Raw genomic sequence first — 72,089 nt, 5'->3', positions numbered from 1 at the left:
TAATATTATTTTAAAAAAATTAATTGTTATATAATATTTAAAAAAATGTGTAATATTTCCATGTGCAATGAAAGGTAGCTGTTCGAAGAAGTAACCTTTAAAGCCAAGCTATTTTGTTGGATTAGCCATTTTTTATATGCATGAAAGAAAATTTTTTTTAGTAATCACAAAATACATAAAAAGAATCTTATTTATGGTAATTTAATAGAAATATCACTTATCACTCTCTCAGTGTTTATATAATGTTAAAATTGGCAAATTTTGTCCTAATATAAATAAATAAAATAAAAAATATTTTAAAAATAAAATATGACAATTTTATTAATAAAAACAATTATTTATCTTTTTATAAAAAAAAAGCCAGATGAGACTAATAATGCAAATTTGATTTTAATCTAAATTAGACTTTATTCATATAATTTTATTTTAGATTATATATTTAAATAATATATATTAGTAGTAATTTTTTTTATAATGTCATATATGAATTTTTCTATTATATGTTTGCATAATTTGTAAAAAAATAAGAAAATAGAAGTGACAATATACCTTTTTAATTTAATTTTTAATAATTTAACACATAAAAATTTATTAAAAAATAATTAATAACTACCCATTAAAAAAATATTTCATCAATCATAATTATTTAAAAATTGTTATCCAAATTATATGTATCAATTTTTTTAGTCCCTTCCTCTTTTATCTTTTTTTTATTATTATTTTAGTCTTAATATTTAGATTTAATCTCTAATATTTTAAATACTTTATTTTAGTTCAAAACAATTTTAAACGAATTTAATATTATTTCACTCTTAAATTTGATATAAATTCTGCGTATTGAAAAAGCATAATAACCAAAATCTTTTTGTAATATTTTTTTTCTGTACAAAATCTCTAATACTCCAAAATCAATTAAATTGTGATTACAAAATTTGTCAAATATGGAAATATACTTCAAAAACTATTTTCTTTTTGTTTATTTGTACAATTATTATATTTAAAAAATAGATAAGTGTACTTTTTTCTCAATATTTTTTAGTCACAAATTATTCTAGTATTATTTTTGTATTAAATTTGGATTTAGTCGTTTAATTATGTTTTCAATGGGTTAATTATGTCAATACACTTGTATAATGATAGACACTTTTTGTCATGTTCCGTTTTTTGTCAGAAAATACTTGATAATTTTCCAAATATATAATGTAATAGACGTACATTTAGATTTATATTATTTATTCTATTTTTTTAAAAAGAACTGAAAAAAATAAAAAAGTTAATATTTTGATAAAAAATTATATTATATAATATTTTTAACAAAAATAATTAATTAATAAATTTTAAATATAATAATTTAATTATTTATAAATATTTTATATTTTTATGTTACAGTTAAAAATATTATTTTAATATAATTTTTTGATATTATAAAAATTTTTTGCATAATAATTAATTTTAATAAATAAAAAATATTCATTTTGTATTATATTTTATATTTAATTATTTAAAATAAAAAATTCTGTTACTATTTAAAATATTATGTATTAAAATATTATTTGACAAAAATAACCAATAATTAAATTTAATATTCATTTTATTAAATATTTAATAAAAATTTTAAAATACCCTTTCCTTTCAATTTCTCCAACCCAATCTTTTACCCTAACAAAATCAACTAGCCCCACTTTACTTCCTAGTTCTTTTTCACTCACCCGCAATATTCTAAAAAATTCGTTTAAACTTATCGGTCGAATCGATTAAACCGCGAACTACCACCGGCTGCCTCCAAACTCGGCTGTCAGGCCTTACTTCACACAGTTTCGTCGTGCCATTCTGCTTTAACTGCCTCCCTCCTTCATCATTCATCCATAGGTAGGCCATTTCTTCTCTTTCTTGGTGAAAAATGGAATATAACAATGGTGTTTAGGTTAATTTTTGACACTTTGGCGCTGATTCAGCTCTAGTTTAAAACTGATTTTGCTGATATTTACTATTATTTGAACATAAATTTGACTGTAACTTGAATTATATTATAGTAGCTAATAGTATGTTTTATATTTTTGTTCTTTTTCTTTTTTTAAATATTTTCAGATCTTCGGTTCCTCAATTAAATATTCTAATTTTTTTTTAAATAAAAACAAATTTTTAGTTATATTAGGATAAGTTTATACATTTACTATAGTGTTACATTCATGAAATTACACAGTATTTATGGGGCATTTTCATTTGATTCCAAGATGTGATTTTAGAAGCAGTTGTTTCGTTTACATGACATCCTTGAAAAATGTTCATATTTGTGGCAATTTTTTTGATTCATAAATATTGGCTGTTTATATAGTAAACTTAGTAAGTCAAGTACTGATTATGCTAGAGTTTTTGTTATATTTGAGTGCATACACAGTCACACTATTAGTTTAAGTAGGAATAAAGGTAAGATTGAATAATAAAAATAGAAAATAAGAAATAAAATGACAAATTTTATTAGTTTTGAACTCTTAACCCTAAAAGAATCACTTTTCACTCTTTGTTATCCTCTTTTCTTGACAATCTCTTGTACTATTTCAAATAAGTAAAAATTTTCATTATTGTCCTCAAACCTCTTGATCACTTCCCAACAGAAAGAGTTTTAATTTTTCAGACATTATTTTCTCTTTAATTTTTGCACTCTACTCACTCTCAAGTGAATAGCTGAATTTCTTAATTTATTGCTTCTTTGATATGATCTTAATTTTATTTTAGTTTTGCTTCAATATTATCTTTTTACTTCTTTTATTTCATTCTCTATCATCAAAGCATTACCATGATTAGTTATATTAAGTTACAGAACTATTTGATTTATTTATTTTATTGTTTACATCAGATGAGATAAATTTTGCTGTACAAAAAGTAATACTTTATACAAGGAAGTAAATTCAAAAAACAACAAGTGGAGTTACAAAGTATTTAGTTTAACGGTAAAGTTAAGAGGTCCATTAAAAGTAAAAGAAATTGTAAACGATTCTTCCATAAATCCTATTGAGGTTAACGCATATCATTTTTCTCTCTAACTAGATAAAGATTTAGTACCGAAACAGTAATTTTGTTCCATTCGGGTTATGAATTATTTTGTTTATAAAGATTTTGAATTTTTAAAATTAAAATGGAATAGTAAAAATTTAGATGAAAATAAACTAGGAGTCTATGTATTAGACTATATGACTGCCATCGAAAATTTTCATAATCCAAATATGTATACAGGAGAATTTAGATGGGATAATTTTGCCATAAACAATAATACAAGCTATTTGTTGGGAGTTGTGGAAAAAACATTAGAAATCGACACTATAAGGGACGATAAAGAAATGATTTGATTTGTATTTTTCTATTAAAGTCATTCAAAAATGTGTTAATCTACCTCCTAAAAGATTGAAATCTTTTCTTAAACACAGCAACAGAAGAAAGCCATGGTAAATTTCTTTCTGTATTTTAATATTTTATTTCTATTTTTTTCGTTTAATTACTGTTTTATATATATATTTTTTAATTTTACAAGAATACACTTTGACATCATCCATATATAGCAAATTATATGAAAAAATTAGAGTGTTTCATTTCTACATGAAATGCTATGGAATATTTGTCACAAGATATTTAACTGCTGTAATAACTATTGAATATTTGACAAATACTCCATAGTAGTTGAATATCTTATGGCAAATACTTCATAACAATTCATATAGAAATGAAACACTCTAATTTTTCCATATAATTTGATATATATGGATGATACTAAAATTTTTTTCCTGTAAAATTAAAATATATATATATGAAATAAAAAATAGAAATAAAACATTAAAATACAGAAAAAAATACCTGACTTCCTGTCGATGTATCCAAAAAAAGATTACAATCTTTTAAGAAGTCAATTAACACATTTTTGAATGGCTTGAGCAGTATTTAAATACAGATCAAATCGCTCTTTTATTGCCTTTTGTCTTATAGTATCGACCTCTAACGATTTTTCCACAACCCCCAACAAACAGCTTCTATCATTATATATGACAAAATTATTCCATCTAAATTCTCCTATATACATATTTGTATAATAAAAGTCTTCGATAGTAACCATATAATCTAATACATTGACTCCTATTTTGTTTTCATCTAAATTTTTACTATCCCATTTTAATTTTAAAAATTCAAAATTTTCGTAAACAAAATAATTCATATCCAAATGGAACAAAATCTGTCTTATTACTAAATCCTTATCCGATTGGAGAGAGAAAAATTATATGCGTCAACTTCAATAGCATTTATGGGAGAATCATTCACAATTTCTTTTACTTTTAAACTAAATACTTTATAACTACACCTGTTGTCTTCTGAGTTTGTATAAAATATTACAACAAGAGTTATCTCATCTGATGTAGACAACAAAATAAATAAATAAAACAATTCATAAGATTGTAACTTAATATAACTAATCAAAGTAAGTTTACATCCATAGTAATGGTTTTATGATAGAGAATGAAATAAAGAAAGTAACAATTCAATCCATTAGAATTTTAAGGTTACCAAATTAACCCATGTAAAAAGATAATATCGAAACAAAATTAAAAAAAATTAAAACCATTTTAAAGAAGCAATAAAATAAGAAACTTAGCTATTCACTTGAAAGTAAGTAGAGTGCAAAAGCTAAAGTGAAAATAATAGCTGAAAAATTAGAATTCGTTCGTTTGAGTTTGAGGACAATAATGAGAATTTTTACTTATTTGAAATAGTACAAGAGGTTGTCAAGAAAAGAGGAATACAGAGAGTGAAAAATGATCCTTTGGGGATTAAGAGTTCAAAAATAACAAAAATTATCATTTAATTTCTTATTTTCTGTTTTCATTATTTAATCCTACCCTTATTCCTTTCATAGCTTGAGTTTACAAGGACCAAAACGTTTATTGTTGTCTCACTTGTTACACCAAAAATCTTTATTAGCCTCTGCTCAACTAATAGTGTGACCGTTCACTGTACATGCACTCAAATATAACAAAAATCCTAGCATAATCAAATATTTGACTTACTAAGTTTACAATGCAAACAACCAATATTTATCAATCAAAGCAACAAAGATGAACATTTTTAAATGATGTCATGTAAACAACTGCCTCCAAAATCACATCTTAGAATCAAAGAAAAATGCCATAAATACTATGCAGTTTCATGAAAATGACACTACAGTGAATGCATAAACTTGCCTTAGTATAACTAGAAATTTGCTTTTATTTGAAAAAAATCAGAATATTTAACTGAGGGGCCGAATATCACTGAATATATCTAAGAAAAGAAAAATAACAAAAATATAAAACATATTGGTTACTATAATACAACTCAAATTACAGTCAAATTTATGTCCAAACAATAGTAAATATCAGCCAAATAGTAAAATCAATTTTTAAAAATCAGCGAAAACTATAGCTGAATCAGTATATAAACAGCCAAACAGCCAAAATATCAAAATATCCAAATCATTGTCAAAAAATAAACCTAAACACCAATATTATATTCCATTTTCAATCTAAAAAAAATAACAAGAAAAAGAAGAAATGACCTACCTGTAGACGGTGAGGGAAGGAGGCAGTTAGAACAGAATGGCACGACGAGACTGTGTGGAGTGAGGCGTGACGACATAGTTTAGAGGCGGCGGGTGGCAGTGGCAAGGAGGCACTGACAAACTAATGGAGGCCAGAGACAGAGTGAGTGAAAGAGGCCGGCGGAAGCAGACTGGCTGGGGATGAAGTGAGCCAAATATGTATCATGACCTGAAACAAAATCATATATTCAAATTTTAAACCGCCGGGGATGATTTGAGAGTGGTGACTGGTGAGCAAGGTTCTAAAAATCGAACTGGTCATCGAACCGCTTTAACTACTGATTCACTGATTTATTGATCCAACCGATTCAATCGAAAAACTGTTTTATAAGAAAAAATAAATTATAAATAACCACCATAAAACATAAATATAGTCTATATAAACCTTAAAATGTCTTTCAAATTAAAAGCATTATATGAATATCATCAACCAGAGTATTATAATCTTATCAATATACAAACTCAAAAGTTAAATAACAAAAAAATATGCTAATTTATAAAGAATAAATATGCTAATAATCACATATCCTAGAGAGATGCCCACCAACATACAAAAGAATTTAATTTACAAAGAATAAATATGCTAATAATCACATTCTATTTGATCTACACAATTTCATTTAATGCAAGTGTTTTTAATAAGAAAGCAATAATAAATCTATCATATGTAAGTCCAAACAAGCAGCAAATCAAAAGAGTAAATAAATGAAAGAAATATAAAAGCAAGTATATATACCTCAAAAAACCCCTCATGTAAACAATGGGAACCATGTTTATTTACCATGAGTTGCTTGCAAGAAATTAAAATGTGCAGATACACAGATAGAGTAGGTAGAAAGAGATATAGAGAGTAGACTAAAAAAAGTCTAATTTGGTGATTAAACTGCAGCATTCAACAAAGTAACAAGACCTCTTCTGCAATTAAACTCAACCTAATCACTGAGCCAAACCTTCTCAAAACATAACAATTATCAAAATTTATCACAATCTAAACTCATATCTAACAAACAGCTCAAAATTTCAGGCCATCAACAACACAGGCAACAAAGAACAAACAAGTCATCAAGTGTAATAATAACAATGCATGTTGCAATTGCTCAGATACATTCTTTTGATTTTAACAAAAACTTCATTCAACCCAAGAGAGGGATAATGAATCTTGAATCTTCCTTAGCAAATCCAAATCAGCCATGATACTATATTGTACCTTCTGATTCGGCAACTAATAAAAAATAAGAAATAAATCAGCAACAGAACAAATAAATTAGAAAAAAATTCATTGAATTCCTCATAAACACCACGAATTCACCATAAACTCTTCTGTCTTGCTTAGCAACAGAAATGAACTACAACAATTTCTACTAAATACGATAGATTCCATGACAAATAGATCCTACTACATGAACATGCAGAACCAAATAGATTCACTAAAATAGAAAGGAAACAGTGAGGCTATACGCTATGCAACAAATTCTCAAAATTAGACAGTTAAACCTGGATCAACCAATGCCAAATTTTATTGAAAAAAAAACCACGAAAAATAAATGGAAGATGCAATGAGTTTAGAAAGCAACAACAGAACAAAGATAAAGGAGAAGGGGAAAATTGAAACCACTGCTTGCAGCCACCGACGGGGAGGAAGTAGAAGAACCAACCTGACTTAGGCTCCATTCTTGGTGCTGTCCAGAGGCAGGCCGGCAGTAATGGCGGAGGCGCGGAGCAGAGGGAGGACGAGGAAGGGAGAGGGAGAGCAAAAGGCGCTGAGAGTTGAGAGGATTGGAGGCAAAAGGGCAAGAAGAGTTAGGGGCTGAGAGGGGCTGCTGGGAGGGGCTAGGAGACACTGTTCGGCGGGGCTGGAAGGGGTGGGAGGTGCTGCTGGGAGGGTTAGGGTAATGGGATTTCTTTTAGAGTTTTGGCTGCGTGGAGACGTGGGGGTAGGGTAATGGGGAAGCTAGGTTTTCTGATGGAAGTGGGGAGGTGGGCCGTGGGTAATGGGCTGCCTAATGGGTTGGGTTAACTGAAGGATTTTTTAAGATTTTTTATTTACTGATTCGGTCTGATTCGGTTAAGATTTTTAGTGTTAGAACTAAAAACTGAACCGGACCGCATAAAAAATAATAAAATATAAATTTTTTGGCTTTTAATTTATTCGGTTCTTGATTTTTCTGGTTCGATTGATCGGTTTTATTTAGTCCGAATCAGTAAAATATTATATAATATTATATAATAAAATGTATGTTATATAATAATTAATTTTGTTAAAATAATATTATATATACTATTTTGAATAAAATGTATGTTTACAAATATTTGAATAAAAAATTATATTATATAATAATATATTTTTAATAAAGTTAACTATTAATAAATATTTTTTAATAATATAAAATAATCTAATTATTTTTTAATAATATAAAATAATTTAATTATTTTTAAGTAATATAAAATAATTTAATTTTTTATATTATGTAATTAAGAATGGTACTGTATAATAATAAAAATATTTTTATATATATTTATATGTTTCATATTTATTTTAAAGTAAAAAATTATATTTGTCATTTTTAAAATATTCTATATTAAAATGTATTTATGTATGTATATACTAATATATTCTATATTTATAAAGTCTATCAATACTCTTCTTTTATAATATTCTTTGATTTTTATTTAATAAAATCTAATGATTTATAAAAAATAGTACATTTAATGCATACAAAATAGTTGAGCTAATTTTAGATATATTCTTATACCGATAGTATATCAAAATTAAATTTATAAATTATTAATCAAAAGATTAGCAATATGATAATTTGAGAATATTCTAAAACTAGGGATGGCAACGGGTCCCCATGGGGACGGGGACATGCCCCCCGCCCCCGCCCCCGCCTCCATTATCCGTCCCCGTCTCCGCCCCATCCCCGTGACGGGTAACGGGGGCCCCATATCCGCCGGGGACCCGGGTCTCCGCGGATATCCGCGGATTTTTATAAAAAATAATAAAAATTGAAAAAAATTGGAAAAAAATTTAAAAAATAGTGTATTGTATATAATTTAGTATTTTACTTACATCAATATCTACTTCAATATTATGAATTACATGTATAGCACTCAAATGCTTAACCAAAAATTCAAAATCAGTAAAATAATAAAAATTTTAGAATAATTATAACAAATGCTTATCCAAATCACAGTAATTATAATAGAAAAAGCAAACAAAGATATTGAAGATGATAACAAATGCTTAATTATAATCATATAAATTATATTTAACTTAATTCAATAATTATAACAAATGCTTAACAAAATCATAGTACACACAAATGGGATATTCTAGTCTTTTTACATAAACGGAGTTTAAACGGGTCTCCACGGGGCGGGGACCTATATTCCCGCCCCCGCCCCCGCCCCGTTTAATATACGGGGCCCCGTCTCCCGTCTCCGCGGGTATAAAATCGTCCCCATATCCGCCCCGTGACGGGTAAATCCCCGCGGATACCCGCCCCGCTGGGGATTTTTGCCATCCCTATCTAAAACGTTTAATAATCTAAAATTTCTTTTATTATATTCTTTAATCTAATAAATTAAGCATTAATTTATCATCAATCTAAATTTTATTTAAAAAAATTATTTAAATAAACAAATAAATTAACTATTTAATTATCTGTTAGTATTTAATATAGTAGGATGATACTTTTCGGTTTTCTATTTTCAGCATCCATTATTTCATTTAAAAAGATTCCCTTGTTTTTTTTTTTTTTTTTTTGCTTTTGAATATCCACTAGTTTGGTTGAATTAAAAGGAACCAATCAACCAAGACTACAACATTAGAAGATAATGATTCTGATGTGATGAAAAAGAAAGGATGAATTTAATTTTTCCAATGACCATTATATTTTCCTTGTATTGAAAGACAGACATTAACGAAAGGAAGCACTAAAACTCAACCAACTAACCATACCTAACGATTTATATTGGACAATGACCTTAATGTTGTTCCAACATTAGTCTCTCTTCTCATTATTAATTCCCCTTGCGTGGGTATGTCCGCCAAATTAGTTAACGAATTATGAAAATAGGGATGAAAGAAATTTTTTAATGAATAATTATTGTGTTATTTATTTATATGAGGATGTAGCTTTGCTAAGGAATTTTATTTCATACTTAAACATGATTGTAAAGGAACCTTATTAGGAAGCTAATGTTTTGTTTTTGAAGGATAAATGATCTAATACATTAATGTCAAAATGTGAAATCATTTGTTTATGACTTGTACCGGGTGGACCGTCTGATGGATTTGAATTTTCTAAATTTTGAATTTCACGTTAAAGAGTAAAATGTGATTTTTTATCATTTATTTCATAAGTAGAACCAAAAATAAATATAAGAGAAAAACCATTTAAGGATAGAAGATCACACTTTACCTTTTAAAGTTCAAATTCAAAATTTAGAAAATCCAAATTCCCGTCTAATTAGTTCAGAATTACAGGATAGAAACTAAATTATGGCAAATATTAGTTCAACCGTTCACCAATAAAAAATATTTTAGTGCACAAACATCTCGTATTAACGCATAATTAGAAGAAGACTGGATCTAGAGGTATAATATTTATGGTGAATAAAGTATCGTTTTTATTCTCAATGTTTGGAGTAAATTTTTTGTGTGTTCCTAAGTTTAAATCGTCCTATTTGTATTTTTAACGTTTGTAAAGATGATTCAAGGTTATCATGTCGTCAATTATACATTATGAGTTTTAGTTGGAGTTTTGGAAATTTTTTTGAAGTTAGAATATAAATGTTTGGGATAAAATCGTCCTAATAATAACTCATCAAAAGTTGAAACTAATTATTACAACATTTACATAATTCATTTTTTAGGAACATAATTGAACCCGAATACAAATAGTGGATACAATATTAAAATTGAACATATTCAAGTGAGATCGAATTGAGAATGAATACATTTAAGTGAGAACAATTGAAAATATAATATGATCTGTTAGTATAATTGATGGTAGGATAACATTAAATCACTTTTATAAACATTAAGAATATAAATAGGACGATTTGAAGGTTAAAAACACAAATAAAACTTATCCAAAATATTGGGGATAAAAACATACTTTACTCTATATGCAGTCTAACTTGATAATTATATCAGTGCATAAACAACTCAATATTTGCTAAAATACCTTTTTTTAATTTCAACCGTTCAACAATATACACAAATAAAAGAATACTTATAAAAGTTTAATTATTTTAGTAAAATATTCTTTCTACTTATCAAAGTAACATATTTAGAAGTATTCTTTACTATAAAAAAATAACATTCAGAGTTTTTTTTGTGACCATTAATGTTCGATTGATTAGTGTGTTTTTTTTTTTTTTTTTTTACATTAGCTAAAAAAGAAAACAGCAAAAAAAGAAAGGGAAAAAATACAAGGATAAAAAGATATTCTCTAATCTAGTTCTCTAACATTCAAATTTCTTTCCAACAAAACTCACTTTGTGTCCTCTTAATAACACCAATGATTAATCAAGAGAAAAACATTTATTGAATCAGTCTCACAGATCACACGATTAGCTCTAACCTCTAAAGTCATCATCAATCCACGCCAAATCATCCAAATTTCTGCGAGAAATACCCTCATCCCAGGAACTTTACCGGAGCTACTATGAATCCACTTTTCAGTTTGATCACGTGTGACACATCCAAAACCAAGTAACTTTTTCTCTTTAAAGACGCTTCCATCACAATTCAACTTTAAAAACCCCGATTCTGGACAGACCCAAGAGCTGCAAGATAGTTAAATTATGTTAGGTAGTATTTTTTTGAGATAATAAGATGGAGATCGAGAGACTGAGACTCAATACTAAAATTTCTGTCTCTGTTCTCAAAATTTTAGTATTTCAGTACATTTAAAAATTGGAAACACAAAGGACTAAAATTTTTAGAGATGAAAATTGAAATTTTAATAATATTTTATATCTAAAATATCCTTATTTTAATTAATTAATTTCAATTTTACTCTTTATACAAATTAAATTAGAATTTTATTTTTATTTCAATTTCTATCTCCCACTTTGCACCAAATAGAATACTGAGATTTATTTCAATATCTGTCTCTTAGTCTCGATCTTTCTCTGTCTCCACCGTATGTTTGATAGCTTAGCCTCTTAGAGTTTTCGTCATTACACGAGCTTTGTATTCAACTGATTGAGTCGAAGAACTCTCTGAGTGTTTCAACATTCATTTAGTTAAGTATAAATTTTGGAAAGAATTTTGCCTCTTTACAATATATAAATGGTCAAAATACAGCTTAGATACTAATTAAGGACTTATATAAAAATAATACTGATTTAATTATAACATTGACTCATTTCTTAATCCGTAACACATGCCCAAAGCCAGAAAAAAATTGAAATATTTTTTTTTTCTTGTAGTTGTTTTTATTTTTGAGTCTTTCCAAATTGGTATCTGGTTAACATTGATTATCATGCATCCCATCCATAGGGATTAAGTCTGAGTTGTCAAAGAATTTTATATATGCCATAGGGGAATTGATTGTCAAAAATAAAAATTCTATACGAACTCTGTTATATATTCATTCACTATTGAAAAAGAAGAAATTGTAACAAATAAAGTCATGTAAAAATTTCACATAGGCTTCATTTTTATTAAAGATTCGATGCATATTACAAAGAATTTAATTTTGTGCATTGACAGTATTAAAGCATAAAGCATTTTACACAGTCGTACAATCACACTCGTTATTTTTACAGATGTAATATTACGTAATTAAATATACGTGTAAAACTACTTTATACTAAAAATGTATCAAAATTAAATTCTATTATAAAATGAGAAATAAGTAAAAGTACTAAACAATCCTTCTAATTGTTTACTTTAATTATTGTTAGACATGTTATTAGGACTTCAGATGATTCTCTCTTGTGAAATGACTTGAATCTAAAGTAAATACTCAAACCATACTTCTATTATGTAAATCAGGACTTCAATTATATACCTCTATGCTTCAAGTGAAGCAAATTTTCCATGATAAGGAGCCTTTGGATTTCCATTTCATTTTCATTGTTTTCTATTGTAAGGATTTTGTAGGGAAAAAACATTAAAAATAATAGAATTTTGTTTTCTATTTTAACCTTTACAGAATGAAAAGATTAAAAATAAAAACATAAAGCAAACACATGCTAAAAATGTCACTCTTATACATTCTCAAAGACAGCAAAAACTATGAAAAAAAAATCACCACAACCATGCATTTGTGAACTCAAATGTGAACTTATAATATGAAATGTGGCAGCAAAAACTGAGAGTCAACTAAACTTGCAAGCTCGTTTTCCAGATCTTTCAAACCGCATACTCACCGGTGCATCCTTCTCGATCGATGCGCCCCAGCACCAGTAACCTGCTACCTGACACAACTGATTTCTTGTAGATCAAGGCACATAACATATATGACGGTGTCATTAACCATCAATCATAAAAGTCAATCAATAATCAAATAAGACCATTTGGGAAACATTTTCCACTCTGGAGAAGAAACAGTGACTTCTATCACACACGCCACGACGACATGGGAGACCATAATAACTCAGAAAATGCATGGTGTATCGAAAGAAATGGTAAACTTACCCGACCAAAGATGTTGTTACCGTGATTTGGATCCACGATCTCTGAGTCAGTAAGCGACAACCTTACAATTGCAACAAGGCTCATCTACTAAGAAAATAAATTAACAAGAAGATATCTCAAATTGAATGAAGTTTACTACAAACATTGAAGATTATTCAACAACCACCTAAGTTACAAAGACGTAAAATAGCCTCGCATCACAACAGCATGCGTCAAATAGTTCGACATAAAGATTATTCTGACAAGCTGACAAAATAGCATCAAATTCTTTGATAATCCTATCAGTTAACTCATGCAGATATGAACAAATTGATTTCAAGGAACAAGAGGAAATACTCCAATCTCCCAGAGATTATCGTTGTAAGCAGAGATCCAAGCAAAGTAACAGTTTTATGCACTGAACATCAGAGAATTTTTGATATTGCTTAGCATTAAACTTAAAGGGAATGAAACGACTGTGTACCACAAACTTTATGATAAATAGTCTAAACGAACCTAACCTAACATGGACATTAGAGAAGGTACGAATTGTTTAAGACATTAACTGTATGGAAAGTACAAAATATAAGGCTGCATTTACCAAGTTCTTTTTTAAGACACAAAATAGAGAGATATGGTGGCTATAAAATCGAGTTACAAAACAGCAGAATAGACAGCACGCCACAAAATGAGTACTTCCAGATTAGCCAGCATTCTGGAATCCCCAAACTACTACATCTACATCGAATTTCAAAATAAATTGATGAGTTATGGTCAAGCATTAACCTGAGAAAGAATACAACTACTGTTCTTGAGTAGTTAAGAATTTAAAGTGAGACAGAACTGTCATTAGATTTTCACAAAATTTCTTCATCTGAATTCTCCAAAGAACAAGGTAAGACAGAAAATGAAATCAAAACTCACTAATAACCAAAGAAAACAAGATTTTGAAGACACATTGTAAAAGTATTTTTCTCAATTGATAACTTACTATGCTCTGCAGTGCGTTCTCCAATGCCGACTTCCTTTACAAGTCTCTGTCAAACTCCGTGGCCATGGACTATGACGCACTCATAATCAATCGCATATCTGTCAAAAATACACATACTATACAACACTACAGCTACCATAGTTTAGGCACAGTGCAAAAAGTATAAGATAGTTAGATGAATTTTTCTGTAGTCTTTTCCATAGCAAAGTTATTGATACAAGGGGGAAGTATTATGAATGATCATGAGCTACTGCATTAGGAAAGATCATGAATCATGAACCATTATTAAAATATGAAAATATAAATTTTCCGTACACAATCCATACGGCTTTTAAAACTTGGCCGTATCGATAACATCACATTACATACGTACTTATACCAGCCTCCGAGATCTCCGAAGCATTTTAATGTGTGCTAAAAAGTAGCCAACTTGTCGCGATGTTTGATACACATTAATTTTCATTCTTGCCAAAGTTTGTCGCGACTCGTGAAGGATCCAACCTAAATATTAAATGTAAATTGACTGGATTTCAAGTCAACCCAGCACATTGAATCTTATTTAGATTCGGCAGACAATAATTGATCCAAATGCCGGAGTTTACGCACTAGGGTTTTGGCCAAGACCAGCAAAACACATGCAGATACATTTCAAGTCAATTCACTTCTTACATTCTCATTGATATTAAAATCTGCTGAGAACAACACAAGAGAGAGTGCAACACAGCAAGATTATGCAAATTAACAAATTCAGTTGTTAAGAACAACACATTACAATCAAAAATTTCGAAATAAAGCACATAATCAAAATGCATAGTATGCATACAGCATTACCATAATTGCCAAAGTAGCTGCAAAAATGTACTGCAATGATGCAGAAAACATCACCCTACACTCCCACATCAACCTAAATTCTCCAACAGAGCACCCCAAAATCACATTAGTTCTTAATGCAGATCCATCGCAGGCTAACAGCTCATAGCAGCAATACAACAAACAAAACACAAACACATTCCAAAAAGCTAAAACTAGAGTTTTTGATGCACCACCTATCAGAGACCACCATCATATATCAACATATCAGCTGTATTATATGATTCAAGTACCATCAAAATTTTAATTCTATTGCTAAAGCATTGGCATAGTAAGCAACTGCTAGATCAAACACTTAGCTATCTTTTCTTCCTGAATGAACCACCAACATCAAGACCCTGTTATAAGGAATTTGACTATCTCAGCTCAACCCAATGATGCGGCATGCACCTTCCAATTAGTAATCTTTTAGCACCTGCCACCTTAATCAATCCCACAGTGAAATATGAATATCTAATTGCAATGGCATGATTTTAGCATTAGAAAATTAGCACACACACTGACACACGCACCCCAATTAAAAAATAACAAAAAGTACAGCACAATTGTCTCAATATATCATGAACTTTTTTTTTTTGTATTATATCATTTCTTATTATTGTTATTCAGTTATTCATATCATGAACAAGGGTGAATAACATATATTACTACACTAGAAGATCACTCCTTTTCCATTATATCATTTTTTCAAGATAACAAACTATCATCAAACAGAGCACCAATCCGAAGGATCATGCATGACAGCAGTTCCATTTCCAGTTCCATTGTTATTATTATTATTATTATTACGAGCACCAAACACAACCTTCAAAGGGTAACACGCAGCTTTCAACTCACGATGCCCAGCACGGAAAACCCCATAATTAAACTTCACCGAAGTAATCAACTTTATCCCAAATTCCAGTGACCCGTTATTACTAACATTGTTATTTATAACAAAGGTTCCATCTTGACCCAGATCGAACTGCGCGGTGACACGTGTCCACTCGCGCCTCGACTGAGAGAACGGTGGAAGGTTCGTGATGGCCACGTCATCGTCAGAACTGTTACGGAGGAACGCGTCGATGACAGAGTAAGAGACAGACACCTTGGTGTTAGGGTTCACGAAGAGGATCGTTAGCGAGAACTGAGTCGGAGACGAGTTTGACTCCATGAGTACAGCTGAGTCGACTCGGAAAGTTGGGAGTTTGGGGTGGAGAATGAGGAAGAGAATGAGGGCGACGAGTGAGCAGACGAGGATGGATATGGCGGCGGCGGTGAAGAGGCGGCAGAGGAAGACGGTTATTGCGGCGGAGGAAGGGGAGTCGGGGACGGTGTTGGCGGCGGTGATTGGAGGGTTGCTATAGAAGAGAACCGGGTAACCGGCTGAAGAGGTGACTCGGTGGAGAGAATGGGAGGATGGTGAACCGGTTTTGTAGGGTAAGGCCATGGGCATTGCCGGTGAAAGAAAAACAAAGAAGAGAGAAAAGTTGGAAGTGAGAAGAGTGAAGAAAGAAGAAGCAGAAATAGAGAAGTGTTGGCGACTTTTATGGAGGGAAATGAGGAATGTGTGCTGTCGTTATCAAAGATTTTTATTCAAAGTGTTGTATGAAATTTATGAACTTCAACTGCGTAGTACTTTGTACTTGTGTATGCATCCATTTAGATTTAGATTGAGATTGATACAAGTATGATTATGATTGGGGTGTGTTTGTGTTTCAAAATGTTAACAGATTAAATTTTATTTGGTGATGCTAGTTGCTACATTGTCATATTAATCCACTTCAACTCAATTAATTCAATCACTTATTACCACAATAAAAATCAGTTATGCTACATCACTTTCTAAAATTCTCCTTCATCATTATGAATGACTCTTTTTTTTTCTCGATAAAATTACAATTGTCATTTTTTCTTCACGTTGCTTCTTCTCCTTCTTTTCTTCTTGTGTTTTTCCTCCTTTTTTTCGTGTGTTTGATCTTTATCGTCATATTTCTCTTCCTTCTTCTTTTAATTTTGCAACATTATATATATTTTTTGTTTGATTATTTTCTCCTAAAAAAAATTATGAGAATATGAAATAAAAAGATAAAAAAAAAAAGAAACAGCAGAAAATGAGAAAGAGAAAGATGAAGAGTTCTGAATTATATAGAACTTATCAGAATAAAAATACATTCAAATATCTTCGTTTTACACCTAAATATCTTTGTTTTACACATAAATTTGGTGTAAATACAGAAATGAGTTATGCTATGTGTACACTGAAATCAGCCACCAAAGTATATTGGAATACAAATATACATTGAAATAAATTAAAGCACACATGTATTTATACACAAATATATTAGTAGCTGATTTTAGTGTACAATAGCATTTTTGTACAGAAAAATATTTCCTCTAATGCTGCATTTTTTCTTCTTCTTTTTTTCTTTATTTTTTTATTTCTTTTAGTTAAATGAATGTAAGTTCATCCTCTTTGAAGTAATTTTGCAGCATTATGTGTTTCTTTTTTTGTTTGACTTTTTTATTTTTATTCTTGTTAAAAAAGTAATACAAGAAGAAACTTGAGAATATAAAACAAAAAGAGAAAGATGAATAAGAAAAGAAGAAGAGGGTGATGAAAAAAAAAAGAAGCAGCAAAAGATGAACAACAGGAAGAGTTAGAATTCTAAATTATGCAGAAAATACACCAAAATATCTTTGTATTACACCCAAATATTTTCGTTTTACACTCAAATTTGCTGCAAATACAGAAATGAGTTATGCTACGTGTACACTAAAATCAGCCACCAAAGTCAGTCATTGATATAAAATACATACTGAAATACAAATATACATTGAAAATAAATTAAAGTACACATGTATTTATACAAAAATACATTGGTGGCTGATTTTAGTGGTTGATTTTAGTGTACAAATAGCATTTTTGTACAGAAAATTGTTTTCTCTAGTGCTGCATTTTTTCCTTCTTCTTCTTTTTCTTCTTTCTTTCTTTCTTTTAGTTAAATGAATGTAAATTCATCCTCATCCAAGTAATTTTGCAGCATTATGTGTTTCTTCTTTTTCTTTGTTTGATTTTTTTTATTTTTATTCTTGTTAAGAGATTAAAACAAGAAAAAAACTTGAGAAGATTAAAAAAAAAGAAAAAGATGAGTAAGAAAAAAAGAAGAAGATGGTGATGATGATGAAAAAAAGAAGCAGCAGCAGAAGATGAGGATGAAGAGGAAAAGTTCTGAATTATACAGAACTTATCAGAATAAAAATACACCCAAATATTTTTGTTTTACATCCAAATATCTTTATATTACACCCAAATATCTTCGTTTTACACCCAAATTTGCTGCAAATACAGAAATGAGTTATGCTACGTGTACACTAAAATCAGCCACCAAAGTTAGCCACCAGTATAAAATACATACTGGAATACAAATATACATTGAAAATAAATTAAAACACACATGTATTTATACACAAATACATTGGTGGCTATTCTTGTGGCTAATTTTAATGTACAAATAGCATTTTTGTACAGAAAAATATTTTCTCTAATGCTGCATTTTTTTCTTCTTCTTCTTTTCCTTATTTCTTTCTTTCTTTTAGTTAAATGAATGTAAGTTCATCATCTTCTAAGTAATTTTATAGCATTATGTGTTTCTTCTTCTTCTTTGTTTGATTTTTTTGTTTTTATTCTTGTTAAAAGAGTAAAACAAGAAGAAACTTGAGAAAGTAAAACAGAAAAGAAAAGATAAATAAAAAAAAGAAGAAAAAGATAGTGACGATGATGAAAAAAAAAGAAGCCGAAGATGAAAAGGAGGAGGAGGAAGAGGAAGAGTTTTAAGTTATGCAGAACTTATCAGAATAAAAATACACCCAAAATTTTTACAAATACACCCAAATATCTTCGTCTTACATCCAAATATCTTCGTGTTACACCCAAATTTAGTGCAAATACAGAAAAATATTTTCTCTAACATTTTTTCTTCTGAATTGAACCACATCTCAACCACTTGATTGGATTCAAAACAATAAAAAAATTGATTTCCCTACTTCAAATCCAACCGAGGGATTTGTTTTCTCGATCGGAGATATTTTCAATTTCCATTTTTTTCTCTATGCTACATGTAATCAATTGATTCTTAATTTTGTTTTCCTTTTTATTTATATTCCGAACTCTTGTAGAAAAACCTGCAACCTTCGCATAATCCTTGTAGAATTTTGTAGCATCTTCAAATGTGTTAAAGGTCATCCCAACTTTGGATACAAACTGCTCATCAAGACCATAGATTTGCTGCAAAATACACTCAAAATACACTATATTAAAACAAGCATAAACTATAGAATGCAAATACAACTATAAAATCATCATAAGAATAACAAAAATCAGATTCATAAATCATCAATAAACAAAAACTAAAACAATTCAACTAAAATAATAAGACAATTCAACCTCAATGAGATGAAAAGTTATAAACTGTAAATACACCCAAACTTTTCTGAAATACACCCAAATATTCTTGATTTACACCCCTGATATAAAATGCAGAAAATTTATCAGAACTAGTACATTAGATTCAATTCAAATAAGGAACAATGTACAACAAATTTCACAAACAAGGTTCACGCATTATTCAGCTACACAATCATAAACTACTAACTGGATTCAAATTCAGATTCAATTATTAACTGGAATTAAACCACATCTCAGGAACTTCATTAAATTCAAATTCAAAATCCACTTCGCTCTGGTTCAGCTAATAATTTAAGTTGAATCATCCATTATTTTCAAAACAATTTCAGAAACAATGAAAAATGAGAAAAACGAAAAAAGAGAACAAAGAGAAAAACTTACGTAAAGGGCAAAGAAAAAGGGAGAGAGAAACGCACAAAAGAGATTGAAGATAGAAGGCAATAAAATGTAGAAGGAATTCAAAAAAAGAAACGAAATCCTTTCGAAAAAGAAAGCTATATGTTCACGCGTTGATTGATTGAAAAATCTGTTAAGGAGGCGTGTGAAATATACGTGTCATAAGAAATATGTTTTAGGGATTATGGATTTTTAGGACTTATATGTCTTGTATAGTAAAAAGGCTTGTATGTAAAAATTAATTTTTTTTTATTTTAATAATTTTTGATATTTGAATTTAAATTAATAAATTCGTTACTATTAAAAATATAATAATCTTTTTCTTATAATCATAAGTGTCAAAACATTACTTTTTTCCATTCATATTATTTGTCATTTTGAATCAATATAATTTATTATTTTTTATTAATATTTTTAATTATTAGTCTAATTTTTTAGTTTAATAATTCAATAAGATATTTTTAGCCCATATTTTTTAAAATTGTTAACTAAATGATAGCTAAAAAAATAAATTTTATTAGTCATTTAACATTTTTTTTAGTACATGAAAAAGTTATTCTCTTTTCATCTTTTTAATTAATGGTTAATTTATAAAATATAATATTTTTATAGATACTTATTCCATTAGTAAATTTGTTCAATATTAATTTTCTTTAGTCGTATTTCTCGTTTATATATTCTGATCAATATTGATAATAATTTCTTACCATTATTGATAAAGAAGAATAATAAATGCTAGTATCAATGTATTACTTGTTGACTTTTGTACGTTTGATATACTCTAATAATATTATTAATTTATGTAAATAATTAAAATTGATCAGTCTATTTTATTAAAAAAAGGATAAAATATTTATTGTTTTTATATGTTAATGTAATATATTATAATGGGAAATATAATAAACAAGAAAGTATTTATATAAAACAAGTGGAATAAAAATGTAATGATAAAATTATATTTGTGATAAACAAAATGAAATAATAAAATTGTGTATGTGAAAATATTAATAATTTTTCAATTGATATAAATTTTGTGATAACATTATTAAAATACTAATATCAATTACTTTGAATAATATTTTTTATTTTTTATAGTATCTTATATAATCTAATATGTCCAAAATTAATGATTAATATGTTATAGATTTGAGTTTTATTTAACGTTTGTTGCGATTTTATGGAGTTAATTGTTGTTTTATATACAAGATAAAATTTAATTTTTTAACATATATTTAAGCAGATAAATGAGTTAATTAATCTACCAATCTAAGATAGTTATTTTGAATAATATTATAATGCCATGGATATTTCAATTTGGGATAGATAAATGAGTTTAACTAATATGTATTTATATTTGTAGGACACATGATAAAACTACTATTAGTAAGATATTTTAAATATTTTTATTTAATAAATATAAAATAAATATATTAAAATTTTAAAATTTTTTATATTTTCAATAAAAAAAATTTCCATTTATAATTTTAATATTTGCCTCAATAGAAGATGACAATGAATCTAACGTAATTTTTGTTATTATTTGACTTTCTCGACAATCTTACGGAGTGATTCAACCTTATAGTTAATGATATTCAATTCTCTCTCTATTTAATATACTCCTTTCATTTTAAAATATAGTAAATTTAGTCAAATTGTACTCAAGTGAGCAAACTAACCACTCATTCAATAATAAAAATGAGAAGGTTAGGAACCAGTAATTTTTGTGATTTGTAGCCATTGAAATTTTATTTAATAGTATGAGATTACTCACTTTTCTTTTGTTGGTTACATACTGACCAAAATTTAATAAAGTTATTGTCCTTTTAGACTTTTTCAATAAAAATAATAATGTATCAAAACAAAAATATTTGGTAACCAACAAAATTTAGTCAAAATCAACAAAAACTTACTTTATTTAGTATTAGATAAATTATAACTTTTTTTTGTCTAACACTTGATAAAATTGAAGATAATAATGGAGGTTGAGTTTATGCCATTGGAGATGGACATGGTCAATTGCGCATTCCAACTTCCAAGTGGCTGAAAAATTGCATGATTTTGAAGTACCATATGAATTAGTTTGCAATGTAGCGCGCTGAAGTTTACGTGCTTGTCAAAAATTGTGGAATTGAGAACATAACTTGTGATGCTATATTCTGATAATGTTTGCATTCTTATATATGTTCTTCTCTATGCTGTACTTGTTCAATCTCTCCATGCTATACTCTAGTGCCAAAACTTTCATCTTCAACATTATCAATCAGAACAGATGAACAAATATATATTACACGTTAACTTTTATCATTAATGAAATCCACAAAAACATGCATGGAGCATGTAATAACTCTTCAATAATGGAATTATATTGTATTCATGTTAGTGGAGTGACTAATAAGTTTCTATAACTATTTTTCTAATCACCGCTTCTGATCATTCCACGACTTGCTCTCGAAAAAGCCATTCAACATTTCTTCAATTTGTTCTGGTGTGTATCTTATGTACTTCTGAGGATTTTTCCCATTCTCAAGCATGGGCCTAAGAGATTCAAATTTTTTATAAATACGTGAGAAGGATGTATATACATATATAGAGTTAGATAATTAGAGAGAAAAGCAAAAAAGGGTTAAAATTTGCTTACCCAAAACGTTTGAGGAAAGATCTATAAGCAGGTAAAAGTACTTCGATTATAGCCAGTTTGAGAGATTCACGCAACTCACTGTCAGGAACAGTCCATTGAGATTGCCTCCAATAAAGCTCCTCAATTTGAGAGTTGAAACTCTTGAACCTATCTTTAATCATATTTCTTGAAACTCCAGCGGTGCTGTCAGCCCCGCCTGATGATTGCACAGTGAGGCACTGAGCAATCTGCACCATCATATATCACACCATTAGTTAATACAAACAAGAACAGACGGAGACTCACACGACATATTTGACTAAATTGTCATCTAACTGTTTTTAACTATCAACTTATATGAACACAACTTAAAGTAGATACCTTTAATTTGTGTTCTTATTTGAATTCAAAGACAAACCTTTGCCCATGAGATCCTTTTATACTGATTTGCATGCTGTTGCACAACTCTTCTATGTATTTGCACCCAGTCCTCTCCCAACATATCCTTTGCATCTGACCTGTGAGAGATAAACAATGCGTAAATCTTCCATCAATGAATCCATATAAAATGGTAAGTTCACGATAACCAACCTTCTCACGGATCTCACTATGTAATGGATATTATTCATAAGGAACAATTGGGTTAAAGCTGGATCTTTATATTGTTTTGATTTTCCATCCAGGTTATTCTGGAGAGCCTGCATAATCCTTGTTGTCAGGTTTGCTAACTGACCTTCTGGGTCATTGGGATCAAACTCGCGAAAAATTTGCTTCAATGTTGATTGATAACTGTCCACATTCAGCACCAACAATGAAACAGAGATTAACTGAATTGGGAGTAGTAGCATAGAATGTGAATGGTATATAAGTGATGAATACTTATTCATGTAGTTTTATTTATATTTTGTGAAAAGGGATACACGAAAGGTAGAAGAACACTTACTCAAAGAGAAACTTAACATAATTGATCACATAGCTAGTTAGTGGATGGACAGTTCCATCAAGCACAGCAGTTTTAGTAGCATCATTTTCAATAAGTTCCTCAAAGTCACAGAAGGTTTCCATGGCTGTCTGACCTAGTCTCTTGGTCAAGGACAGAGAAGCTTCGCGCAATTCCGTGCAGGCTTTACCTTCAAAAATTGTCTCAAGCTGCATCATATACACCCCCAAGGTGATAAGAAGAAAACAATACATAAAGAATATAGAAAGGAAAGAAAAGCGCTGTCTGAAATATAAACTTGAACAATACCTCAGGTTGAAGTTCTCTCATTGTCTCATACATGTCTAGAGTAACAAATAGTTTTTCAGATGACCTCTTGCTTTTGGCAACAGCCTCTCCGAAACTAAGAAGCATGACAAAACTGCTAGCAGTGACTTCAGAAAAGCATTGAGTTCTCATATTTTCAAAACCATCAAATATTTGATCACATATTTGCTTTTCCACAGTCAGCAACAATTTAACCTGTCAAAGAAAATTTAGAAAGATGCATGCAAGGGACATAAATAGTACAGATCAGAAAGAGATTTGATATTCATATCTTACAGCAATCCTCATGAAATGAGTCCAGTTCCCAATCTTAGACTCCAAAACCTCCCACTGCATTTTTTGAACATCATCTTTACTCAGCCTCTCTACACCTAACTTCCTAAGACTCTGTTCCAAGACAGGGGCACGAGTGTCTCTACAAATTTGCAACATACAGTTAAATTCGATCTGAAGTTGAAAGAAGTTTTTTGTGCAGACATGTTCCTTAAACAGAAAGAAACACAGCTACCTGTAGAGTCGAAAGAGCTGTTGTTGATGGCCAGCTTCGACCATTTGTTGTGCTAAGTCATGTAGCAAAGGAATAACTCTGGGTGGTATCAGGGTTGGAAGTGTGTAAACAGCCGGTTCTGTTTGCTTCTCAGACTCGCTTTGCTTATCAAGATCGAGTTTGCTTGCATCACTTTGCCTTCCAGAAGTTGACGATCGTCGACGGTGTGGTATGCAGTCAAACAGGCGGTCAGGTTCCACCGGTTTGCTGAAATTGAAATCAGTTTGGTAAAATTTAGATCATCAAGAATGATATAAATGTGTGGAATCAGGTTAGCTTTTACTAAGTTGCATGTGAAAAAATGATAATCTTTTCCCATCACGAAATCATAGAATTCACCTTCAATGCTTACTGAACAAACTAAATCAACAAGAAACAAAACACTAAGATATGCTCCTCCTTTAAGAACATGGACAGAGAGAATAACAACAATCAAGCTAGCAAATATGGTTAAAAAAAATCAGATTATGAGAGGACCAACCTGTAATTTGTTAACAGAAGTCTGAACTCGTCTTCCAGCTTTGCGATAGCTTTAGCAAGCAAGCCGTTGGTATGGTTGATGATACCATCACTGCCTTTGAAACTCTTTTTGCTGTTGAAGAATTTCAAATTGTTTCTCAATTGATCAACTGCTTCTAAATAGCTTTCCAGATCCTCTTGAGGCCCTCTGAGTATTTTAGCCTCCGCCTAATAATAATTAACTTTGAACATTAAAAGTGCCTTGGGATTTCAGTTATAGACATAATTTAAAGAAGACCAACATGATAGAAAGTAGAAACATTAGCTGTAAATCAATGCGTATCAATTTTAATCACTGAACATAATCAAATTACAACTTAGTCTTTGGGGGTTAACATCTAAATTATGAATTGACCAATTTTTAATCAAGAAACTCTTCCACCCTGCTACATGGTCATGCATGAATGAACTGAAAACAAAGGCACAATAGTGAGACCTACCTTGCGAGTTTGCTCGAATTGCACCAAAAACACCTCTGCTGCCTTCAGAGTCTTGTCAATGTTATCATGTGCGCTTCGAATTGAATGTGTTTTAATCTAACAAACAAATAATCAAACAAGGAAAAAAAAAACATAAGTTTAAAAAATCCTGAACAATACTTTATCAAGCTATAAAAAAAAGGAAAAAGGAAAAAGAAGATAATCACATTCACTTCTCAACAAATGTAAAAAAAAAGTTAGCAATAAACCTAAGCAAAAATTTAAAAAAAAAGGAAAAAAAATCTAAGCATCACTTCATCAAGCTAAGAAAAAAATCTCCAGCTGAAGAATCACGTTTGCACCAACACACAAAAACAAATAAAATAAGAAATTAAAAGAAAAGAAAAAAACACTGAAGCTGAATAAAAATCACGAAAAATTGAAGCTAATAATCCAATATCGCATTGTTTCCGTGAACTTCTAGATTGAGATTTCAGCTGCATTGCAATTTGAATTCAGCGATTGCAGATGAAAACAAGAAAGCGGTTACCTGAGTGGGACGCATGGCGGTTTCGAGGGCGGAGAGGCGGTGGTCGAAGGAGCCGAGGATGGAGACCATGTTGTCGGTGATGATCTGGCTCTTGTGGAGCGATTCCTTGACGAGCGTGGCTCTCTGGCGTAGAGCCTCCATTGTTTGAGGTATCGTCGTCATTGTTACGTAGCAATTTTATTTGACACACGACGCAGCAGAGAGAATGCATCAAAGAAAAATTTGTTACGTACAGAGAGTGAAACAAATAAAGAAAGAAAGAGAAAAAATGAAGAACACGAGATAGAATGCGTTTGATCCAAAAATTGGAAATGGAAATGCGGCAGTTGGTGTTGTTAGTTCGTTATTGTTATTGTGATTTGCATCTCTTTCGTTCTCTCGTCTCTTTTGTTGATTTTTTTTAAACTCTTATTTATTTATTTTTAATCATTTTCATGTATGTTGCATGTGTATACATATTTTCTTTTTATACCATAAAAAATGTATACAAGTAGAATGAGCTAAATCAAGAAGCAATAGTGTATATATATACCTCAGCATAATTCTGATTGCCATGATGCTTTTTTTTAGTTAAGCGCTACTTTAGTTTTTGAGATTGGCTATTTATATTAATTTAGTTTTTGATTTTTTAATTGTTATATATAATTTAATTTCTAAATTTAAAAAAGTATATTAATGTAATTTTTGTGTATTGTCTATTGTCGAAATTTAACATTGTTAGTGACGTAACTCAAATCTTGTCATACTGAATATATTAAAATAATGTCATACACGTTTTGACTTTAAAAAAGACTTTAAGGTAGTATTTATTTTGAGGTACGACTCAGATGTAGTATTATATTTGTTGGTTCATAGACTGATATTTTAGTTCAGAGACTGATACTAAAATTTCTGTTTTTGTCTCTAAAATTTTAGTACCTCTAAAAGTGGGAACACAGAAGACTAAAATTTTTGGAGATGAAAATTGAAACTTTAATAACATTTTATACTTAAAATATCATCATTTCAATTAATTAATTTTAATTTTACCCTTTGTGCAAATTAAATTAGAGTTTTATTCTTATTTCAATTTCTGTCTCCCATTTTACATCAAACAGAATATCTTTTAATCTCTATCCCTCAGTCTCCGTCTTTCTGTCTCTTTCTCTTCACCAAACGCTATCTAAATGACGTTGTTTTAGGATTTAAACAATACTAAAACTTTATACTCTTTCTTTTTGAATAATACTAATTGTTCAAACTCTCAAACAATACTGTTTAGTACATTTTTTAGCACAAGAGTGCTTAGGACGTCGTTTTAATAACGTTACTAACAACGTTGAGTTACTGACGATAGAAAATATACGAAATATACGAAAGACTATATTGGTGCATTTTTTTAATATAAAAAATTAAAATTTAACAATTTAAAAGTTAGATATTAAATGAGTACAACTTACTAATATTAAAGACTAGAGTGAAACTTAACTCACTTTTTCTTTCTTTTTCGTTCTTTTTTCTTCTACCTTTTATTTAAATTAAGATTTATTTTATAGTTGATGATTTTACCCCGTAATGTTGAGTTTGATAAATGCTGATTCCATATAAAAGATTTTACAAATGATAATTTGAAAATTAGCTAGTCACAAAAAAGAATTTGAAAATTAGTTTATTTCGTCGATGTGACGTACGTAAAATTCGTTTATATTAATAGTGTATAAAAATTAATTTTTTATTAATAATAATAAATCATTGCAAAAATTCTATTATTAAGAATATAATTCGATAAACTTATTTCCTCCTACAAAAATCTTTGGTCATTTTTATTTTTATTTTTATTTTTGATAATAATAAAAATAAAAAAAAATACAAAAATAAATTTGATTGAATATTTTATAATATTTTCAATAAAAATATTTTTAAAAAGTAATACAAACTTAAAAATAATATTTTTAATTTTTTCAATTAAATAAAAATGATAAAAATATTTTTAATCTCTTTAATTTCAAACTTTCTTTTGCTGTTTGTTTAAAAATTTTTGTTATTTTTTTTAATTGATTTTGAATATTAAATGATATGAAATTAGAATTCTAATTGTCTGCTATATTCAACCCCTTATGTTTTGGTAGTTTTATTATTGATAAGTGATTCTTATTTTCTATTTTTATTACTGAAAATCGTAATTGCAAAAGGAGAAAAAATGGACACAAACAAATCCAAACAAAATACATAGAATCCAATTAGTATCAAACTTATAGGTTCAATCAATTGTATTAAATATGCTATTAAGTTATATTTCTGGCAGATAATGATAGTATTCTAACATATTTAGACTAATTAAAGGTAAATTATGACTCCGGCCATGCATATTCAAAAAGAAAAAAAATGCATTACTAGTTAAAACCAAGTAAATAATTATGAAATTTTATTAACTAACTTTCTAAGCATAATAATTAATAACTACAAAAGATGCTAAAAAGTTGTTAGATTTTGAATAATATAATATACTCTCTTTATTCTGCTTCATTAATTAATACCTTGATAAAATTCGCAATTGCATTAACCGAACACTTATATTTTATGGAATTAATTTTTTTTAGAAGAATCATTGCCTTAATTCTTGTAAAGATAAAATTAGATTATTTAACCAATTGAATTCGAATAATTGATGAGTAACTTTAATTCTTACTATTTTCTAGCGTTGTTTTTAGCAGATGATATGCAACTAAACACAATTGTCATATTTTATATAGATTTATCTTGTATCTTAAGGATATATACATTTTAAGATTATAAATTAAATTTTTTATTAAAAATATAAAAATTTAAATGTTTAATATATTTATTTTATATTTATTGAATAAAAAAATTTAAAATAGTTTATTAATAATAAATTTATTATATATTTTAAAAATACATATTAACTAAATCCATAAAATATTGGAAAGAATCGAATAAGAAGATGGCTCATATGGTTCTTATTTCTTTTAACAAAAAATTACAAGTGACTCTCCACCCACAGAGTCACAACTACTGCCAATTATTACGCTGTTTAGCAACATGCTAAGTAAACATGATTATTTTTTTAATATTATTTTCAAAATAATAAATATAGCTAATTAATTTTTAATTAATTAATATTATCTAATTGATTTTATTGTAATTTTTTAACTATTTTTTAATTTAAAATTTAAAATTCAAATTTTAAAATTTAAAATTTAAGTTTAGAATGTAAAGTCAAAAAGTCAGCTCCTAATCGAATTCTTTCAAATTTTGTCAACCTTTGCATGAAGCATGCACTTAGCTTTAACTCTTTATATCTTCCCTAATAAGGATCACCATACATTAACCAGTAACCACATTCAATTATCTGAATGAAGTAAGAAATTATATTCATTGGATCATCATCAATGTCCAGATTTTTCATCACCATGAATTATTCATGGCTAAACAATAATGATATACAAGCTTATGTAGTCCCTTCTACACAACAATATAATGTTCTATACTTCTATGTACCTACTGAGAATAAAAATTTTGTTAGAGCATGGAGGAAAAGACCTAATTTTGACTTTGGAGGACATTCATTAGTCAATTATAGTTAGACATGTGTCCATCTCCTTCAAGATCACACCCAAAGATTTCTCTCAATCTGATATCTCATATTCAATACATCCACTCTTAAAGATTGCAAGCTAAGATAAGTCACAATCTTCATATGACCTATTACCAATTATCTATTTTTATTTTTAAGTCTTACTAACCCTTTTAGATAAAAGAAAATATTTTGTTTTATATAAGATATCTCCAAAATCTATAATAACGAACAATCAACATGTATGGGTTAAATTCTCACAAAGTGCATGAGAAACAAAATCCTAATATCTTTTCTTTCAGACCCTAACAATTATATCAAAATCCAAAGCTTCCATAGTAGGATCACAATCTCATAATTCCTACTCCTAAATCAGGCATACAAGTCTTATCTCATGAAATTATGGATCACACTTCTTAACATCTAATAATTGATCATGCAATTCACATAGAAAATTAAAGAAGACCTACTGCAAAATTTCTCAAAGACTAAACAATTCATCACCAAATCAATTTAACCCAAATTTCAAAGTTCCAATATCTATCTCACATTGAAAGAAACCTAAAAACAAAACCCTAAAAATCTATAATCTCCACGTAAAACAACCCTAACAAATTGAAACACTCTCTTTCTAACATCCACATTATTATCATAACTAAACTACAGGGGCAAAACTATCTATATATATATATATATAAGCGATTAGATTTGACTATGTCCATCTCTATGGTTACCACAGACCTTTATGGTTTTTACATTTTTATTTACCTTACAGTATCTCACACCGCATAAGATCACTGCTCATTTCTTTCTTTTCTTTCATTTCTTTCATTTCTTTTCTCACAAGTTTCTCCAATTCCATAACAGATGAAAGAAAATCTTCATCATCAAAGAGATCTTTGCTAAAATTCATTACCGGCGACGGAGAAATCGGTCCCCACAGTGACCGGCGGAACCCTTGAATTATCTTGTCGTATACGCAAGGATGAAAACCGCCATCGCCGATTCCTGTCATCCTTGCTCTTTGACACACTCTGCAAATCTTCAAGATTCCTCTTCCTTCGCGAGCACCGTCGCTTCTCTCCACGGCGAAACCATTGGATTCTTCCTTCGGAATTTTCACTTTGTCGTTGATCGCCATGTTCGTCAATAAACCTCTCCGTTCAATGAAACGATCCCTCTTCCTCAACTCTTCCTCCATGTACAGAGGCGCCTTCGCTGAAATCGCCCTCACACGTAACTCCTGGAGTGCTTCCATGGCGGCGCGAACTGGATCCACCCGCCGTTTCTTCTTGACGACGCTCGCCGCGTTCTTCTTTACTGAGCCTTTCGTGACGCGCTTGACGACGTGGAAGTAATGCGCGCCGGAGCGGTCGTTAGGTAAGACGAGGGAGAGATCGAGCTTTTCGAAGAGAAGAATTTTCCGGTCGCTGTCGAGGGAGGAGATGTAGACGGTGAGATCTTCCGACGGAACACCGACCTTGTTGCTGAGGTTCCGGAGCAGGCGCTTGAAGGTGATTTCGGCCGGGTCAACGGAGACTGTTCCTACGTTGACTTCTCTCTCTCCGTCGCTGTAGACGACGGGGTAGTGGCGAATCCCGCCGGCTAACATTTCGTTCATATCGTTAGCGCTTCTTTTAATTTGTTTAGCGTACGGAGAGAATGTGAAGAAAGAGAGGGTTTTGTGGCTCTCTATTTATAGGGTAGCAATGACCGTTTTAGGGGTAGATCCGTAAATGTGTGACATTTCAAAATTTTTGAACTGATGATACTAAGCTAGTTAACTAGAGTCTAGAAGCTAAGCTAAGTTTATTGAATCCTAATTTTCAATTATCATCCAATCCAAATTTTCATGTTGGACCTGTTCAAACTCGAATTTAATTTTAAATTCAAAATTTTAAAGCATAAATTTTTTTATTTTATCTTTGATTCTTCCAACAATAAAATGATTTAAAAATAAAGAATTAATATTTATTAATTAATTAAAATTTTATCTTTAATATTAATTTTATAAAAAGTTTTAAATTGTTTTCATGCATAAACTATTTCTAGGCAGTTAATCAAAAATATTTTTTAATATATTATTCGGCGTGGTTTTTTTATATAGCATTTTTTAATTAATTATTTATTTTCAAATATATATTTTGTAGCATCACAAATTTTTTGAATCATGTTTATTATTTACAATAAATAATATATACTTTCTCATTCTATATTTATTAGATTTAAATAATCTTTAACTATGTGAAAAAATGAGAAAATTAGTTTTATTATTTGAATTTATTATAAAATCAAATTTAAATTTAATTAGATAGATAAATCTGTTACAAGTTCATGTATTACGACAAATCATTTTTCTAACATACTAATAATATTTTGTAAGTATCTCAAACTACAATTATCCTTTCTGATTGACTTAGTTGAAAGTTAGTTATAAAGTTAACTGAATTTTCTATAAAATTGTGTTTAATAGGTATTTTCAAATTCAATTAAATAGATAAATTTATTATAAATTCATATATTACGACAAACCATTCTTCTCACGTACTAATAATATTTTGTAAATATCTCGATTTACATTATCCCTTTCCTTTTCGATTGACTTGGTTCAAAGTTAATTATAAAGTTAACTGAATTTTTTATAAAATTGTGTTTAATAGGTATTTTTAAATTCATAAAAAAATATTATATGACTTGCAAAATAACTATTCAAATTGAATATTCTTTTAAGGGGCATTCTATTAGAGTGGTATAAAGAGAAAATTTAATTCCTTTTATAGTTATTTTTTATTATTTTATTATTATTTAAAATATGAGTCCTATATTTACTAATCTCTCTTTCATTCTATTAAAAGAAAAATCTGTAAACTTACATCTTTATCATATAATTTATCTTCTTTTAAATACGAGTTAAATTCTCCTAACACAATCTATAAATATGTAAGAGTCATTTAAGTATTTCTTCTTATTTTATTAGCTTTTTCTATAAATTATAAATTGTTTTCATGCATATATAAACTATTTTAAACAGTTAATCAAAAATATTTTTAATATATTATTTAGCATGATTATATATATATAATTTTTAATAATTATTTTTTTCATATATATTCTTCATTATTATTATTTTTTTATGTTGCACGGTATTTATCCGACGAATCAAAAATTAATTTATTAATTTTAATTAATAAAGATTTATGTTACAGGCCAAAAAGATAGATGAAATGATACCATATGTCTCCGTATTTTTGGGGCATATTTTGGGATATTTGTTTGTTTTTTCCTGGAAATTGAGGCCATCTTTTTTGTCTTTAAGTAACAAATTGAATAACCTGTTTGGTAAAGTGAGATGGTTAACAATTGTAACATCTGAAAATAGCAACAAAATTTCTTAATGCGATTAGAGGTAATTGATATATATATATATATATATATATATATATATATATATATATATATATATATTAGGTGGCTGCTGTTTGGCCAGATAGTTGTGCAAATGCTATTAAAAATTACTTCAATTATAATATAATGTCATGTATTATGAATTGTAGTATTTTTGTACGAGGATACTATTTATGTGTCTTGAATGTTAGAAGTGGTAAGGTATAATTATTAGGACTTGGGGTGTGTTTGTTTGTGGTAAAAATGGGAGGAAAAAAAAAGAAAGAAATTAAAAAAAATAGTTATTTTTTTTGTTTGGTTGAAGAAAGAAATAAAAGAAGAAGAAAAATAAATAAAAAATATTGGTGAGACTCACCAATTTTTTTTTCTTTTAACAATAAAAACAAAATTGAGAGAAAACTAATTCTTTTTCTACTTCTAATATTATTCTTTTACTTTTTTTAATATATTTTATAATATAAGGATAACATTATCTTTTTATAACATTTTTTCTTATTTTTTTTATCCAAACACATCTAAAAAAAAAATAATTCATTAAATTTTTTTCTTTTTATTTTTTATTTTTTCCTTCTCTATTTTTTTCTTCCAACCAAATATAGCTTTAGTAATATTGTAATTTATGATCTGTCATTGATAGCAATGCTAAAAAAGATGGGTTATAGATCAAAAGATTTTTGTTCTCCTTATTTATGCGTCCAATTTGTACGACGAAGAATATTAAAAAAAAAATTGACATCTACGGATTGAGATAGTACAAGTTGTACTATTATTTTATCTAATCTTATTAGCTAAAATAAAAATAGTATTCGAATTTATAATTTTGCTGAAAAGGTGCCCTGCTAGGGTTTAAAGGGTGTTCTGCTAGAGTTTCTCCCTGTAGGGTTAATTCTCTCGATTTCAAATCGAATTCTCACAAACTAAATTGTGCTCTGATAGTAACCATGGCTAGACGTAAAGCTGGTCAACGAGTGGTGTTAGATGACACTGGAGGGTTGGAGGACGAGGACATTATTGTGTTTGGGAAGGAAGAAATAGAAGAAAGTCTCCAGATCTGTGCCAAAAGTCTTATAGGCCGGATCTTGGCAGATCGATCCTTTGGAGTTGGTACAGTGGAAGGAGCAATGAGAACGATCTGGTCTCACCCAAAAGGGTTTAAGGTTATGGATTTAGGTGATAACCTATTCCAATTCTTCTTTGAAAAGGAAGTGGATCTGGTTCGCGTAGAACGCGGTGCACCATGGCTGCTGAAAAATTACATTGTCAATATCAAAAGGTGGGAGGAGAAGGATATTAATAACAATGATGAACTATCTCAAGTCCCAATTTGGGTACAACTGTGGGGGATTCCAGAGCACTATAAATCAAAGGAGTTAAGGAGGAAGATTGGAGGTACTATGGGAGAGGTAGTGGAGGTGGATTTTTACTCAATGAGAGGAAGAGAAAGTAGAATCTTAAAGGTTAAAATTTTCATGGATGCTACAAAACCTTTAAGAAGAAGCCTCAGGATTGCTAGACCTAATAGAAACGTGATTGAGTTATCCGTAAAATATGAGCGAATCGGGACTTTCTGCAACTATTGTGGTCACCTCGGACATGAAAGTAGAGGATACAATCAACACCTTGAAGATTCAATTAAGGGAGAAGTGCAAGAGGAGAAGTGGGGGAATTGGTTAAAAGCCAAACAAGTAGGTTGGAGGGTTGAAAGTTACAAGGAGAATGCAAATCCTAATATTCCTAAGGTTGAGATATCTCGGATTGAAGGCCCTAAAAAACAGACTCCAGTTAACTTGCTAAGGAGCTTTGCCAATCCCTCAATGCAGGAAAACAGTGGTGAAAATGAGCAAGTGGAAAGCAAATCGAAGGAAAATAATAGTGGTAATGGGGCATGCGAGAAGATAATGGCAGATCAAAGGGAGAGGCTGTTGTTAGTGCATAAAAAATGTGGAGACAAAGAAGATTTTAATGACGGCAGAACTGAAAGTGAAGCTAATGAAGAAAAGAGAAAGGGAGGACTAAAAGGAGTGGAGGAGGCAGTGAGCTCAGACTTCAATATTGGCTGAGAATCTGACACACTAGAGGACGATGGCCGAAGGATGAAGTTAAAACAACTTGCAAGGAGGAGTGAAAGTAAGTATAAAAAATTCAATAGTGAAAAAAGGAGAATAACGGAGAAGGTAGCAGACAATGGAGGAAAAAAACAATGCATTAGTGATTAAAGCTCAGAGACAAAGGGGGGGGTGCCAGCCCAAACTTGGCACCCGAAGAGGTATGAAAATGATGATGTGGAACTGTCGGGGTTTGGGGAAACCCCTGACAGTTCACAACATAAAAGAGATCAATAGATCTCGTTCCCCCGAAGTTCTGTTCTTATGTGAGACAAAGAATAGTTCTTCGTTTGTGACAGGCCAATGCCATAAATTGGGGTTTACAAATGTTAGTTGTGTTGAACCTCAAGGACTAGCAGGAGGATTGGTGTTAGCATGGAGGGAAGGTGTAGATATTGCAGTGGTGAAAAGTGCAGAATTTTTCATTTATTTTAGATGGACAGACAGGAGGCTACAGAGAGAGTGTGGCGTTATTGCAGTGCATTTACACAGTGAAGAAGGACTGCGAAACCAATAGTATGGCACCATTTTGAATCAATTAGAAGGAATGGAAGATCCTTATATGGTTATTGGTGATTTTAATGCCATAATGGCTCATGATGAGAAGGATGGAGGGAGAATAAAATCAGTTGCATCTATTGAAAATTTTAATAATTTTATAAATGCAGCAGGCCTAATTGATTTGGGATATGAAGGAAGCAAATTTACTTGGTGCAATAAGCAGTTTGGGGGAAATTTGATAAGAGAGCGATTAGATCGGTGTTTGGTCTCTATGAACTTATTGGAATTATACTCGGGAGCAGCGATCTTCCATTTAAATGATCAAGGTTCCGATCATAGACCACTGCTGTTTGAATCGGAGGTCGAGCAACGGAGGTTTAAGAGGAGGTTTAGGTTTCAGGAGAGGTGGTGTGATAATGAGGTTGTTGGACAGATTGTAAAAGACACATGAAAGGAATCTATAGAAGGCTCACCTATGTTTCGTCTTTACACAAAGCTTAAAATTATTCGACATCGCCTTGTTGAGTGGCAACAACAGCCCGACAGCAACTCACTAAGACAGATCCAGCAGCTTAAACAGAAGATAGAAGAAGAAAAAAGCAAAGCACAGCAAGCAGACAACTTTTGTATTAAGGTTTTAGAAGAAGAACTTACAGAAGCCTACCTAAGTGAGGAACGCTATTGGAAAGAGAAAGCAAGAGAGCAATGGCTAAAATATGGTGATCAAAACACGAAGTATTTTCACTCAAGGGCGCAAATGAGAAATAAGCACAATAGAATACAGAAACTTGAAGATGAAAAAGGGGAGGTGCACTCGGATCCGAAAGGAATAGGGAGGACAGCGCAGAAATACTTTGAAACACTGTTCAGTTCGAGCTCCCCTGCTAACCCGAGTGCATGGCTCTCAACAATGAGAAGGAAGGTGTCTAGACAGAACAATTGGACCCTTACAAGACCAATTAGTGAGCAAGAGATTAAGAGGGCAGTCTTTTCAATTAACTCTTTCTCAGCCCCAGGAGACGATGGTTTTACGGCGAAATTCTATCACTTCTTTTGGGATATTATTAAAGAAGATATTATAAAAGCAGTCACTAGTTTTTTCTCAGGCGGAAGAATGCTGAGGTCTTTCAATCATACACTCATTTGTCTTATTCCTAAAATACCTGAAGCTGCTACCATGTCACAGGTACGACCTATCAGTTTAAGCTCAGTCTTCTATAAAATTATTTCGAAGGTCTTGATACATCGTATGCAATTTATCATGAATCGGATAATTAGTAATAACCAGAGTGCATTCATAAAGGGGCGGTTGATTAGTGACAATGCCCTCATAGCACATGAGTACATGTATTTTTTGAAGAATAAAAAGTTTGGTGATTGGGATCTAGCTTTAAAACTCGACATGAGCAAAGCATATGACAAGGTGGAATGGTGCTTCCTATGGAAGGTTATGAGTCAATTGGGATTTTGTGATCAGTGGATAGGATGGATGAAGGAGTGTGTAACTACTGTTTCCTATTCTGTTACTGTGGATGGTCAACCTAAAGGTTTCTTTAAACCTACAAGAGGTCTCCGACAAGGGGATCCTCTTTCACCCTATCTTTTCATTCTTTGTGCAAAGGGACTCTCCCACTTGCTACACAGAAGAGAACAGAATAATGATATTGTCGGGCTCAGATTAAACAGTAGCTGCCCTACTATTACACATTTGTTTTTCACAGATGACTCTATAATTTTCAGCAAAGCAAATTCTCAGGCATGCCAAAATATAATGCAGGTGTTGAATGACTACAATAGTATAAGTGGACAAGAGGTGAACCTTAATAAATCTGCTGTGTTTTTCAGTCGGAATACACCGCAATCAGAGAGGAAAACCTTTGCAGCCATCCTTCAAGTCCCGAATGTTGGCGCTCAAGACAAATACCTGGGTTTACCAACAACAATCCAGAAATAAAAAAAGCAACATTTGCATATGTCAAAGATAAAGTTACAAAAAAATTACAGCACTGAAAAAGATCGTTACTGTCGGTTAGCGGGTGTGAAGTTCTAATTAAATCTGTGGGTACGGCTATCCCGATATATACTTTGGGGTGCTTTAAACTACCTGAAACTTTTATAGAAGAAATTCAGAGATTGCTTATGCAATTCTGGTGGGGACAGAAACAAGGAGAAAAGAGACTTCAATGGATTAAGTGGGACACACTGTGTAGACCAAAAAATCAAGGAGGATTGGAGTTTAAGGATCTAAAAGCTTTTAATCTTGCCATGCTAGGAAAACAGGGATGGAGATTGATGACCAGACCAAATTCCTTAGTTACTAAAGTATTCAGAAGCAGGTATTTTAGACATTCTTCATTTCTAAAAGCTGACATTGGATACAATCCGTCATGGGCTTGGAGGAGTCTCTTAGAAGGGCGAAAGGTTCTGGAAAAGGAGATTCTCTGGCAGATTGGGAGGAGATCAGCAGTGAAGATTTGAGAAGATTGCTGGGTTGGAAGACAAGGACCATTGACACTGAGACAGAATCAGGAGCCTAATCCAAGCTTAATTTGGGTCTCTCAACTCATCACTGAGGAAGGTAATTGGAATGAGCACCTTATAGCCAACAACTTCACATCAGAAATTACACAGGAAATACTTCAAATAAACATTAAAGAAGAAGATAACTTGATTTGGTACAGAGAAAAAGGGGGTTCTTACTCTATAAGGTCAGGATATGAGGTATGCTTCAATTTTTTTCACCCGCCACTCGAAAGTCTTCCACCAATTTTCGGAGACAAAAATCTATGGAATTCGATTTGGGATCTTGACTGCCCAACTAAAGTTAAGGTCTTTACCTGGAAAGCTCTCCATAATGGTTTTTCGGTGAGGCACCGACTGCACGCCCGCATTCAAGCTGTCCCTGCGATATGCCCAAGATGCGAAATGGAGGACGAGACTTTGACCCACTGTTTGCTTAATTGCATTTACTCGCGGCAAGTGTGGAATCACATGGGATTCTTGTTCAACAGTCCAAATAGAGTGGATGCAGAGGATAGTTTTGGCAATTGGTGGAGGGAGATGCAGGTAAAGATAAAACAAGAGAGTTTTAATAAGAAGCAACGAAGTCTCCTTGTAATGGTGCAATGGAGGATTTGGATATCTAGAAACAACTGACTTTTTGATGGCAAAAGGAGTGAACCGGCTGTTATTTGGGAAGAGGCATACAACATGAACGAAGAATTTCACCTTAAGACAAGTCCTTGTTAGTTTTTCTTTTTATTTCCTTTTAGGTTATTCTCATGCTTTTTTTTTGGGTTAATGCCCACCTTATCCTTGCTAGAGTTCAGACATGGACTAATATTGCTTTATTGCAATTTATTAATAAAATTTCATATTTTAGAAAAAAAAAATAGTATTCGAATTTGAATGTAGTTAGTGATTAATAATCTCTTGGCCAGTTTAAATCGCAATCAAAGCCCGGACTCCAGAAACCTGATCATAGCGAGGTCATTTGGAGACCCGGAGATCAAATCCGGAACAACATCCAAAGTTTTCATTTTTTAATAGAATCTTGATGGTTTATGATATTATGTCTCCAAGCATGAAGTAGGTTGTTGAAAGAGATTTATTTTCAGATTATCCTAATTAAACTCATTTTTGGATGGAGTGAAATAAAAAAAAAAGTTAATAATTGTATTAGATAGTAACAATTGCTTTTTCCAGAAAATGTATTTAACAATCAAGACACACAAGCTTATGTTACAAACTAATTTTGTACAATCAAATTATTTTGGATGAGTTTTGAATATATTCGGAGATTATTTTGTGTGCAACCAACCATGTTATTTTAAACGCGTCAATGAATCTAGACCAAGCTTTATTCAACCCATAATACATACCATTTAATCCAAGTAAATAAAATTGAACCTCAAGCATAATGCATATTTCACAATATGGCAGTATATTTCTCTATGGAGAAACTTTAATAGACATACTTAAAATAAAATAACAAAGGTGCTTAATATTCTTATGTAAATATATCGTAAATGGCCAATGAAATTTGTTACATATATTGCAAATATATTTGGTCAAACCTAAATGCAAATAATTGATCTATAGTAACAATTAACATACTAACAGCAAATAGATCACATTATATATAAAATTTAATTTTAATGTACTAACAGTAAAATATTTTATATAGTTATATAATTATATTCATTTTTTTAGATATTTATTTACGCGGTCAATAAAAATAATAATTATTTTTAATGATGTAGCGTTATGTAATTAAAAACACGTATAAGATATTATATATATATATATATATATATATATATATATATATATATATATATATATATATATATATATATATATATATATATTTGAATGCTTTGGAGTGGCAAAGTTACAAAGAAACACCAACTAAGAGCTTAGAATGTGAGGCATCATGCAATAATTTTCCATGTGATGAGGCCAACTAAGTGAATTTGTCTCAAAGTGATCAATTTTTTCCATTTTTGTACTTTGCAATACCAAACAAGAAAATGCATTATTATAAGTTTATTGCTCATAATATGATGAATGGTTTTGTTCTTTCTTTACTTTGTGAGGCTTCCTATTATTAAATTTACAGCACACTGATAACCTTAGGCCACAGATGTCACATGATTTCAAATATTCCAATGTGAGAAGAAGAGAAATGACCCCACAATTTGTTGCCATCTTAATTTGGCAACTCATTCAATTTATTTCCATGCCACATCTATACATGATATACTACCTAATGTAGTTCACAATTAACTGAAATTTTAGAGTCTTTTATTATTTCCTAGTTATAAATTAAGCATGGATTTAGTTTACGTTTTTATTTTTTATTTTTAATATTTTTTATTTTAAAACAAATATAAAAAAAGGTAAAAACAATAAACAAAATTTTATGATTATCACTGTTTTTTTTCCACAAAATTTTGAAAATAAAAAATACTAAAAATAAAGAAATAAACCGTCTCAAAAGATTTGGACATTATTAATAAGAATTTAATTTTAATGTGCTGTCAGTGTAAAATAATTTTACATGAGCATTCAATTACGTAACAATACATCAATAAAAATAATTACTTTTCACATCGACCGACTGAATAGTCATCATAAAAAAACGAATGTGATTGTACGACGGTATAAAACGCTTTATACTAATACTGTCAGTGTATCAAAATTAAACTCTATTAATAATAGTAAATATCAACTATATTTTCTAGTCAAGAGACATAACATAGTTGGTGGTTAAATGAAATTTACAAGCATCATCTAATGAAGAGGTTTGATTTCTAACGGTTACATAGGTGGGTAAAAATTCTAGTAGTAAATTACTCATTTTTAGAAGAATTTTCGTTCTTAAAAGAATTAGTCACAGAAAATATCATTTGGCAAGAAAAAAAAATATCTAATACACTGTGTAAGAAGAGGAGAAACAGACAATAAAAAAATCCAAATTCATTTAATAAATTTACCACATGGAATCTCTAGCACAGTGCTAGAAGCTGTGTAATAAAAATGGCTAATGATGTCACAAACACTAAATTTGTTTTCACACTAGATTGCCCCCACCAAAATGGTTCCTCCTCCATTGCCTTATTCATAATAATGAGTCTTTGAAGCTGTTATTTTTGTCTACTTTCCCTCTTTAAATAACTATATTCCAAATCTGTGGAGTGTTTGGATCATATCAGAACAATGGAGAAAGACAAACTACTTTGAATGATTTATTGATTGGTTCATGGAACCTTGTCCCTACAATAATATAGAGAAAAAAAAATGAACATATACTTACACTTGTATGGATAACTCTAAGCTATCCAATCTTAAATCAAACAAAAAGTTGCAAATTTGAAGAAGTTATAGTCGAATTCTACGCCTTTTGGTCATAAAAGTTTCGATAACATGTCATGAAACTATTTATTCCAAAAGTTTATATAAGCTATCAGATAAAATACATGAATGATTATATATTTTACAACATACTGAAAGGTTTCTTTGTTCTTATGGTACAAAACCAAACCCCAAACAAAACCATTTTACATAATTAACAAGCATTACCATTGATCAAAGCTCACTAATCACTATCTACAATAAGCAACACTTAAAGCCATCAAAATTAAAAAATTACAATGCATACATATGGAACTTTCCAAAGCTTATTATACACAATATTTGAACTCAACATTGAGAACAAGAAAATGGAAAACAATATGCATTCAGGAAACCAACATACCGTTTGTTTCACCGGCCATCCGCGGACGTAAAAGAATCGGCGAATCCAGTAGGCCTTGCCGGAATACTACTCTTGCTGTCTTGTAAGTCCACATGGCTTAAATCCTTTCCTTCCATCTCTTGCCACCCCTTCACCATTTGGTTAAGGGGTAAACTATAGTCTATGCCACAATACTCTTCAGTTTCATCATCAATCGGTTTCCATTTCTCAACGAGCGGTGCCAGAATGCTCACGGCATACCCCATATCCGGCCGCTGGTTTGGTTCCCTGGCAGTGCAATGGCCAGCTAACTCAGCAATGATGGAAATGCTCTCAAAGGTTTCGTCCTGTTTTTCGAGTGCAGGGTCAATAGCATTCATAAGTTTCTCCTTATCTGATTTTATATTCCAGAACCATGCTGCCAAGTACTGGCTTTCCTCCGGCCGGTCCTCATCGAGTGCTGTCAATCCGGTCAGTAGCTCCATCAGAACAACACCAAAACTGAAAACATCTGCTTTTGTAGTGATTTTTCCGGTCACTGAAACATATAAAAAGAATCAACAAAACAAAAACAGAACCATGAATATTTATGAATGTAGCAAATAAATGAGGACAGTAGAAGTTCTAAAACTATCACTAAAGATGAATAAAATTGATTAATGTCTTCATTAGTTACTAATTTCTAACAACCACATATTTAGACATATATACTATAATACAAGGTCAATGGCTCTATTAATTCTATAAAGTAGTTATGAAAAAACAAATCACCTGCATATTCTGGTGCCAAGTATCCGAATGTTCCAGCAAGCCGAGTCACTACAGATTTTTTGCCATCCGGAGCAAGCTTAACAAGTCCAAAATCTGAGACCTTTGCTCTGAAGTCATCACCAAGCAAAATATTTGATGACTTAAGATCTCTATGAATGAAGCTTTGGTGAGCAAGAGTATGAAGATACTCCATTCCTCTAGCAACATCCAATGCAATGTTAAGCCTTCGCTTCCACGAAAGTGGTTCCAATTGCAAGCTCTTCCATTGGAAAAGATGCTTACTGAGAGCACCTTGTGGCATATACTCATAAACTAGTAGTCTCTCTGTCCCTTCTACTGAATAGCCCAAAAGAGACACCAAATTCCGGTGCCGGACTTTCGAAAGAACTGCGATTTCAGACTGGAATTCATCTAAGGCTTTTCTGCTTATCACACCAGCCTCCATTCTCTTCACTGCAATTTTAGTCCCATCATCCAATTCTCCCTTGTAAACACCCCCGAATCCACCCCGGCCGAGCTCATTCTCAGGAGCGAAATTCTTGGTAATGCCTCGAAGGACTTGAACCGATATTACAAGATTTCCAGCTTCAATTACATGAGACACTGCATTTCCACTGGTGTTTAGGTTCCCAGAACCACTTGCTGAAACTGTGGAAATGCTTCTTCCATTGCCATTGCTAGCAACAACAACCTTTACCACATTGTCTGAATCAGATGGATCTCTAGGGTGAACTACTAATGAACTTGAACCCTTGGAGGCTTCATTTCTCCCTTTGAAACAATACAGATAAATTGGAATAAGCAGAATAATTGCAGCAACAATACCTACAATTGGGGTCACAATCAACACCAAGTTCTTTCTTTTGGGATTCTTCAATTCAAGAGAACTGCCAGAGTTGGAATTTGATGGTGCTGTTGGAGTATCAACCAAAGAAAGTTCGCCCCTTCCAGAAGATGGATTTGGCTTATTAACAGATGATGATGATGATGATGATGATGATGATGAGGAGGAGGAGGAGGAGGAGGAGGAGGAGGAGGAGGAGGAGGGAGCTTGTGAAGAGTTACTATGATTCATCAACAGAGGATTCCCATCAGTAACAATCTTCAAACTCTTATCAAAACTTGGCAATGGACCTGAAATGTTGTTGCCACTTAGATCCAACAATTTCAGTGATCTCAAACTAGTCCAATTACTAGGAACCACACCACTGATTTTGTTACCCCCTAATCTGATTTCAACAAGAGAATCCAATTTCGCAACAGAAGGACTAAGAGTACCACTGAAATTAAACTTAGACAAAATAATCATAGAAACTTTCCCATTTGCATTGCACTTTATTCCTAACCATGGACCTTCACAAGGATTATCACCAATCCATGAATTAACAAGATTTAAAGGGTAATCCAACCCACTAAGAAACTCAATCAGTGCCATAACCTCATAGGAACATGAAACCCCAGGTTTTGTTTCACAAAAATTATTGGAATCAAAAGTAACTTTAGGTGTTACAAATTTTGGGGTTGGACCCATTAAATGGTTATTGTTCAAATCCAAATGTTCCAATTGCAATTTAGCTAAAGAATCAGGAATTACCCCAACAAGTTGGTTACCATTGAGATTAAGATCCTTCAGAGAAGCCAAGTCACCAATGTTCTTAGGAATAGTCCCTTTGAAATTGTTACCATGAAGCCACAAACTTGTGAGAGAAACCATTGTTGCAAACACATCAATAGTACCATCAAGACCACCACCACCTTGGTTATTCAACCACAGAATCTGCAACCCAATTCCTTTAAAACTCGCCGGAATCGCGCCAGATAAGTTATTCCCTGAAAGCTGCAGCACAGAAAGAGACACCATGCTACCCAAGAACTCAGGAATTGGACCAACCATGCTGCAACTCATGCAAGAAACATTGGTCAATTGTGTTGACCCTTGCAAAGTCAAAGGGAATTTCCAACCACCATTGCTTGCATTGAGGTTAACATTGTAATCCAATGCTAAAACCTCAAGACTCTCAAGTCCTTCAAAGAAATCATAAGGGATTGAATCAAACTCATTGTGGTTCAAAAATGCAAACTTTAACATCTTCAAACCAATGAAAGAAGGTAAAGGGCCATTGAGCTTGTTGTTCTGAAGACCAAGATTCTCAAGCATTGTGAGCTGGTTGAAGCTTTGAGGCAAAGGACCAATCAAGTTCAAGTTTTTAGCTTGAATCTGAGATACCCTTTTGCCATTGCAGAAGATGTACTTCCATGGAGGGTTTCCACATGGGTCTCCACCATTTTCAGGCCATGGTAAGAGCTCAGGGTTCTTGAGACCGTTTCTGAACTGGTTTAGAACCTTTACATCTGAAGGGTCAGTTTCAGTGAGAACAACACAGCAAAGTGTTAACATCAAAAGTAATAGTAGCAAAAGAACATGTTTTTGTTGTTGTTCCATGCTGAAGATCATGATGTTATAGATGTGAAACTGAGTTCAAAAAGCTTTGTTCTTCTTGTTGTTGCATTGAGAAAGAAGTGTAAATGGATTGTGTTTGGTGGAAGCTTGAGATGGAAGATGGAGACAGAAGAAGAAGAAGAGAGAGAGTGGAAAGTGTTGTTAAAAGGGTGAAGATTAAGGTTGTCAACAAAGGAACAAAAAGGTGAAATTATTAATTAAGGGTTCTAAGTGGAAAGTGTGTCATTAAAATGAGTGATTATATATGATTACTAGTTTTAGATTTTGTTACTGTTATTGTTGTGTTGGTACTAATTGACTTAACTTTTTTTGGGAAACAGAAAAAATTCTCAGGTGAATAACGACAAGAAAAAAAGGTTGAGGTTTTTTTTTTCTTATATAAAAATTTGTCATTTTTTAGTACTTTTAAAATTAGAGGATAAGTTATTTTGTATTAAGTTATTATACAATAAATTTATTAGAATATTAAGTAATTATGTCTTTAATCAATCTAACACAGTTAAAATTTTGACAAAAAGTAACAAAAGTAAGTTTTTGGAGCATCTTTTAAAATGTATTATTAGGATTATATATACAGGTATTTTTTAAATTTTATATTCTTGTAATAGTAAAATAATGTGATAAATTAATTATTTAGGGTTCAAATCAAATATGATATTTTAAATTCAAATAAAAAATAAAAAAATTAATTTGATGTGTGAAATGTAAAATAATTAAGTTTGTCCTTTATTTAGATTTTATTTATTTATAGAAATTAAAACTGACTATTATATTTAGTGATTAAAAATAAAATTGAAATTTTTATTTTAAGATTCAAAATTCTAATCTTTTTAATAATTTCAAAAAATAAAACAAGGATTTTTTTTCTATATTTGTAAAAACAAAAATTAAAATTTTAATAACACTTCTTTCTATATTTACCTTTATTCAAGACATTCTCTCTCTTTCCGTCTTTCTAATCAAACAAGGGTTTTTCTTGTAATTTAAAAAAAAAAAAAAAAAAAACACACACACACACAAACACCCTTTTTCAACATGCAAAAATTTGGCCGTGCTGATGATTGAGGTGTTTGTTCTTCTATTTAAAAAAAAAATACAATCTTTCTCCTAATTTGGGTTCTGACTACTTCTGAGGCAGTGCTATTTCAGAGAGTTGAGTTGAGTTTTTTTCAATGAATAAAAAATTGAAAAAAAAAAAAAAACACAATGAAGAACGAAGACCAAGCATGTAGGTTGTTTGGAATCAATTTGTATTTTGTTAATTTGAAATTCAACAATTTCATTCGGTCTTATTTTATAAGAATAACTTTTTTTTAAATAACAGTATTTTAATAATTTTTTATTTTAATTTTTATATTTATTTTAAATTAAATAAAATATTAAAACATAACTCAATTTTATATATTTTAAATTAAGTATAATATAAAAATTTAATTTATCTCTCAATTTTTATTTTTTAATTTTTATTTCTCAAACTCTCTTTCAAACACAATCTTATTATTAGTTTGCAAAAAATATAAGATTGGAATGAACAACAGACCATTAGTTTTTTTTTTAATAATTTGTGTTTTATTGTTAACACCTTCGTTTAGTCTATCCTTGTGTCTTTATTTTTACAGCAATTTAATAAAAAGATTATTGAAATGTTAATAAATTATATGTGAATATTATAATGTTCAAAATTTTCTTCTTCCGACGGAATATTTATTTGGATTTCATATCCAGAAATAAACACTTCATAAGTTATTATATTTCATATATTTTAGTATATTTAATTGTAGTATAAGTGACTATTATCTATTACCTTATAAAAGATACAATTAACATAACACTGATATTACACATTTAAATCTTTTTAACAATTAAATTTAATTAAGTTGGTTTAAATCTAATAAAAGTTAACTTTATTATTAACCCATGTGAATATGTTATCTTTTCATATCATTCGCTTCTTCTTTAAATTTTTCTTCTTTTTGAACGTTCTTCTTCTCCTTCTTCATTGTTAGTCGCAAATTTTTCACTATTAAGGTCTTAGGCGCTCAACATCCATATTTTCACTTTAGCGACTAATTAGCAAGAAACATTTTTCTAATTAAATGATTTATCCGTTACGACGAGTTAGCGATGACTGTTTTCCATCGCTAACCTAATTTAAATTTTACAATATTATGCAACAAATTGGCGAAAAACTAGTTGCTCGCTAAAAAAAATGGCGATAAATTAACTAGGAAATTATTCATCGCAAAATGCATTTTAAGTATTTGTGATGTATTAGCTAGGAACATTGTTTCTCACTAATTAGCCTTTTCGCACAAAGTTTATTTAGCGACGGACTAGTGTGTGAATTGTTTCTTGCTAATTATATATCAAACACTTGCGACGGAATAGTAACAATAATATCTCTTGCTACTTTACTTTTATTCGATTGAACCCTTAAGCGACTGATTTGCTAGAACATTATCACTTGCTAATTAATTTGTGACAAATTAGCAAGAAAAAATTTTCTACTCTTTTTTAGCTATAAAATTCAATTTATGAGAAACAAACTTACTCGTAAATTTCTCGCTAATCAGTCGTTTGTCTCAAGTTTAAATATTTTGTGACTGTTCATTAATTTTGTCGTTAGTACGTCACTATTTTTTCGTTAGTTAGTGACAGATTAATGACAAAAAATATTTTTCGCAAAAATTTGTCGCTAATTTATTAAATTTTTGTAGTGATAGTTGAAGTAGTCCAAAATTACACTTGTTTAATTTGTCCTTAAAGCATGTTTAATTTTTCTCTTTATTTTTTTTTTGGGTACATACGTTGGTGCCTAATTTTTAATTGCTTGTAGTATTTAGTTAGCAAGCTTCCTCTCACAGTTCATGAACCTGAGTCCAAGAATCATTACACCTATTTAACTTTAACATTTAGCAACGCATATATATGCTTTAATTTGGTTGTTGCGACGTTTATTTGCATGGGTGGGTAGCTAAAATATTTTTATTTTTCTTCTCTGACCTTTCTACTAATACGTGATTAAATAATCAACTCATATATGTATTTAAATAAGTATTAAGAATTTAAAATTTATTTTGTATATATAATATATTAATTAATAAAAAAATTTTAAATAAAATTTAAATTTATGGTAGATTAATTTTTAGTATATTAAAATAAAAAATGTCATTAAAATTGTTAAAAATATATTAAAAATAAATTAAATAATATATATTTATATATAAATATATAATAATTAATTTAATAATTTTTTTTAATATTGACGGAGCATTTTTATATAGGACCTAAACTTTATTATCAAATAACTGACCAATAAATTAAAAGTCCAATATAGGTTTCACAATTTCATTCCATTCTTCTATGCATCTCTTGTATTTATCTTTATTTCCACCATAGAGTTCTTTGCACGTTTCTGTAAAATTGTTTAGCGCTTTGCACAACATTCTGCAATTTTCCCATCTATGTTTTGATATTGGTGACACCAATTTGTCATAGCTTTGGTTGCATTTATTGTAACATGCTGCTAGATCTATGGCATCCTCAGTAGTTCTTGGAAACGATGCTTTTTCATTATCACCAATAAACCCATCAAATTCAGCCATAACAAAACAAATAATTGTTCCAATAATTATCATTATTATTATTACATAAAACATATTGTGTTTAGTCATCTCTCTCTCTTTTTACAATTACAAATTCATGATGATAAATGAAACTAGCTAGGCCTTATATAAGCCTAAAATCATTGTTAGTATTATTAATATTATTATATACAGTATGATTCTCTAATTAATTAGAATATTCCTTGCTTAGTTTGTGCCCCTTCCCTATTCTAATAGTAGTGAATTATCAATGTAAGCAAAACAAAAAATCTTTACTATATAGTAAAATATTGTCTTAGAAGACTTTATTATTTCAATTTTGTTTAACTCCTTCCCGAATTCATTAAAGTAATTAAGGGTTATCAAATTACTTGACTCAAAATATAGTAAAAAAAATTGCAAATACTTTAAAAAGTAAAAAATGTAATATCAATGTTAAGTATTATTCAATTTATTACATATCAAATCTTTTTAAATTTTAAATATAATAATGTCTTTTCAAGTTCTAATAAATTTTAATATTTCTCCTCCAATATTTTTTTATATAGTTAAATTTTTTGTTGCTTAATTATTTCAATTTCCACTGTAACTCCAACACGGTTGCTGCGACCCCTCATCGTTCTATTCACCAACTAATTATGTCTAGATATAAATTAACATATTACTGGAAACAACAAATTATAATGTTTTATAATCATTGTTAATATGTTTTATTGTACGATCTAACTATTCGGAGTATTTCTGAATTTCAGACATTGTAATGAGAACTAGGACTCGTTGGTTCGTTCAACCATGAACCATGATAGAAAATGTATTTACAAAGTAATTCTATACTTAAGTTAATATTTGTGTTTGTGTTTAAGATTATTAGACTTGGTCTTTTTGGTTCCTCTTCTTTTTTATAGGGTACTATTTTTTCTTTCTTATTGGATAATGACTTCTTTCTTAATGTGTATCGTGATTTTGTTATTGTTCCAAATCACTTTCACATATATTTTTTTTACTAAAGATAGGAGACTCGAACCTGTAATCTTTTAAATGAGTATGGAGAGACTATGCCATTTAAACTATAATTCATTAGCCACATATTATTACCTATTAGGCATTAATTTAGATGTATATGATGCTCTTTTCTTTTTAAAGCATTTAAATTAAGATTAATACTCAAATTTGTCTTTAAAAGATTGTCTATTTTTTAAATTAATTTTTAATAATTTTTTTAGTCATATTAAATTATTAATCATTGGAAGATAAAGCGTAAGTCAAATTGATGATCATTTCAATTCGTTAAATAAATAATAATATATTACGTTAAGTACCGCATAGTACGATGGTGTAGTAGATTAATGCTAATATTTATGTTCTCAAGTCTTTATTCTTATGTCGGAATATTTATATTATTTGAATGTCAAAATCGATGAGTTTGGAATAAATATTTTTTGAATTATTATATTTTATAATATTTTATACTATTAGGACCAAAATTAAAAATAGTATTTATTATATCACATAAAGTACTAGGTGCATTTATTTTTCAAAAAACAAAACTCACAAATTCAAAAAAAAAAACATATGACATACTTACTATTAATAAAGTACCAGGTGCACTCATTAATATCTATTATAAAATGTATAATGTTACAGATTTAAGTCTTTTTATTAATCAAGTCTAACTAATAATAAAATTGGTCTAATATAACAGAAATCAGTTATAAGTAACGTACATTATTCTAAATATTTTTATTTAATTTAGTTAGATTTGGTTCATAAAAAAACTTAAACGTGTAATATTTTTTCCATATCCTCTTTGTATTTGGCTTATCCATGCTTCTATGCATTTTTTATATGCATCTTCATCTCCACGACATCGTTCCCTGCACCATTCTATATATCGATTTAGCCTTTTGCAAGACTCTCTGCATCTTTGTCGTCTATTTCTTGATTTTCTCCATGATCTACTGTTATAGGTGTAACACCCTACCACACTAAGCTTTACGCTTAAGTCGTAAAACGAAGGTGGTGAGGTATTACGACCTCTAAAATAAAATGAATACATATAATAGCAGAAGAATTATAGTATGCTAGGAGCCTTGAAGAAAAGGGGGAAATAAAAACCGCACAATAAAGGCGCTACGCTCAAGGAACGAGTTAGCTTACGTGCTAAGAAAACCATAACTATTTAACACAAGATAACAGAAGTGGGAATAGAGTGCCAAAGATACATAATATCAAGCTCCTAACTCAGCCTGCGAAGTCAAGACTGGCCGGAGAATATTTACACATATATACATATATATCCAAAACCCAAAAGTACATATATACAATCCTGCCTCTCCATAAACCTCTAAGAGGATCAAAAAGAATAAGTCATGCGGAGAGAAAGCTAAGTACATATATATACATCATATCATAACAAAATATCCCAGTAACCACTCCGCCTCAAGAGTCCAGACGCCTAACGAGATGCCTCTCGACCTGCATCTGAAAAACAACAACATAGTATGGAATGAGAACCGGAGGTTCTCAGTATGGTAAAGGTGCCCGCATAGTTAATATAAAAGGTCTCGGGAAAGCCAGAGGCATTCCTAAAACTTCGACACTCAGAATCATTCTTAAGGATAATAAACTAAACCAAAAGTTAGGTAAGCTATCTAAGGTATTCTAATTCTGAATCTAACTTTAACCTAATAATTCACGTTCTGTCTCCTCTAATCCTCCAAATCATTGGTGGAACAATCCTCTCTCCTCACACCTTCGTCAGGAGGAATTTCCCAAAAACATACACATACAATTCAAGCAAAGAAAACACAGATAGAGAAGCATTTACAGCAAGTAGAACAAGTAGCAGATAAGTAGAATTTAACAGTTAAACAAACTAAAGCAATGCACACCCAAACAAAGCAAACAAATGCATATGATGTATGCCTGTCCTATGGCTGATGAGTCTCATCTGTCGGTTATACAGCCAACCCGACAAGTCCTGGTAGTTAACCATTGGACAGTCCCTCTGTGCGCGCATCCCCAAGCTCAATAATATTCCATGGAGTCAAACTCCAAGCTCAAATATAATATTCCATGGAGTCACACTCCAAGCTCAATAGTATAGTATTCCATGGAGTTAAACTCCAAGCTCAATAATATTCAATATTCATATTTATGCATGCCCATGGGGGAATCCGGGGAGTTAAAGTGCCCGGTCACATCTTGCGACAGAGGGTCAATAAATAGTCTCAAATGCACAAGCCACATAATAATCTCTTTCTTTTTAAAATACCACCTCAAATCAAACTCCAATTCTTAAAGAAATTTTGGCATTATCTCCTCTAAGACTCAAATTTCTGCCACCCTTCAAGGGTCCCAACTATCAAACCAAACACCTCTCAGTCACTCAAATCATTTCCAGTAACAAATTATTTCATAATCAAACAAATACCAATATTAAATCTTTTTCCAAACCGACCAACTTCAACAGCAAATTATTGACAACAGCTAAACCTCACATTTTATACCATATACACAAACCATCAATTATACATTCAGTTCATTCCTATCTTAAGGTCTTCTAGCCTAAGTTTTCACGTGACATTAAATGTTAACTACGAGAAACCAAAACCATACCTTCGTACGGAATCAAAATATTCGAAGCTCCGGAGAAGCTTTCTGACTGAGCTATCGAAGAAAAAAAATGTCCAGAATCGTCTATGCCTCCTAAAATTTCCGTTGGCCAAACCCAAAGAAAAGATGAGCTATGTCACTGTCAATTTCCACTAATCAAAAATGGTGCCAACGTGTAGAAGAAGAGGTTACGAATACTCTTACCGGATTAGATTTTTGATTGGAGTTACGGATTGTAAGAAATCGAAACCGAAAGATTAGAAGAGGTTTACGTTCTTACGCTTCTCTCTCTCGGTCACTCTTCTCTCTCGTCTCTCATTCCTTTGTTTTCTGTATGTATATATTATATGTATGGCGGCGTAAATATAATAATGGTAATAAAGTAAAGGTTACTTATTCTTTCATATGATACTATTATATATAGAGCTAGCTAATGATATAATAAAGCTAACAATTCTCATAACTATTTATTACATATATGTATACGTATAGAAAGGCTTTCCATTAGCTAAATTGCTGCCGCCTTGCGTACATGCCTAATAATAATAATAATAATAATAATAATAATAATAATAATAATAATAATAATAATATGATTAATGTAATAATATATATATATGCAATGTAATCCATAATTGAAGCCGCCTTTTATTTCCATGCTTTATGATTAGTAATAATAATAATACTAACAATAGTAATGATAATTATGCTGTAATAATAATAATAAGCGTAATAGTAATAATAATAATACAATTATAGCAATAATATATATAAAGCTAAAAGTATATAAGTTATTAATATAAATGATATTAGTAATTTAAGGATAAAAGATATTTGGTGAAATATTAGCAAAGCTAAGCTCACCAAAGAGTACCGATATTTATTCATATAATTAAGTATCAAACTCGATAATAATATTATAATCTAAACTCTATTTTTAAATAATTAAAATATCAATTATTCAAATTAAAATATACATATAAGTTTTATTATTTATAAATTACTGGAATTATAGTCTTAATTATGTAAAATATTTCATCATAAAATATTTATATATATAAGAACATGAATTTGATTGAATTCAAATAGTTATAAAATTAGTTCAATTTGATAATAAAATAATTTTTTTTTTCTAAAATAAGGAATTCTAATTTTATAAAATAAATTATAACTTATTTATATTTATATTTTTAAAACTGAGGGTCACTACATTCTACCCACCTTACAAAATTTTTCGCCCTCGAAAATTGATATAAAATAGAAAAGATTCATACTGACGTAATTTCCCTTCTTAAACATGTCAAAGAAAAACAGAAAGATTTGACATGCTTAGTTTGCAAATCCAGGATATTCTTGTAGCTTAAAAGTCTACGTAAAGCAGAAGATACAAGATAGATTCGACGCAGAAAGGTTATAAGGCAGGTTGGTATTAGAACGACGGGTTTATCGCTTCTAATACTCGCTTTATCTAGCTCCTAAGTTCTGCTGATTCTAATGGTGCCATCATACGTAATACTATCGAAAATGGTTCAGCCTCTGACACTAAATCTATCACAACTTACTTTTTCTCTCGACACCTAACTGGTTATCAAAGAGATATTTCTATCGGCCTAAATTCCTAGTCCGTATTCAAGTCCAAAACTACGTCCAGTCTTTCCAGTCCTAAACTTCCATATCCGGTTATGTAACCTAAACGAAAGCGAGGTCCTAGCTCTACACAGAACAAATTTGTCCTACGCATTCTGTATCATACTTACCTCGATCCTGTCGTGGCCAACTCGCATCTGCGGCTCTCCCACGCGAACAATCTCTAGACATGTGTCCCGGTGCTCCACATCGAAAGCACATGCCCAGTCCGTACCTGCGTGGCTCCTCTGGAGTAGTCTCACCAAAGCCTTCCTGTAGCAGTGTCCACTTCATGGAGCAATCCTCTGCGAGCTGGCTCTTCTTAACCAACTCAGTGAAATTTGTTAACTTTTGTGGATACACATAATTAAAGATATCTCTCCTTAGTCCTTTCTCATACTGAGCACACTTCCATTCCTCACAATCAGCTGGATTTCCTTGACAAGTTTTTGAGAAACGGCACAGGTTGTCGAATTCACGGGTATAGTCGGCAACGGACATATCCTTTTGCTTCAGCTGCATTAACTCCAATTCCTTTGCAATGCGAAACGCATGCAAGAAATATCTCCCATAAAACTCTGTCTTGAATCCATGCCAAGAGACATCCGTTAACTCCACCTGCAAGGTATGACACAATTCTTGCCACCAATTCTGAGCATCTCCTTCCAACATATGAGTCACTATCTCTACTGACTGTACTTCAGGAACATGCTGAGTGTACAAAAACCTCTCCACTTCTCGAAACCACTGATCAGCCTCCAGGGCATTGGCGTTTCCGTTAAACCGAGGTGGACCACTCTTGAGGAAGTCAGTAAGGGTCATAGACCTATAGTATCGACTTACGTTACTTGTACTAGCACTAGGGTTTCCACCTGGACGTCCTTGCATTGGTTCAACCACGGGATTTCCTCTCTGAACACCTCGTTCGGATCCACGAGACGACATTTGGTCCCTGTTCACACCAAACAAGTGATATTAAGTTGATCAGTCTCAATATCGCAAGTTTAATGTTTCAAGTTCCAGATGCATGCTCATGAACATTTATGCCACATATATCAATCAGATATCCTAATAGCACATACACACACCCAGAGTATGCCCAGAAGCATAATCAGTCCATCCCTCAGGCTCTATAGGAACGAACTGCTCTGATACCATAATGTAACACCCTACCACACTAAGCTTTACGCTTAAGTCGTAAAACGAAGGTGGTGAGGTATTACGACCTCTAAAATAAAATGAATACATATAATAGCAGAAGAATTATAGTATGCTAGGAGCCTTGAAGAAAAGGGGGAAATAAAAACCGCACAATAAAGGCGCTACGCTCAAGGAACGAGTTAGCTTACGTGCTAAGAAAACCATAACTATTTAACACAAGATAACAGAAGTGGGAATAGAGTGCCAAAGATACATAATATCAAGCTCCTAACTCAGCCTGCGAAGTCAAGACTGGCCGGAGAATATTTACACATATATACATATATATCCAAAACCCAAAAGTACATATATACAATCCTGCCTCTCCATAAACCTCTAAGAGGATCAAAAAGAATAAGTCATGCGGAGAGAAAGCTAAGTACATATATATACATCATATCATAACAAAATATCCCAGTAACCACTCCGCCTCAAGAGTCCAGACGCCTAACGAGATGCCTCTCGACCTGCATCTGAAAAACAACAACATAGTATGGAATGAGAACCGGAGGTTCTCAGTATGGTAAAGGTGCCCGCATAGTTAATATAAAAGGTCTCGGGAAAGCCAGAGGCATTCCTAAAACTTCGACACTCAGAATCATTCTTAAGGATAATAAACTAAACCAAAAGTTAGGTAAGCTATCTAAGGTATTCTAATTCTGAATCTAACTTTAACCTAATAATTCACGTTCTGTCTCCTCTAATCCTCCAAATCATTGGTGGAACAATCCTCTCTCCTCACACCTTCGTCAGGAGGAATTTCCCAAAAACATACACATACAATTCAAGCAAAGAAAACACAGATAGAGAAGCATTTACAGCAAGTAGAACAAGTAGCAGATAAGTAGAATTTAACAGTTAAACAAACTAAAGCAATGCACACCCAAACAAAGCAAACAAATGCATATGATGTATGCCTGTCCTATGGCTGATGAGTCTCATCTGTCGGTTATACAGCCAACCCGACAAGTCCTGGTAGTTAACCATTGGACAGTCCCTCTGTGCGCGCATCCCCAAGCTCAATAATATTCCATGGAGTCAAACTCCAAGCTCAAATATAATATTCCATGGAGTCACACTCCAAGCTCAATAGTATAGTATTCCATGGAGTTAAACTCCAAGCTCAATAATATTCAATATTCATATTTATGCATGCCCATGGGGGAATCCGGGGAGTTAAAGTGCCCGGTCACATCTTGCGACAGAGGGTCAATAAATAGTCTCAAATGCACAAGCCACATAATAATCTCTTTCTTTTTAAAATACCACCTCAAATCAAACTCCAATTCTTAAAGAAATTTTGGCATTATCTCCTCTAAGACTCAAATTTCTGCCACCCTTCAAGGGTCCCAACTATCAAACCAAACACCTCTCAGTCACTCAAATCATTTCCAGTAACAAATTATTTCATAATCAAACAAATACCAATATTAAATCTTTTTCCAAACCGACCAACTTCAACAGCAAATTATTGACAACAGCTAAACCTCACATTTTATACCATATACACAAACCATCAATTATACATTCAGTTCATTCCTATCTTAAGGTCTTCTAGCCTAAGTTTTCACGTGACATTAAATGTTAACTACGAGAAACCAAAACCATACCTTCGTACGGAATCAAAATATTCGAAGCTCCGGAGAAGCTTTCTGACTGAGCTATCGAAGAAAAAAAATGTCCAGAATCGTCTATGCCTCCTAAAATTTCCGTTGGCCAAACCCAAAGAAAAGATGAGCTATGTCACTGTCAATTTCCACTAATCAAAAATGGTGCCAACGTGTAGAAGAAGAGGTTACGAATACTCTTACCGGATTAGATTTTTGATTGGAGTTACGGATTGTAAGAAATCGAAACCGAAAGATTAGAAGAGGTTTACGTTCTTACGCTTCTCTCTCTCGGTCACTCTTCTCTCTCGTCTCTCATTCCTTTGTTTTCTGTATGTATATATTATATGTATGGCGGCGTAAATATAATAATGGTAATAAAGTAAAGGTTACTTATTCTTTCATATGATACTATTATATATAGAGCTAGCTAATGATATAATAAAGCTAACAATTCTCATAACTATTTATTACATATATGTATACGTATAGAAAGGCTTTCCATTAGCTAAATTGCTGCCGCCTTGCGTACATGCCTAATAATAATAATAATAATAATAATAATAATAATAATAATAATAATAATAATATGATTAATGTAATAATATATATATATGCAATGTAATCCATAATTGAAGCCGCCTTTTATTTCCATGCTTTATGATTAGTAATAATAATAATACTAACAATAGTAATGATAATTATGCTGTAATAATAATAATAAGCGTAATAGTAATAATAATAATACAATTATAGCAATAATATATATAAAGCTGAAAGTATATAAGTTATTAATATAAATGATATTAGTAATTTAAGGATAAAAGATATTTGGTGAAATATTAGCAAAGCTAAGCTCACCAAAGAGTACCGATATTTATTCATATAATTAAGTATCAAACTCGATAATAATATTATAATCTAAACTCTATTTTTAAATAATTAAAATATCAATTATTCAAATTAAAATATACATATAAGTTTTATTATTTATAAATTACTGGAATTATAGTCTTAATTATGTAAAATATTTCATCATAAAATATTTATATATATAAGAACATGAATTTGATTGAATTCAAATAGTTATAAAATTAGTTCAATTTGATAATAAAATAATTTTTTTTTTCTAAAATAAGGAATTCTAATTTTATAAAATAAATTATAACTTATTTATATTTATATTTTTAAAACTGAGGGTCACTACAATAGGCTTCGTTGCATTTTCTATAACACGAGTTAAGATCGTAGGCATCATCAATACTTGGAATCCACATTTTTTCATCATCACGAACAAAGCCATCAAATTCAACATTAACATAACAAATAATTGTTCCAATTATTAATATTATTAGTGCATAAAACACACGGTGTTTAATCATCTCTCTTTGTAATTATAAGTTTATGATAAATGAAACTAGACTTTGTATAATCTAAAATCATTATTAATATTATTAGTATTACTATATATATATATATATGCAATATGATTCTCGAATTAATTATTAAAATATTCTTTCATTAGTTTGTGTCTCTTCCCTATTTTAAGAGTAATAAATCCCCAATAAAAATGAAATAATATAAAAAGTCTATACTTTAGTGGAGTATTATTTTAGAATTCTTTATTATTATTTCAATTTTGTTTAATCCCTTCTTGAATTCAATAAAGTAATTATAAATCGTCATCAAATTACTTGACCCAAAATATGTCGAAAAGATTACAAATACTTTTAAAAAGTTAAAAATATATTATCAATGTTGATGAGTATATATATATAGAGGATAAAAGAAAATCTATTTTTAATTATTTAGATATATTTTGTTTTTAACAATTTTTAATTATATCAGAATATTTATATTATTTGAATGCCAAATCCGACGAGTTTAAAATAAATATTTCCTGAATTATTATAACCAAAATTAAAAGTAGTATTCATCCCATCAAGTACTACTGTACTAGGCGCATTTATTTTTTAAAAAACAAAACTCACAAAAATTCAAAAAAATAAAATAAAACATCTTAAATAAAAAATACTTACCATTAATAAAGTACTAGCTAGGTGCACTCATCAATATATTTTCTATAATTTTCTATCTCTCTCTCTGAGGTGGATTTCTTTTTAAAAATCGAGCCCATTGTTTTATGCATTTCTTATATGCAACTTTATCCCTACCACAGCGCGTCCTGCACCATTTTATAGCATCATTTAGTCTTTTACAATTCTTTCTGCATCTATTCAATCTATTTCTTGATTGTTTCGATAACATGTTATAGCCTTCGTTGCATTTTTTTAAACACAAGACAACGTTGTAGGGATTATCTAAAACGAGCTCAATCATTATGTGCTTATTGAATGAGCCACATTTATATAGACTATTAGATTTTATTAGATAAAAATCAAAGGCTAATATAAAATAAGAGCATTGATAGACTCTAATAAATATAGAATATCCTAGTACATAAATAAATACTTTAAATAGCAATACTTTAATACACAATACTTTAAATAGCAACAAAATCTTTTATTCTTAAATAACTAAATATAAAATATATAAATATAAAATAAATGAGTATTTTTTATTTAATAAAATTAATTATTATGCAAAACTTTTTTATAATATTAAAAAATTATATTAAAATAATATTTTAAATAGTAACATAAAACTATAAAATCATTAAAATTTATTTTATATTACTTGATAAATAATTAGATTATTATATTTAAAATTTATTAACTAACTACTTTTATTAAAGATATTATTATATAATATAATTTTTTATAAAAATATTTTTAAAAAATAATTTATTTAAAATGTTATATATAATACATGAAAATATTATTTTTTTATTTTTTTAATTTTTTAAAAAAACAAAATAAATAATATAATTTTAAATACATACCTAAATAAAAAAGTTAATATTTTCATGTATTATATATAACGTTTTAAATAAATTTTACTTTTACAAATATTTTGATAAAAAATTATATTATATAATAATATATTTAACAAAGTAATTAGTTAATAAATTTTAAATATAATAAACTAATTATTTGTCAAGTAATATAAAATAAACTTTATTTATTTTATATTTTTATGTTGTAGTTTAAAATATCATTTTAATATTATAAAAAAAATTTGTATATAATAATTAATCTTAATGACTAAAAAAAACTTATATTTTTTGTATTTATATTTTATATTTTTTAAAATAAAATTTTTTTATCTTATATAATAAAATAAGTGATAATCTTCTTATATATATATATATATATATATATATATATATATATATATATATATATATATATATATATTAGGGGTGGTAAAACCGGTCGAATTCGTCGGGCCGACCCGCCGAACTCGCTAAAAAATGTGGGTTGGGTTAGAATTTGAAACCTGTCAAATTAAAAAAATTCGCTAAATTATGTATATATGTTCTAACTTCTAATTATGTGACTTTATTTATTTTATTTTATAATTTCGTATATATGTTCAAATTATGTGACTTATTTTTTAAAATAAAGATGGTTCTATTGACAAATATTATTTTAAGCAAATTTATTGAAGTTAAAAATTTTAAAAATAATAATAAAAAATTATATTATAATTTGACTATTTTTTATTTGTAATTAATTGTTTAATTATTATTTTTTAGTTAATTTTAATTAATTTTATTTAAAAAAAAAACAAAGTCAAACGACTAACATTTTGTACCAACTTTAGTTGGCGGGACGGGCTGGTCCGTCCCGCTTAAGGTGCAGGCCTAGGTGAGGCGGGGCGGGTTGGGGCGAGCCGGCCCGCATTGCCACCCCTAATATATATATATATATATATATATATATATATATATATATATATATAGGGGTGGCAAGCGGGGAAGCCCGCCCCGTCCCGCCCCGCCTCGTGAGGCGGTCCAAAAATCCTAACCCTCCCCGCCTAACGGCAGGTATAGCCCGTCAAATATCTTCTTTTTTTTTTTTACTTTTAACTATTAAATAATATATATAAAGGCATAAAAAAATCTGTCCTATTTTTTACTTTTAACTATTATAATTTCTAAAAGTTATAAACAAATTATAATTTTGTTATTCACAAATATTAAAGTCTTTGTAATTATAAATATCTAATAAATATAAATATAAACCAAGTTTTCATCCAAAACATAATTATAAATATTGTTCCCAAAGCAAAATAAACATAATCTAAAACATAATTATAAATATTGTCTCTAAAACAAAATAAATATAATCCAAAACACACAATTTTCATCTTCATTCTCTTGTAAGTTAGGTTGGGAAAAATTGGGTTTTGGCAAAAAAAATTGTAAAAATACTTCTTGCTAAAAATAATAAGCCCGACCCGTCCCGCCAAAATCCGTGGTTTAAGCGGTGCGAGTTAGGCGGTCCCAATTTTTCAGCCCAACCCGTTTTTTTTGGCGGGTTACGCGGGCCGACCCGGCGGATTTAGCCCCGTTTGCCACCCCTATATATATATATATATATATATATATATATATATATATATATTATTTAGTAATTTTTTTATATATTAAATAATTATAATTATATAATAACATTAAAATCAGAAAACATATTAAATCTATTAAAGTATAACTATTTAAAATATCATTTTTATATAATCTTTTAATATTATAAAAAAATTATGCATAAAAATTTTGTGGGTTTGGCAAATTTTTTTAATTTGACCGGTTTCAAATCTTAGTCCGATCCACCTTTTTTAACGAGTTTGGTGGGTCGGCCCGACAGACTCGACCCATTTTGCCACCCCTAACATATATTAAGAAAATTATCACATATTTTACTATATAAAGGTAGAAACTTTTTGTTCTAAAAAATATAAATTAAATAAATACAAAAAATATAATTTTTTTATTCATTAAGATTAATTATTATGCAAATTTTTTATAATATTAAAATAATATTTTAAGCTATAATATAAAAACATAAAATAATTAAAATTTATTTTATATTACTTGACAAATAATTAGATTATTATATTTAAAATTTATTAACTAATTATTTTATTAAATATATTATTATATTATATAATTTTTTATCAAAATATTTGTAAAAGTAAAATTTATTTAAAAAGTTATATAAAATACATGAAAATATTAACTTTTTTATTTAGGTATGTATTTAAAATTATATTATTTATTATTTTTTTAAAAAATTAAAAAAAATAAAAAAGTTAATATTTTCATGTATTATATATAATATTTTAAATAAATTATATTTTTAAAATATTTTTATAAAAAATTATATTATATAATAATATATTTAATAAACTTAGTTAGTTAATAAATTTTAAATAAATAATCTAATTATTTGTGAAATAATATAAAATAAAATTTTAATTATTTTATATTTTTATGTTAGTTATAGTTTAAAATATTATTTTAATATAATTTTTTAATATTATAAATTTTTTTTGCAATAATTAATTTTAACAAATAAAAAATACTCATATATTTTATATTTAATTATTTAAGAATAAAAGATTTTGTTGCCGTTTAAAGTATTGTGTATTAAAGTATTACCATTTAAAGCATTTATTTATGTAGTCACCAAAAAAGCATTTATTTATGTATTAGAATATTCTATATTTATTAGAGTCCATCAATGTTCTTGTTTTATATTCGCCTTTGATTTTCATCTAATAAAATCTAATGACCTATATAAATGTGGCTCATTCAATAAGCACATAATGGTTGAGCTCGTTTTAGACATACCCAACATTGTAGGCATCATAAATACTTGGATACCACGCTCTTATATTTATTCATTTTATTTAAAATTGCGGATTACATATTTATTCATTTTATTTATATTTCTTATATTTAAAATTTTTTAATATAATTAGTGTCTTTTTAATAGAATTTAATATTTTTTCCGTTGTTTTAATATTTTGTCAGTTTTGTATCCTCTAATTCACTCAATTTCACTTATTAACATCATAATTTTATCACGAAATCAAAAAATACTCTTTTAATCACTCTATATGATGGTTATAATAGTTTAGGAGACTTTTATACTTTTTATTATATTAAGTTAAAATAAAAAAATAATTCTGTTACATATCCAAGTATTATTGTCATCTACGTTCAACCAAGTAGATTCAACGCCAACAAAAATTACTTTCATTAAAAAAGCGTAATTATACACGCGGGAAAGTTCTTTGTCGCGCGCGTGTTTTTTCTTCATCGTCATTCTTTTGTTGCTGCATTTTTTTTCTTTTTTCTACTCCTCTCCTTGGTGATTTTGCAGCATTATGAGTTTCTTCTTTTTCTTTGTTTGATTTTTTTTCTTTTTTTTTGGCTGTATTCTTCTCAAGAGAGTGAAACAAGAAAAATGATAACAAAATGAAATAAGAAGAAGATGAAGAAGTAGTAGAAGATGAGGAGAAATAGTTTTGAATTGTGCATAACAATAAAACCAAATGCACCTTAATTCACTCATAAATGAACCGAAATTACAACCAGAATGAACCAAAAGTTAAATTCTGAATAAACCGAAATTATTTAATGATGACAATATACAAACAAACTCGTTTCAAAATAAGCACAGACTAAGTGCTCCTTATTTAAATTCAGAATGAACCGAAATTACTTAATGATTGTGTTCGAAAACAAGCATACAAACAAAATTGAATCATGAACAAAAACACATCCAAATCCATCAAGTGATTTTACAGTTCTTCTTCTTTATGTGATTTTTTCATGTTTTTATTATTGTTAAGAGGGTAAAACAAGAAGAGTTATGAGAAGAAAAAACAAGAAGGAGAAGATGAACAAGACTACAAGAAGAAGAATATGATGAAGAGTTTTGAGGAATTTTTTATTTTTGTTTCTTTTTTTGTCTGATTTATTTTTTCTTTTTCTTGGTTTTATTTTTCTCAAGAGAGGATGTGAAGAGGAAGAGTTTTGAATTGTATAGAATAACGAGACCAAATGCACCTTAATTCACTCAGAAATGAACCGAAATTACATTTATAATGAACCAAAAATTAAATTTCGAATGAACCGAAATTATTTAATGATGATGATACATAAATAAACTCGTTTCAAAACAAACTCATACCAAGTGCACTTTATTTAAATAATCCAGTATGAACCGAAATTACTTAATGATTGTGTTAAAAAACAAGTATACAAACAAAATTGAATGATCATAATTACTCAGAAATGAACCAAAAATTACATCCAAAATGAATCAAAAATTAAATTCCAAATGAACCAAAATTACTTAACGATGATGATACACAAACGAACAAACTCGTTTCAAATTAACAAGCATAGAAATCAGACCGTCCGATTTGTGTTTAAAAAAAATTAAAAAAAATTTAAGGTACAGAAATCGGACCTTCCGATTTGTGTACTTTCACATATTTAAAAAACACCAAAAATTATAATGTTAAAGTATATCACCACTTCTACTTCCATAAAAAAAAAAAAATTAGCCATATTTTGAGGTATTTACAAATTCCCATACTACATCTCTACTTATTCAATTTATTACATATCAACCCTTTTTAAATTTTAATTATAATAATATCTTTTCAAGTTCTAACAAAATTTAATATTTCTCCTCCAATATTTTTTTATATAGTTAAATTTTTTGTTGCGTAATTATTTCAATTTCACTATAACTCCAACACGGTTGCTGCGACCCGTCGTCGTTCTATCCACCAACTAATTATGTCTAGATATAAATTAACATATTACTGGCAACAACAAATTATAATGTTTTATAATCATTGTTAATATGTTTTAATTATTGTACGATCTAACAACCATGAACCATGATAGAAAATGTATTTACAAAGTACTTCTATACTTAGTTAATATTTATGTTTGTGTTTAAGATTATTAGACTTGGTCTTTTTTATTGGTTCCCCTTCTCTTTTATAGGATACTATTTTTCTTTTCCTTATTGGACTAATGACTTCTTTCTCTGTCATGGTTCAAAATCACTTTCACATATTATTACCTATTAGGCATTATTTTAGATGTATATAATGCCCTTTTCCTTTCAAAGCATTTAAATTAGGATTAATAGTTAAATTTGTCTTTGAAAAATTATTTATTTTTTAAATTAATTTTTAAATAATCTTTTAGTCATATTAAATTATTAATCATTAAAAAATAAAACATAAATCAAATTAATAATTATTTCAATTCATTAATTAAATAATAACATATTACATTAAATATCATATAATATAATGACGTAATAGGTTAATGTCAATATTTAAGTTCTCAAATCTTTATTCTTATGTCGGAATATTTATATTATTTGAATGTCAAAATCGATGAGTTTAGAATAAATATTTTTTAAATTATTATATTTTATAATATTTTATACTTTTAGGACCAAATTTAAAAGTAGTATTTATCATATTAAATAAAAATAAAACATATTAAATACTTACTATTAATAAAGTACTAGATGCACTCATCAATATTTATTGTAAAATATATAACGTTACACATTTAAGTTTTTTTATTAATCAAGTTTAACTAATAATAAAGTTGGTTTAATATAACAAAAATCAGTTATAAGCAACGTACATTATTCTAAATATTCTTATTTAACTTGATTAGACTTGATTTATAAAAAGACTTTAATATTCAATATTTTTCGCATATCCTCTATGTATTTGGCTTATCCATGCTTCTATGCATTTTTTATATGCATCTTCGTCCCCACGACATTGCTTCTTGCACCATTCTATACACCAATTTAAGCTTTTGCAAATCTCTCTGCATCTTTGTCGTATACTTCTTAATTTTTTTGATAATCTGGTGTTATAGGCTTCCTTGCATTTTCTGTAACACGAGTTAAGATCGTAGGCATCATCAACACTTGGAATATACTTTTTCCTATCATCACGAACAAAGCCATCAAATTCAACATTAACATAAATCATTTTTCCAATTATCAATATTATTATTAGTGCATAAAGTACACCATGTTTAGTCATCTTTTTTTTTGTAATTACAAGTTTATGATAAATGAAATTAGGCTTTATATAATCTAAAATCATTTATTGTTAATATTATTAATATTATTATATGCCGTATGATTCTCGAATTAATTATTAAAATATTCTTTAACTGGATTGTGTCCCTTCCCTATCTTAAGAGTAGTAAATAGCTAATGTAAACGAAATAAAAAAGTCTTTACTTTAGTGCGTGGAATATTATCTTAGAATTCTTTATTATTATTTTAATTTTGTTTAACTCCTTTTTGAATTCAATAAATTAATTATAAAGGGTCATCAAATTACTTGACCCAAAATATAGTCGAAAAGATTGCGAATTGTAACACTTTCATTATCAGAAGTCACACTTTCAGCTGTGCTATTCTGATAGTAAGAAGTATTACAACTACTTTACATACTAAATATTAAAATAGGAGCCTGTGACTCGATACTGTATCGCTGACTTCTCGTAAATCGGAAATAAATACTTCATCTTAAAAAAAATACAAGCAGGCATAGATTCATATACAAGATTCCTTACATAATATCTCACAATATAATATACATATAAAACATACAACTCATATCTCTCTTACAAACTTGTAATAAAAAAGACGAAGGAAGAAAATAATCTAATTAATACAATAACATATAAACCAAACGCAGTATAACTCTTCATAATGCTTCATCCGGTTCTTGAAAAGGAAAAGCTGTAGGGGGTGAGAATCTAACCACATGGTCTCATCACGGAGTTTCAAAGTTGTCATAAGAAGATATTTAATAAGAAAACTATTTTCAAACTCAGTAATTATCATTGCCTTATGAATCTTTTAAAAACCAATAGGTAATCGTTCAAAACTTTTTCAAAAAAACAATGTTTAATCTTTCAGAAATCCGAAACGTTTCCTTTCTTATAGGAAAATCTCAATTAGAAACCAATCACGCAATCAAACAACACAATCATTAATCCAGTACCAAAGTTCATTCTCAAATGTAACACGCCAGGACAAACACAAGCAAGTCAAACAAGGAAAGCACAGGTTTAGGTAGTAGTTACAGCAAATAGTTCAAGTAGCAGTTAAGAACAGTTTAGCAATTAGGTAAACCAAAACAAGTTCAAACCCAAGCAAAGCATACAAATGCATATGATGCATGCCTGTTGGTGTGGAATTTGTAACCCACAAACTAACCGGCAAGTGCACCGGGTCGTACCAAGTAATACCTTACGTGAGTAAGGGTTGATCCCACGAGGATTGATGGATTAAGCAACAATAGTGTTTGATAGAATTAGTTAGACAAACAGAAAAGAGTGTTTTGGTATTCAAAAAGCACTAAACAGTAAATTAAGAATTTCAGAAAGCAAGCAGCAATGAGTTGTGAAATATATATGGAAAAACAGTTAAGGCTTCAGAGTTTTCTATTTTCTGGATTGACTTTTCTTATTAACTAATTTTAATCATGTAAGATTTAATTCATGGCAAATTATTTGTGACTAGACCCTAATTCCTTAGACCTTCCTAGTCTCCTCTAAAATTCATCAACTGCCAATTTCTTGGTCAATTAATTCCAATTAGAGGGTGATGATCAAATTCTAGTTTAAATGCCACAAGAATCCTAATTATCCAAAAAAAGGGATTATATGTCACGTATCCTGTTAAATACAAACAATTAATAATTCAGGATAATATGTTTCAAGCTATTGTTCAAGTAAAGAGATTTTCCAAGTTATACAAGAACTCAATCAGATCATGGATCATACTTCCGTTTCACCCAAATTCATAAAATGAAGAACAAAAATAATTATTAAATATAAATCAAAATATGAATTAAAATAGAAAAATAATAGTATCAATCCATACAATAGACAGAGCTCCTAACATTAACAGTGGAGGTTTAGTTGCTCATGGTTCAGAAAAAAAATAAGGATTCAGGTCAAATGTACTGAATTTCAATCTCATGGGATTAGGTAGAAATCTCCCTTTTATAACTAATCCTAATAAATTTAAAATCTAATTTTTAAAATTAAAATTAAAATAATATCTTTTCCTAAAATCATATTTGAATATAAATTTGAATTAATTAACAAGTCTTGAGCTGATAGGTGGGGACCACTTACTTTGTCCATTCTGCAGCTTCTAATATGTGTTTTTTGTGCTGGAAACTGGGTCAAAACAGCCCAGAAATCGCCCCCAATATTTTTCTGTGCTTTCTGCATGTGGCGCATGTCACGCGTACGTGTCAGTCACGCGTACGCGTCGATGGTCTTTTTCGCGAGTCACGCAGACGCGTCGGTCACGCGTATGCGTCGCTGTGCAAATCTTCAAATCACGCATACGCGTTAGTCACGCGCACGCGTCGCCATGGAAAGCTCCAAATCACGCGCACGCGTCAGTCACGCGTACATGTCGCTCCTCGCTGCCATCTGTTTGGATTCTTATGCTGTAGAAACTCCATCAAATCCAGCCGAATGCTACCTAAAATAAACAGAATTGCAAAAGACTCAAAGTAGCATCCATAGTAGCTAAAATATAATTAATTCTTTATTAAACTCAACAAATTAGATGCAAATTCACTAGGAAAAGATAGGAAAGATGCTCACGCATCACCTGTCCTATGGCTGATGAGGCTCATCTGTCGGTTATCCAGCCAACCCGACAAGTCTAAATTGTCCTTAGACTGTCCTCTAACGTGCATTCCCAAGAGTCCATGCATAGTTTTTTTTCAAATAATCAATATTGCTCAATGGGGGTAACATTCCTGGGAATTTATATAGTGGCCGATTACACTTACATCGTAGGGTCAACAGAGTATCGAGTTTTCAACCTGGTACACGTGGTGGCAAGCCACGACACTTAATCCAGGGAACCTCGTATCTCAGATATATCAAATTCATAAGCCATGTGAATAATTCAAAGTTCACATCTCAATATTCTCAACATCATAATCATTCATCAATCCAAATCTCATTTCCAAGTTCATTTCAAAGCCATATTTTAAAAAAATCATCATCATCCTCCTTTTCATTCTGTTCATTAACAATCTCAATTCCAAAACTTAATTCTTTCTCTAATAGACAAATCAATCATAAACGTATAATGCTTAAAAACAAATATTTTTAATTAATTACATTAAATAAAACTTTCAATTTTATAAAATTTCGGCAGTATCTCTTCTAAAACTCGGACACTGCCACCCTTATTGGGTCCCATCCAAACATTTCTCAAACCTTTTCTCAACCATTTCCAAATCTCAAACATTTTCTAGAGTTGAACCAGTTCCAATATCTAATTATTTTCAAATCAAACCAATTCTACAATAAAACTCTTTTTAAAATCAAATCAGCTCAAATATTAAATCATTCATAAAATCAAACCAACTCACAATCAAACTTCTCCCAGAATCAATTTATTTTCATATCTCAAATTATTTCCAAAATTGATTCATTTATGTTACCAAGTAAACTCTAAAACCAAGAAAATTCACCTTTCTTAATAATCAAGTAAATGACATTTCAAATCGGTTTTTATCCACAACCATTCACCACTTACGCAATCAAGCACCCAATAATTCAGTCCAACAAACCATCACATTCATAAGACAAATATAATCACAGAAATAAATCTTTTTGCATCAATATCTATTTATCACAACTCTGTAATGTAAAATAGATTTTAAGAAAAACTCTACCTCAATTAACCGAGTTCGCACAAATTTATCGTGATAATTCCCTCTCCTTCTAATTCATGGCAGAAGATGCGACTCTCACGCAATTAGAATGGCAATAGCAGCAACCAAAACAGTGGTAGCGGTAATGTTAACCTTCACTGCAGTGACCATGGTTACAGCAAAATAAAAGATTCAGATTAGATAGGAATTAATAGCAATTACAACCCTGGAAATTCAAGACAAAGTAAGGACTAGAATTAAAATCAAAACATGAAAACCATAGCAGTGGTAAAACAGAACATACAGATGGTAGGGGTGTTCGCGGTGCGGTTTGGTTCGGTTTTTGAGGGAAAAGTCATCCGATCCGATCGTCTAATTAAAGTGCGGTTCGGTTTGGTTCGGTTTTTTTGTAAAGGTCATCCGAACCAAACCAAACCAATTAAAATCGGTTTGGTTTGGTTTGGTTTGTTCGGTTTTTTTCAATCAAATAAAAAAAAATTCTACCATACTATTATGCAAAGCCATAACATTGAAATCGACAAACCAAAATACACAATATCTAACAAAGTCTTGATCTAATGAAATTTAACGACAACAGAATTCAAATACGACAATTAAAGAAGTTTAATAGTTCAACAGTCAACACAACTGAAAATAAAAATGAATTGTCATTAAACTGATAGCAAAGTTATAGTGCCTTCTCCAACAAAATAGCTAAACTTCTTAATGCAAACCAACCTGAAATTAAAAAAAAAAAACAGTTACATAATAAGAACAGCAACAAGCAAGCAAGGTAGCAATAAACCAGCAAGGCAGCAATTCAATAAACCAGCAAGGCAGCAATAAACCAGCAAGGCAGCAATTTAATAAACCAGTAAGGCAGCAATCCAGCAATTCAATAAACAGCAACAAAAGAAATTACCAAATAATTCATCAAATCAACAAGGCAGCAACCAGCAATAAATAGCAACCAGCAAATTACCAACAATAAACAGCAACCAGTAAGGTAGCAAGTAGCAAGCCAGCAACAAAACCAACAAAAAAAAACTCATCAAATCAACAATGCACCCACCAGTAAAAATGCACTGTCTCACAAAAAATGCAGGCAATACATAAATACATTGTGCCCACCTAGTTCTCTTGAAACTAAAAGCCGCACCTGAGACATGTGTAGAAAGACCAATTACCTTAGACAAATTGCACCTTCTGTTCATCAGTTATATTGATTCCAAATTCTCTTCTTATATCTTGCCAAAGACCAATACCAGATAATGAAAAACAAATACTAGGAATCAACAACAATGAACAATGAACAACAATGAACAACAATGAACAAATAATTAAGAAAACAGAAGCAGACACACAACAAAATAAAAAATTACTAGCATTCAGCAACAATGAACAATGAACAACAATCAGCAACAATGAACAAATAGATTGAACAGAAATTGAATATAAATAAATCACAAAATCAACTCAAAACTAGCAAAAATAAATTAAACCCAGCAGCTCAGAATCACAGAATCAGAATTATTAATAAATTAAATCACAAAATCAACTCAAAACAAACAACTCAAATTAACAAAATCAATAAACAAGCACAGTAATCATTAGTATTATTAACAAAATTTCAAAACAAGCAAAATAAGTGCAGAAAATGAAAAATCAATTCAGAAACACATAATCACAGAATCAGAGAATCACAGAACTTGAACTAAGCAAAACAAGCAAATTTGAACCCAGCAACTCAGAAGCACAGAATCAGAGTTATTAACAAGAAATTAACAAAACCCTAAACAAATCCAGCAACTCAGAATCATAGAAATTATAATGAACAAAATCAAACCCTAACTATTTCATAATTATAAACCCAATATGTCTAATTGCTTCAGATACATAGAAGGAGAGAAAATCAAACCTGAACTCAAGTGGATGGGAACGAGGAAGAGCACTGGAAGAAGGCCAACCAGTGGCTGCTGTGTTGTGGGTGGCCAGGCCAGAAACGCAGCAGTACTGCTATGGGTGGCCACAAACGGTGTTGCAGGTGGCCAGATCGGTCCTGTTGGTGGCGCTGGGGTGCCACTGGATGGTGCTGGACTGCTGGGTGGTGTAGTGTCTACGACCGTGAGGGTGGTGGTGCTGTCCGCGAGGAGGGGCTGGGAAGAAAGGTCCGGCGGCGCTGGGAGAAAGGCTTCGACGACGCTACGAGGTGGTGGGAGGAAGGGGTTCGCCGGCTGGGGAGGTGCTGCAGAAGATGGGTTCACAGCCGGCCTTGGGTTTCTTCGAGTGAGACTGAGAGTGAGTGCAGAGAGTGAAATTGAGAGAGTGAGAGACTGAGAGTAGAGAGCGGCTAGGTTTATGTTTGGGGGTGGGGGGGTTAGGTTAGGTCACGTTAATTGGGGGTTGGGAGGTTTGGTTTTTAGGGTTTTGTATAAAATCGGTTTGGTTCGGTTCGGTTCGGTTTTTATTATCAGAACCAAAAACCGAACCGAACCGCAATAAAAATAGCAAAATGTGTTTTTTTCGGTTTTTTCGGTTTTCGGTTTGTTCGGTTTTCGGTTTTTTCGGTTCGGTTGGTCGGTTTAGTTCGGTCCGGATCGGTTTTGAACACCCCTAACAGATGGACCAAACCTAAGGGAAAGATCAGACCAGCACTAGGATAACAAAATCAGAACTAGTAGCAGCTTCAACAGTTCCGCGACAACACTAGCATCAATATTCAACCTAATTGTAGCAGAAAATAAAGTAAAAGTAGAGAAGTAGAACGAGTTTAAGGGAGCGAAGGACCTAAAGCAAAATATAGGCAGCAAAGATACCTCTATCATTAACT

At 30.2% G+C, this 72,089-nt stretch overlaps 3 protein-coding genes and 4 long non-coding RNA genes across 8 annotated transcripts; 1 reads left to right on the top strand and 6 right to left on the bottom strand.

Moving 5' to 3' along the window:
* Positions 1 to 1,573: 1,573 nt before the first annotated feature.
* Positions 1,574 to 7,597, bottom strand: LOC112757940 (uncharacterized). The gene is made up of 2 exons (XR_003179437.3): positions 7,276 to 7,597; positions 1,574 to 5,940 (listed from the first exon to the last, which is right to left on the bottom strand). It is a non-coding gene; the product is annotated as an uncharacterized lncRNA (long non-coding RNA).
* A 14,586-nt stretch (positions 7,598 to 22,183) lies between these two features.
* Positions 22,184 to 26,284, bottom strand: LOC112720552 (exocyst complex component EXO70A1-like). The gene is made up of 11 exons (XM_025771519.3): positions 25,880 to 26,284; positions 25,351 to 25,446; positions 24,873 to 25,078; positions 24,353 to 24,598; positions 24,121 to 24,259; positions 23,827 to 24,039; positions 23,521 to 23,726; positions 23,169 to 23,366; positions 22,996 to 23,095; positions 22,599 to 22,825; positions 22,184 to 22,495 (listed from the first exon to the last, which is right to left on the bottom strand). The coding sequence occupies exons 1-11, from the start codon at positions 26,039 to 26,041 to the stop codon at positions 22,378 to 22,380; spliced, it is 1,911 nt and encodes a 636-aa protein (XP_025627304.1). The 5' UTR covers positions 26,042 to 26,284; the 3' UTR covers positions 22,184 to 22,377.
* Positions 26,285 to 33,799: 7,515 nt separating this feature from the next.
* Positions 33,800 to 34,918, top strand: LOC112729931 (uncharacterized). The gene has a single exon (XM_025780065.1). It carries the CDS (start codon positions 33,800 to 33,802, stop codon positions 34,916 to 34,918), a length of 1,119 nt encoding a protein of 372 aa, XP_025635850.1.
* A 6,006-nt stretch (positions 34,919 to 40,924) lies between these two features.
* On the bottom strand, positions 40,925 to 45,104 carry LOC112757918 (receptor-like kinase TMK3). Of its 2 annotated transcripts, XM_025806470.3 has the most exons (3): positions 42,474 to 45,098; positions 41,724 to 42,240; positions 40,925 to 41,242 (listed from the first exon to the last, which is right to left on the bottom strand). In XM_025806470.3, the coding sequence occupies exons 1-2, from the start codon at positions 44,926 to 44,928 to the stop codon at positions 41,732 to 41,734; spliced, it is 2,964 nt and encodes a 987-aa protein (XP_025662255.1). In that variant the 5' UTR covers positions 44,929 to 45,098; the 3' UTR covers positions 40,925 to 41,242; positions 41,724 to 41,731. The 2 variants fall into 2 exon arrangements, with proteins under 2 accessions (XP_025662255.1, XP_072078302.1); XM_072222201.1 differs by lacking the exon at positions 40,925 to 41,242 and having other exon boundaries at positions 41,443 to 42,240; positions 42,474 to 45,104.
* Positions 45,105 to 50,738: 5,634 nt separating this feature from the next.
* Positions 50,739 to 52,522, bottom strand: LOC112720545 (uncharacterized). Its single transcript, XR_003162225.2, has 3 exons — positions 52,359 to 52,522; positions 52,158 to 52,247; positions 50,739 to 51,020 (listed from the first exon to the last, which is right to left on the bottom strand). It is a non-coding gene; the product is annotated as an uncharacterized lncRNA (long non-coding RNA).
* A 2,649-nt stretch (positions 52,523 to 55,171) lies between these two features.
* On the bottom strand, positions 55,172 to 56,955 carry LOC112720539 (uncharacterized). Its single transcript, XR_003162223.2, has 3 exons — positions 56,792 to 56,955; positions 56,591 to 56,680; positions 55,172 to 55,453 (listed from the first exon to the last, which is right to left on the bottom strand). It is a non-coding gene; the product is annotated as an uncharacterized lncRNA (long non-coding RNA).
* A 12,815-nt stretch (positions 56,956 to 69,770) lies between these two features.
* Positions 69,771 to 71,604, bottom strand: LOC140176319 (uncharacterized). Its single transcript, XR_011867335.1, has 2 exons — positions 71,178 to 71,604; positions 69,771 to 69,997 (listed from the first exon to the last, which is right to left on the bottom strand). It is a non-coding gene; the product is annotated as an uncharacterized lncRNA (long non-coding RNA).
* Positions 71,605 to 72,089: the final 485 nt, after the last annotated feature.

Source organism: Arachis hypogaea, chromosome 2, assembly GCF_003086295.3.
Source record: "Arachis hypogaea cultivar Tifrunner chromosome 2, arahy.Tifrunner.gnm2.J5K5, whole genome shotgun sequence".
Taxonomy (NCBI): Eukaryota; Viridiplantae; Streptophyta; class Magnoliopsida; order Fabales; family Fabaceae; genus Arachis; species Arachis hypogaea.
Note: the sequence above shows the minus strand (reverse complement) of the source record. Positions and strands in the feature narration are given on the sequence as shown.

Excerpts from the sequence above, each read along its gene's own strand:
- LOC112729931 (XM_025780065.1), top strand. The coding sequence starts at position 33,800 with ATGGCTAGACGTAAAGCTGGTCAACGAGTGGTGTTAGATGACACTGGA.
- LOC112757918 (XM_072222201.1), bottom strand. The coding sequence starts at position 44,928 with ATGATCTTCAGCATGGAACAACAACAAAAACATGTTCTTTTGCTACTA. Across the intron at positions 42,241-42,473 it reads CTTGGCACCAGAATATGCAG|TGACCGGAAAAATCACTACA; the intron begins GTGATTTGTTTT and ends TATATGTTTCAG.
- LOC112720552 (XM_025771519.3), bottom strand. The coding sequence starts at position 26,041 with ATGACGACGATACCTCAAACAATGGAGGCTCTACGCCAGAGAGCCACG. Across the intron at positions 23,096-23,168 it reads ATAGTGAGATCCGTGAGAAG|GTCAGATGCAAAGGATATGT; the intron begins GTTGGTTATCGT and ends TATCTCTCACAG. Across the intron at positions 22,496-22,598 it reads TCTTTCCTCAAACGTTTTGG|GCCCATGCTTGAGAATGGGA; the intron begins GTAAGCAAATTT and ends TGAATCTCTTAG.